This window comes from Diadema antillarum, unplaced genomic scaffold, assembly GCF_040938485.1.
Source record: "Diadema antillarum isolate AM-2024a unplaced genomic scaffold, OU_Dant_1.0 scf00000113, whole genome shotgun sequence".
Lineage (NCBI taxonomy): Eukaryota > Metazoa > Echinodermata > Echinoidea > Diadematoida > Diadematidae > Diadema > Diadema antillarum.
The window spans coordinates 1,984,879-2,055,247 of NW_027271002.1; the positions used below are offsets into that span (position 1 = coordinate 1,984,879).

The window sequence follows — 70,369 nt, forward strand, 5'->3', positions numbered from 1 at the left end:
CTTTTTTTTGTTCTTGAATAAAGCGTTAGAGTTTCACAGCTGGATTTGTGGGTAAATCATTTCCTAGATAACTGGATAACAAGAGATTTACGTTCTGTAACAAGCATGGGTTACCGCTTTATGGGCACATAGATGCCTAGTGGGCATTATTTCCTGTAGAAAATTCAATTTTTACTTTACTTTGTTTTTTTTTACTCTGTATTTTGGACCTCATTGTTCGTCTTGAACATAGTTATGTCCAATTCAATTCAATTAATTTCATTCTTTTTGTTGTTTTTTTTTCTTCAACAGAAATAAAAAAAAGAATTACAAATGATCTTCAGTGGACATTGTGTGACTTCAAAGTTCAATTTAAAAATGACTGAGGAATCGAAAGCATGTACAGCTGAAGATCTATCATTTCATACCAAACGTGTCGCAATTATCTATTTTCTGAGAGGAAAAAAAATAAGGGGTCCAATATTTTACCAGATGCATGAAAACATTAGACGATAAAACTTTGTAGTGTCGTGGTGTCTTGCATTGATGTGATTATCTAAATAGAGAATTGAACTATTCGTCATTGCTGAGGCTCGGTGTAATGCTTCGATATAAGTAGATGCACTAATCAATCTGAGAGGTAATCTAGCGGTTTGCCATATACACACGGTAAGTAAAAAGAAAAGGAAAAAGACGAAGACAAGACAGAGACCGAATATAAAGAAGAAGAAGAAGAAGAAGAAGAAGAAGAAGAAGAAGAAGAAGAAGAGAGTGGAGAGGTATGAATATAAGAACATAAAAAGAGATAATTAGGATAAAATTGTGAGAAGCAAAAGAGAGAGAGGCAGAGATTCTAAAATTAATACAAATTAAGACAAGGAACAAAATGTGATTCCACACTATTTCGCAACCATCTCTTTGTTTTCTGTTGTGTAGAGAGCTTATTGGGTTGCAAAAGGAAAGAGTTTACATGGCGATGTTATATAATCCATAATTATACTCTCGGAAGCAGCCGACAATTATATTCCACTGTAAGCATTTTCTGCTCTCTTTTTTTTTTTGGGGGGGGGGGAGGTTTGAAAGACTTTTTTTCATGGAAAATAGATGACCACCATTATTAGTTTTCATATGTAACGATAGTGAAAATACAGAAAAATCTAGCTCTGTAATGATGTTAATAAAATGATGATTACTGCCTAATTCCTCTTAAAATCATTACCTTTTCTATCTCTCCTCATTGCACAATATGACGCTTCTTTTCAATTTCTTGAATGGTCTGTTGCATCGAAAGGGTGATATTGACTATATAGTTTTCTGGAGTAAAACATTCAATTAGTTCATCACGTTATTATTGACTATCTGCTTCATCTGTGCTATCTGATGTTACTCCTTTTACGTATCAATTGAAAATCTTATTAAAGGTCGAACAACCCAGAAGCACCTGAATCGATCGCTTCTGGTCTTTTGTTTTCTGATTTTATTTTTTTGGTCATTATTACGAGTTCTTCAGAATATATTGCTCATATTGGGTAAGGACGTCTGATAGCATTCTGTACCTGTACAAAAAGCAAGAACAAACCAACCAACAACCCACCCCTCCTTTCAAAAGAGAAAGATATAAAGGAAAAATGCTACCAGAGCCAAGAAAAACCTAGGGCCATGAAATAATAATCCCCTTGGAGCCAATACATATTTTCCCAAGGTCCTTCTAATCCGATTTGTTGACTTTCATTTAGCAGCGGATTGTCAGATAAAATATCCTATAGGGAGCTATTCCTTGTCTGTAAATTTAAAACCGACTGATCTCATTGAAACATGGAGACGCAGATTATGCGATAGAATTAATTTTTTTCCTGCTACACATTCGATTATACCCAATAATCTCCGCAGCCAGCGGGCTTACAGACGCTGGTACCAAGTAACGATAAAGCTATAAGAAATCTTATCCACCACATGCTATATAACCGTCTTTTCTTCCGTTGAGAGTTTATAAAAAGAAAAAGAGGGTGAAAAGAAGAAATTAAAAAGCCGTCGATACAGCTATTTTTGAAAAATTGCTAGACCTTGACATGAAATGCAAGGTGTTTAAATTATAGGTAGGGAGAGTAACCCTCATTATTCGAATTCAGCAGAACATTATGGCTGATATGTTCCCCGTGCTTAGTAAAAGATTATATCCCCCTCTGACGATGATAAGTGGTACAAACTTAGATCGTACCAATATAACGTTTGTAATATTGAGATAGATAAAACATGCGCATGTGCAGTATATCATAACACACATCTATGTTTCACACAGAACATATTTTCTTTACTTCGGCCTCTTCTCTCATTGTCTCGTCTTCTTCATTCCTTCTTTCCTTCTTTTTCATCTTTTTCTTACTATTTCTATCTTGAATCGCACCAATACTCTTTTTCTTCTTCGTCATCATCATCGTAATCATCCCCACGTTCTTCATCATCATCTTCATCTTCTTCTTCTTCTTCTTCTTCTTCTTCTTCTTCTTCTTCTTCTTCTTCTTCTTCTTCTTCTCCCCCTTCCTCGTCACACAAGTCTTGCCCTCTCCACTCGCTTCCAACCACTGTTTGACACTAGCTCTGCGCCTCGGTGTTTCTCATCATTCTCCATCGTTTAATGGTCTGCCCGTTTGCAGCAGTATTTCTGTCTATCAACGACCCATTACACCATCATTCCTCGCCATAGCGAGGGGGGCTAATACGGTTCACCTCTCCGTTCTCGGAATGGAGGGGAGAGAAACCCGATCCGCTCCAGATTGCCGGGGCATTTCTTGTTGTCGAGCACGTTTTCGCGGTGAAATTTGCCTCTCCGCTATCGGAAGATGAGGAAACTTGTTGAAATCTTGCATGCCCATCTTGAAACTGGACGCACCCTCCTTTATCAATTCAGTGCATCTCTCGAAGTCGAGAGCTCTTGTTAACCTGTCGCGTTGCATTTGACAATGTGACAAGCTGGGATGAGAAAGAGAGGAGAAAAGGAGAGAGAGGGGGTGGGGTAGTGAGAGAGGAAGAGAGAGAGATGGAGGGAGAGAGAGAGAGAGAGAGAGAGAGGGAGAGAAAGAGAGAGAGAAAGGAGTCAGCTTGTTGCATCCTCTTTAAAGGCTCGATAGTCCTAATTTGATTACAAATGCACTGTGGTATTCGAAACATTGTTAGAAGCCTAACTCTTTATGTGCCACGGTGTAAATCCCCTGTGTGTCACATTCTGATACAGCAACGTAGTGATGCTTTGGGAAAACATTCTATTTTTTTTTATTCAAATCTATGTAATATTCATAGATTTTCGTTTCCCTGGACATGTCATGAGTAAAGTTGTAGTGAAAAATGCAACTTTTTCCTATGATGTAAATTTTATAACAAATTGATGATTGTTTTTTCTGTCAAATAAGCAATAGCTACATTACTGTATATAAATGCCTGGCCGATTTGCACACAAAAGAATGTACCATCAGCTCTAGTTTGGAACATCACATGAGAGTCAATCACTACATAAAATGCAAGCTACATGAGACAGGAATGGAATCGAAAGAAATCCTTTCGTGAGTACTGTGACATTTGGCGGTATATTGATCGGTTTGGGCGGGTTTGTGTGTTTTGATTAGAATATGGCGAAGTTGGCACGCCGTCGACTGAGTCAGACGTGCGTACGTGGCACATAAGGAGCTCATATGAGTAATTGATTATACAGCTGTACTGAGATCATAAAGCCCCATGTATGGGATGTATAATACATATCCATGAATATTAGATATTAGAAAGATGATAAAGATTTCTTTTTCTTAAGTGAAATTTGAAAGGTCAATAGTTTGAGCAGTAAAACATTTCTTTCCTTGTGATTTCTATAAAATGATAAACGTCTGGGTTTTTTCCTACAACTTGCATCCAATTTCCTCTTCTACCCTCAGTTTTGAGTACAATGAAGTTTAAATCAAATTCAATGAACTCTTTAACAAGAAAATCGTTTTACAATTTTGAATACTAATCTCCAAGGTAATTAAAACATTTGAAGAAATAGCATAATACTATAATAACAACGCAGAAATTGTGAACTTGGTATCTTTGCTGGTGTTGTTTTTTTTGTAGCCTTTTTCTTTGGAAGTGATGACGTCATCTTTGATGTGTCAAAAGGGATTAAAAAAAATTAATCTCGTTGCCTCACGGTTACGTATATGTCTTTTTTGTTCCTTAGTAGTGTTTCTCAATATCAATTTATCCATACTGGTATTTAGTGTTATCCGTGGTATCTAGGTACTTTCTGTCACTGCTTGAATTTTTTTTTCTTCTCGTTAAATAAGAACAGTTATATATATATATATATATATATATATATATATATACTATGAAATCAAATCGATGACTAGCCCAAAATACTGCAATACTTAATACAGCGCCCTCTACTTCGACTTACAAAACATAACATTACATTACATCACATTGCATTGCATTACATTTCATTACATTACATTGCATTGCATTACATTACTTTACATTTCATTACATTTACATTACATTAACACTACATTACATTACATTGTATTACATTATATTACATTACATTACATTACATTACATTTCATTACATTTACATTACATTACATTACATTACATTACATTACATTACATTACATTAAATTACATTACATTACATTATATTACATTACATTACAATTCATTGCATTACATCACATTACATTACATTGCATTTCATTACGTTTCATTACGTTTCATTACACTACATTACATTGCATTACATTACATTACATTTCATTTCATTACATTTACATTACATTAAATTACATTACATTACATTACATTACATTACATTACATTACATTATATTTCATTACATTACATTACACATTGCATTACATAACATTACATTACACCAGCTGTACGTACATTGTTATTTAAGTCTATGAGGATAGCAGGGAAGAGTTATGTCCAGGTATTATACCATGATTATGCGGCCATGGTGTATCATTACATCTGATTTGTATTTCTGTCTGTGTATGAATGAGATCACTTTTGTTTTCATGAAAACAGTTTGAATCTTTAAAATTCCACAATTTATTCAAATATGTCAAATTTCGATGAACGTTTCACCCTCCCGTCGGTGTGATTTTACTCTGGTAATCAAATTTACATTCCATTCCAAACCAAATATGATCACCTCATGCTGTAATGTGAAGTTAAATCCATTTGTATGGCTTCGGTTGTTGTTTTGATTGCATATATGCATTTTAACGACGTAGCTTTTATCAAATATTTATGTTTTTAGGCTTTACTGCTTTATCATGTACAGATTTTTTTTTTTGGAGTATTGATGTGTATTTCCATATTTCCATCATGTATCCAGGGCCCCGTTGCTAGAAACTTTGCGTTTAAGCGCAACTTGCAACTGATTGTCACTGGCCAATCAAAATTATTGTTGCATGCATGTCTTCTTAATAGGGCAGACCCTGAGCCAATCAGAATGGTTGTTTCAAAATTAGCAAAATTATTTGCAATTGATTGCAACTTTCTTGCAACGGGCCCAGGTCTCTGTGGAAGAGAAGAACCTGTACACGCAGGTCTTCATGAGACTGCCCTGGCAAAGTAAAACTGTAATGAATAGACAAATAAACTAATCTGAAACAGCTCAAACAATTCAAGCAATCTCAACAATTTTAAAAATATCAAAGCGAACAAAAGACACGTAATACATATCAAAGCGAACAAAAGACACGTAATACATCAAATCTAGACGATGGCAGGATGCTACAAAACAAACAAAAGTAACGAAAAACAAGTCTACAGAGACATACAACGAGATGCTATTCTGATGGGGTGGAAAGAAGGCTTCTTATTCCGAATCTTAGTTTATAGTCAACTTTTCCATTTTCCGATTAGCCCCAGGATTAACTCGTGTCACTGCAGCTATTTTCTCTCTCCAGTCATTGCAGTCACACCAGCCACTCCGATCACAGTGGTCACTCTGGGTCACACCGGTCACTCCGGTCACACTGGTCACTCCGGTCACACCAATCACTCAAAACACTACTGTCACTCGGGTCACTCTAGTCCCTACTGTCACTCGTGTTTAATACTCGAGTCACTCCGGTCACTCCATTTAAATACTCCGGTTACTCTGGTCACTTCGGTCACTCGGGTCATTCCGGTCAGTCCAGTCACTCCAGTTACTGCGGTCACTCCGCTTACTCTGGTCACTTCAGACACTCCAGTCCCTCCTGTCACTTCAGTCACTCCAGTTACTCCGGTCATTTTGGTCAATCCAGTCCCTCCAGTCAGTTCGGTCCCGCCAATCACCCCAGTCCCTCTGGTCACTCCAGTCACTCCCGTCACACTGGTCACTCCAGTCACTCAAGTTCATCTGGTCACTCCGGTCACACCAATCACCCTAGTCCCTTTGGTCATTCCAGTTTCTACTCTGGTCACTCCGGCCACTTCACAGTCATTCTGGTCACTCCAGTCACACCGGTCACTCTGGTCACTCCGTTCATGCCAATCACCCCAGTCCCTCTGGTCACTCAAGTCACGCCGGTCACTCTGGTCACTCCGGTCACGCCAATCACCCCAGTCCCTTCAATGATTCCGATTACTCTGGTCACTCCGGCCAGTCCGCAGTCACTCTAGTCACTTCAGTTACTCCGGTCACCCGGGTCACTCCAGTCAGTCCAGTCATCCTTAGGTCTTCTTTCATTGTACTCCCACACCTCTCTCTCTCTCTCTCTCTCTCTCTCTCTCTCTGTCTCTCATTCTTTTTCGTTCTCCCTCAGTTTACTTCAAGTAAATTTGGTTCGCTGAAAAAACTCCATCTTTTCTTAACATGAATACACTTCTTTAAAAAAAAAAAATCTTTTGGAAAGGTTCCCTGTCCCAGCTCTTTCACGCAGACTTGTTTTTTTTTCATTTTGTTTCATGTAGATGTTTGAATCTGACTTTAAAACTTAACGATATTGTTCTAAAATCCTTGTTTCTGAGGCTTTAGATTGAAATGAATATTACTCATGTACAGAATACATATTATATACATGCATATATATATATATATATATATATATATATATTCTTTTCTTTTGTTTCTATTTGAGAAGTGCACGTACAATTCTGACACCAACATCGCTTTCAGACTCTAGCTGACATTCCGCATTAATGCTTTTCGTCAAACACGAGACACAAGGCAATAAAATACCTTTTGACGCTTAGAGTGTACATTTCGGCAGGTTATATTAAAATAATCTTTAATGTATACATATCAATATATTACAATAACTGTTCTACAGAAAGGAACACATTCGAAAGATCTATGATGTCACGCCATACCACCATCATGTACATTTTTTCTGGTACGAATTGGATCCTCTCAGCAAGAAGGACGATTGGACAACACACAAGAATATCACGTGATTATCATAGAGTCACGATTTAGCACAAAAAAATAATAAAAAGGAAAGAGAAAAAAACAAGGACAAGAAATATCTCCATACGCTGGAGCGAGTTATTGAAACATATAATGCAGCGATCACCCTGCCTTGTACTAATGATAATGTTTTACTGAACACATACTTTCGTAAGCTTTTGTCTGTGATTGATACAATAATTATCACAAATAAGCGCAACACACAAGTTTAAAGCAATAATTATCGTATGATAAATGCTTTTTAAACCATCGTGTTATTCTCCTTAGTCTGGACGGGCCCTTGTAAGTAAATAATTGAATGACTTCTCATCAATATAGATTATTTTTATACTCGTATCACCTTAAACATCACTTTAAACATCACTTTGTCAAAAGCTTCGGAAAATAACTCTGTACTGGAAGCCACATGCGTGTTAATGAAATTATGGAGACTGCCCTCATTGTTGGGAAGGATGGGGGCCTATCCAGGTATTCACTAGAATTCTTTGGTGAAAATCTCTCCTAATCTATATCGTGCTAAACGTGACGTTTCAGCACACAGTGCCTGCTAAAGAAACAATGATAACAATCGTCCTTACACCTCTTCAAGTAGCAAATGGAAAATGAATATATTTCTTAATTATTTCAATGATGTTTGATGACACGTAATAGCATTATCTGATTCTTTATCTCGCAATCAATCGTGGAACAAGATAGTTTTTGAGGATAGTAGGCCTCCTTCGGGGGATGAATGCAACAGTCACATCAATTTTCATATTTATGCTTAGGTGCTGATTTGCTTTCAGTGGAGAAAAACAATAATGTGCATGGTCTCCTTAAAGAGTACTGCATTAGTGTGAAACAGCAGAAAACGCCATCATTGTGATGTGCTGCGGCTAACGATTTTAAACATTCGCTTGTACCTCAGTTCATATTAAGAATAAATGTGTTTCAATCCTATTATTAGCAGTGAAATTCTAGTCCTTTCGTTTACCAACATAAGATCAATTGTCTTTAAACAAATTTCTAACACCATGAAATAGAAGGAAGACGAAATAAGACCTTGACATTACACTTTTTTTGAAAGATTTGACTGCATCCCACTTAGCACGCTTCGATTTACCTTATATACCATTCTGCACATCAGACAATACAGAAAGACCAATACAACAATTCATAGATCACCCGCATAGCAACTTTTCATATTGATAGGACTCAATCTTTCTTACATCCTGTTCATTTCTTACAGGCTTTTCTTACCAACAAAATAGTTTCATATTTTCAACGGACTCCTTTCTCATTCCCGGGGAAACAAAATTCGGCCTCTTCTTTTCGCGAAGCTGGCGGTGTGGCAGAAATCATTAAAGTGGAAATAGTGCGGTCCTACAACATTTATAGCTGACATGACGACAATCTTCGTTATTTCAATGGTGTTGAATTAAATTTAAAAAAACATAATTTTTTTGAGATGATGAAAAGAAGAAAAGCTATAACAAGGACAGCTGAAAGTTAAAGCTGGTTGTTTTCAAAAATGTATTATCATCATGAATATAATTGTTATTAGTATCGTATCATCATTGCTGTCATCATTACTAATAAATGATTATCTTTATCATCGATTTCTTCATTTTTTTTATGATTACCAGACGAAGATTTGCAGGATTTCTGTTTCCTACCACCTCTTACAAAGAGAGGCGCAACTGGATTTCCGTGATTGCGAAAGGAAATGAGCCCCAGTCTTTTTTCTAAACTAACAGGAAAGAAAAACAAGAAAAAAAATGCAGGTACTAAGGATTTTTGGATCTTTATATACAATGGCTTAAACGTATGAGGTAGCTGTATGCATACATATTTCTATACTCTGAAAAATATATGAAAAAACAAGAATAATCAAACTACATTCAACTGTTATAGCGGTGTGAGACGGCTCTCAAGTCTACTCAGTATAGGAAACTATGCGCTACCATTATGTTGTGAGTAGCACGGGTGCACGTCACGAGATGGACACCTACGAGTCATACAGCCGACGAGTTATACAGCCTACGAGTCATACAGCCTATGAGTTCGATACTAAGCAAACAAGGCCCACGAGACCGACACATTAGACCCTGTGTTATATCTGTCGAACTCGTGGGCTGTTTTTACCTAGTGTCGGTCTCACGGACTTTTTTTGCCTAGTGTCGAACTCGTGGGCTGTAAGACTCGTTGGCTATATGACTCATGGGTGTCGGTCTTGTGGGATGACCCCAGTAGCACCGCTTTGAAAAAAACAGTCTATGTTTAGCATTTTTCCCACGCGACGCTTTACACGAATGATCTATAGTATTATTCATTTCACTGTTGTACACATTCATTCACACATAGTCATTTCATCATGCACGTACACATTTTTTTTTGTTGTATGACATTTTGCTGTGGAGCATGACCACGCATCAGCGTTGAAAGTATTTTAAGTGTACATACCACAACTCAAACAGTTATGATCCAAATATCAAAGGAACATTATTCCAAAACATAAATACTGTAAATATAAACATTCGCCACTCGGATTTATCCACATTCTGATCTTAAAACCAATGTTTGCTCATAATAACGTACAGTATATTTGAGAACATTGCATCCGCTCGTCTGTTATCAATATAATGAGATGATGAAAAGTGCGTTTGACATAGTTGTAATTAGGTCAATGAAAAAACAATTTGCGCCCATCTCCTTTCAAGCTATTGTCTGATCAAATTGAGCGGTGATATTTTTCTGTTTTCAAAACAGCCTGTTACATAGATCTGTGCGAAATCAGTCTTATAACTCAACTCATACCTGTTTTTATCGTGTATTGCACATTCCTACCGCAAATTGAGGCAAGGCGTTTGACAACAAAAAACCGAGTCTGAGCTCAATGCTAATCAACATCATCTACTGCTGAATATCGCATGGTCACGTGACGCATGCCATGCACACCGTGATGTCACGCATTTATACTTTACACACCAGTTTCGCATTCGTTGCATTCAAATCATTGTACATGTACATCTCAGAAGCATTCTATGCCTGAAAAATTGATATTTCCGAATGGCAGGAATAGCTGTTCAATCTTTTCATGATTTCAGACAACTTATGTCTTCCATGTGCTTAACCTCCATGATTATTGATGCGATCCATACTTTTATTAAAGGCATTACATTACAACGGTTTCAAAACCTTTAATCTTTTACTACAATTAATGAATGTTATTTGCTTGGTGACGTCATGTTGCCGATATGAACCTGCATTACATGTTACCGCTGTCAAGTGCATACAAGTTAAAAATCGCAATTCAATAGAAAAACCTATGCAGTATTTCGCAATAACCCCTAAAATAAGACGCAGTTTTGTGCTTCAAAAAAAAAAAAATGTCTCAGCTGGTTTTAAGATCGTTACTGAAACACTAGGGACATTACTTATTTTCAGTTAATGATACACATGCGAAATCATGACTATGTGATAATGTGCCACACGATTTGCTTGTCACAATTTTTCGATGTTCTATTTGTGTCACCGAGAAAATTAAAAACTGAAGTAAGTGAAGAAAAAAAAAATACAGCATCATGGCTGATTTTCTTTTCTTTTCTTTATCATCCTGCGAATAATTTGTCGTGCAATAGAAAGTGAATGACATTCGAAATCAATCCCTTTCTAAGGTCAGCAAAACTAGTGTCATATCATTAATACGAGGAGGTGACAACGGCATGTGACGTGAACCAAGCATTATTTTTATCTCGTTTATTGGATGCCATAGTAAAAATTTCCGACCACTTTCCCCCTCTTTTGCAACAAATTTCGCAGAGAATTACATAGTCACTAATTTACTGTTCAAAGCACAGCACTGAGTTGACAGGAATGATGATAACGTCTCGCACTTACACATAGGAAAACAGACAGTGGTTCTGTGTCTGCTACTACCTTCAGGCGGTAGAGGGCGTTGTGCGGTCTCTAGCATCAGAGCACAATTGAGTCAGATCGCAGAAATTGGGCAAGCACCATGCCGCTTTCAAAATGATAATAATCCAGTAAAGTATCTCATCAAATTGACATTAAGTTACAAAAGTATGTTTGTTGACATAGAGCACGAATAGAATTCAATGAAGCCCAAATAAGTAACTCATATTTCATGGTGATCATGCGTAATACATGTAGAGCTTTACTTCGTAATCTCGATGACATAACGATGCCTGTCGATAAGTTGGCTAAGTTCTATTATTGAATACATCCATGCATGATTATTTCTCAGTAATTATATCGCAAGTTTTAGAAAACATAGTCACTACTTTTTTTTTCCCATAGCGACTCTTATTAGCGTTTATTTTTATTCGTGCGTAACGATTTCAGTATCGTACAATCATGGATCAGCATGATACTTGCATGAAATTCAACCGTTCTTTTCTGTGTTCCAATACTCCTATAAATATTCTGAACAGGACCCACACGGCTCCCGTAGACAAAACACTAGAACATACCTACAGATCGGGAATACAGCAAAATAAATTCTTCCGGCATTCACAATTCTGCGACCTTTTAAAATGTAATGCCATCTTATCCAGATAATGTCGATTTTTGTATTTTTGACGATGTTTCAAGTTCAGCAGCATTTTCTATTGATATGAATTAATAACATTGATTTGTTGGTTTTGGTCGCAACTTTAATCATTCCTCTTCACGTTCACTAGATTGCTTCGAACTATCCTTTCAAGTTCTATTTTGACATATTTTACTGTTTAAAACGAACGAAAGCGAGAGTAGCTTTACAAGACGCCATACAATTTCATAACTCTCCACTCATATGTAACATAAATTGATTTTATAAATGCTCTCCTAATGTTTGTAACAGTACGCCAGGAGTTAGGTATTCATAGGACTCGTTCTACCGAAATGTATGAATACCGGAAAGTGGTTCATGAAAATAAAGGGGAAATATCATAATTATGGCTACTTTTACATATTACACGCCAGGTTACAATGAATGGCGAGTTTGTGATATTATGATTGCATAGCAATCGCTCTAGCACCATCACTCTTCAAAATCTTCAATTCGGTCGAAGTATTTTTTTTCATCACTGGTTTAATTTTTCGACTATGTTATATGCTTGGACACGATGGCAAGGATACATTATCCTGCTGTTTTTGCGAGGATTTAGACCCGTCTAACTGTTGCAGCATGACAAAAATAGATTTGGTCGGTCTGGACTTGAGATCCGAGCCAAGCCAGCTTTGTCCTCTTTTACGGTAAAAAGGACACAATCAAACTCGTTATCGATGTCGTTATCGATGTCGTTGATGTGGTGATACGACACGTCGGAAGAGCTGGCCATCTCCGTGATGCCGAAGTTTATCCCTCGCTAGTTGTAAGCGACACACGGCGCCCAATGTAGCGAGAAAACACAGAGCAGATCACTCTACCATACGACCATGACGACGGCGACGCGCTGTCGAGACATCTCGCTGGTTAATCCCGTTCTTTCTTGCGGTCAGGACGCCAAAAGCGAGCCAAAAACTCGCTTCAAACCTTGAAATCTGTCTGCTCCCTTCAGTACCTGCCAAACCAACTCGCTTTGACCGTTTCATAGCATAGAAACAGCCCAACAGCGCCCCCACTGTCAGGAGCAGGTTTTCACTTCAAGATAGTTCTATGCTATGGGAATAAACAGATGCAAAGGCAAAGGAAAGGAAAATACCCACAGTTAATCAAAGTCGCATACGTTATTGCGATAAGTTTGTGATCTTGGTGCAAAATCATTGTTTATAAAAAAAAAAAATTATTTATTGCATATGTCCATCCAATAATCGCTTTTTCCCATCGTTTCTTCATGGAAGTTGAAAATACACATTTATGACAAAAACCATATTGCCAGTCACATCAAGTATATGCAAAAAATTTTGTTAGTTTGTTGGGTTTTTTTTTTTCCTTTTTGCATATTTCTACAAAAGCCTTGGATTAATCAAAGGTAGGAGGGCTGAATGACTGTGACTGAATGATGTGATTTTTTTTAAAGCCAAGGACGATTTTTCGGAACTTGTGGGTAAATGCACAGCTTTATTATTGTAACACGTTGTATCAGCTCCCTAAGTCGAATATACTATGCTAAGTCCACATTACTCTCCGTTGCATCATCTTTGATACTAAGAAAATTATGACATTTGATAATCAGAGAATGATAAGCTGTATTTTCCACCAAATTTCCATCAATCAGAACCACAAAAATATGAAATAAAGACCATTTCCTTTACTGCTGCAGTTTTTATTTCTTGTGTAAATTTGACCGTCTTGACAGTTCCACTTCTTTAGTCGACTGAGCTGCAATAATGAAACATGATGCTTTTTTCCTTTCGATAACACTTTGCGCCATACAAGAAGAAGAAAAAGAAGAAGAGGTGGAAGACGAATAAGAAGAAGAAGAAGAAGAAGAAGAAGAAGAAGAAGAAGAAGAAGAAGAAGAAGAAGAAGAAGAAGAAAAAGAAGAAAAAGAAGACGTCTGCTTCATCAAAGCTTTGTCAAGGTTGTTCCTTCATTTCCTCCTCTCACCTGAGCAGATTTCGTTGTGTGTGTAGTCCAGGTCGATGCCCCGCCTCTTGCATTCCCGGATGTAGGCCGAGATGGCTTCACAGGCGCAGTTTTGGCCCTCGGGACACTCGCACATGTCCGTCAAACACGACCTGGGTGGAGAATCGTAAGGTTATGACTCAGTGCAGAATATTTCTGATTAGTTAGTTTCTACTAACTATTTTCTCCTCTTTTTTTTGGGGGGGGGGGGGAGGCTATCAAGAATTATCATTATTTCTTATGTTACACTAATGCATCATGCTTTTATCCTTTCCCTTATTCAGAAAATACAGAACCGTATCAATTAAACCAAATCAAAGCAAAGTTCAAAGTTTGTTTGCTTTATTTTTTTTTCTGTAACATAATTTCAGACATGAATCAGATTTTTTTTCAGTAATACCTAAGAGAAGCATTATAGACTACAATGTGCACGATTCAAAGGAGGGAAGATAAATGTGTACATTATGATGTATTACCATCAGATCTGCAAATAATTCCCTAATGAATTATGCAGAAGGACTGCCACAATAAGCGGATGCTTGAGTTTAGCAGAATGGAAAAAAAAAAAATCTGAATATAGTGCTTTCAGTTTTCACATCCCAGTGCATATGTGACCCTGCACCTCAAAAAAAAAAAAAGTCGCCAGACATGAATTTTTAGTTAAGACCATATTCTGAAAGAGCAGACTTTAAGCTTTAAAATGATGTATAACTCAAATCAAATGGACTCTCCTAACCTATCTAAATATTGGAAAGAAAGCACAAACTCGGGAAAAGTGTGAACTGAGAAAAGAGGCTCTGAAGTACAGTGTCTATTCAAGCGCTTAATCTTTTACCAAACCGTGCTGGCTGTGCGATGAATGGGACAAAAAACAGGAAGTAAACCACCAGAGTAACAACAATGAAGGGATTATCAGATTAAACTGAAACTAAGCATGCCTCATTAACACATTCTGTCCATAATCAATGCCAACTTTCAAAGCAGTAGCTCTATCCTTTCAAAAGTTGTTAGAGTTGAAAGTGAAGAGTGTGGACAAGGTTTTTCAGAAATGAAAAAGGGATTATAAAGGCACACCTAATCACACTATTCTACCAAATTCTGTTCGAGATAAACTGCTAAAAAAACACATTTTCCTGCCCGTTTTATGATACCAAATTTTAGCATAATGTAAAAGAAGACCCGCTCTTTCAGAAAATATGAAAAAGTCAAGTTCGGCTAGGTTGACCCATTTCATTTATTTTCAGTCCTCACGCAAAATCAGTGTGTGCGACTTTATGTTCGTTTTGAGGTGCACGGTCACATATATACTAACAGAAATACTCATTCGACATCATGGACATTGCATGAGTGAATACAACACATGCCACGATTTTGGCAGTTAATGCTACAAATTAGGCCCTCATTCATACCATGTACATAATAAGTCGTGTGGACGACGCATGTTTATAGTTCGATGTGTAGAGTTTACTAAAAGTAATTTGTCTATGTCATGGAGACAACTGTAATACCCCATGCACGGTGCATAATTACACACCGTACTGTTTTGTTTTCATACTTATGCATTGAAAATTCATTGTAGTACATTCTTGACGAAAACGCAACCCCCTCTCTAATTCTCCTTTCCCTTTTTATATATCTATCTTAATCCTTCTTTCTCTGTTTATTCATGGCGGCACAAATCCAGCGAAAAGGATGTGAAACTGGGTCTGCTATGCATGGTATAAACATCGATATCATTGTGTATACTACTTTACTTTACTACAACATTATACTAATTTGTTTTTCATATGACATCATTTAGTCCAATGATACTACATTATCCTGTCTCATTATCATCACTGAATAGACAAATTTCACGTTGATAATGGCTCGTGCCTTATCATTTGGCAGACAACCTTCGTAATTTGTCAAGTTGTCAGTTCCGAATTCCCGCCTTTTTTTCTCTCTCTCACCTGTAATATGACTTTACATTCACCACGCCATGGCAAGGTTGGAACGGCTCCGACTGCAGCGCTCGGCATGCCTGCCTCGCTCGTCTCCTCGCCCCCCTATCGTCCCAGCACAGGTACTTGAGCTTGTTCGGTACGTTCGTGTCACACATTTTGGTGCCGCCGATCCGCCACGATTCGCCGAACGTCCGAACGTCGTTCGTGAAATCGCCCTTCATCGTTCGCAGGTCGTCGTGTCTGTCCGCGTTGTAGTTGCCGCACAGTCCGCACATTTTGCTCTTGTACTTCGGCGGCACCGACAGTTCGACGAAGCTGTCGCCGTCCCACGACAGCGTGATGCCTGTTGAATGAACAGGTGCAAACAAGTTTCGTTCACACTTCTCAATGCCTTATTCATGGGAATGCTAGAGGGTTGGGCAATGGTGCTTTTCTACTGTGACAAATTAACCACGAACACTGCATCGTCTGCAAGCATCATTCATTCCATATCTCTTCAATCAGGGTGAAACTGTGTCTGCGCTTTGCACAAGAAAAGTTTGCGAACAACATTCACGGAATTCTAACAGGCGGGTTAAAGATAATCTAGTAGCCAAAGTTTCGGGGGAGGGGGCTACTTTATTAGTTCTATAATATAGATCTCATGTGGAGACCGTAATAATTATTATCATACCAACTCATGGAATCATTCCTTGCACCGTATCATACGGTGGTAAATATTCAAAAGAAGTCTAAAAAATTCCATTTGCTGAGGTAAGTAGGTATATAACTGATGTGCACTGCTTTAATGGAGACGCTGATTACGTGGAATTATGTTTTACCGTTTATATGAAAGGGATGACTATGAGAGAGAACTATGTCGTTGTTTTCCATTTGTCTTTTCTTTACGAGATTCATAACATTGCCATCGAGTAGATCCATTCGCACGCACGTCCTGTACAATGCAACCTGAGTAATCCTACATTCTACATGTTTGGGTGTGCTGTTTCATTGTTGTTTCCGAAGCCATAAATCAGAGCGATTTCACGCAAGGGCGCCATCTATTGATGAGCGAAGCTTAGAGAAGAGATTTATGTTGATTTGTAAAAGGCGCCATGAATAATGTCTTCCTTTGTTCAGGTCTTACCGAGCCGGCTGAAGGACAATATGAAATGTTCCCCTATTGTTACTGTACTTAGGAAGCGGAAGGGATAAAAGAGCATAGAGTTTAAAGTACATGTTTTGAGGCATGCACAATGCACCTTTTCTCTACTTCAAAATGACTAACAACGTGTTACATTTATGTTGTCGTTTGTCGTGAAGTCGTTGGTCTTATTCATAGCCCTACTTAATCTGAACAAAGACAGGAATTGACTGCTGAAGTTTTATTAGTTGTTCGATCTTCTGTGACAATTACTGGTGCTCTTCGTCTTGTGGTGAGTGTCAACCAACAACTAACCTGACTTTGTCTCCATTATGACGTTATAGCTCTCCCTGTAGATTCGGAACGATGACGTCACACTATAGGGCAGCGTCACCGTGTCGTAGTTCACCCGTACCACGTAGTCTTGCATCAACCTGATGGCGTACCCGTCAAACGTGAGAAACACTGTCTTCGTCCAAGAGAACGATTTCGTGTGGCGCCCGTCGTTGCGAACTTTGACCCGGAAGTCGTTAGTGACGCAGTCCGCCGCCAGGAGATACTTGCAGCGCCCTTGGAAGTTGAAGAGACGACCGTCGAAAGACCGATAGTGCGGATCTCCAAATACCGTGCAGACACCATTTTCTGTTGGAGAAGGCAGAATGGATAATAGCTTATTGTATACCCTTAACACATAAAATCACCACATTAACGATGCACTTTTTATCATATAAGATGTAATCACATTGTTAGCGAGTTGTTGTCATGGTGGTATTCCTACACAGCACCAATATAGTCCCCTAACAGGGAGGAGAGTGCGAATATTCCTCTGGTGGACTGGAATGATAGCTATACTCGCAGTATAATAGCTATGCCCTTAATTAATCTGTTCGTATATGCAGTGATAAGTATAAAAATGCACATAACAAAAATGTTGGAGGAATCTTCCATCATAAAGTCGTTATAATTCCTCAAATTCGGCCATGACCATGGTGATATGTAAGCTGAAAGTAAGTTGCTTTTATCGCACCTGTCAAAATTTCACACAAATAAAAAAGTTAGTGGAAGATTGTTCCGAAAGTTAGGATCACAAGGTAAGAAGTTACAACCCCCTAAAAGAAAGACAATTAAACACTAGGGTATAAAATCTAATTCTCCGTCGTAAAGCGCCTAGCTAATTCGAGTTGAATGTGGGCATTTTTTTTTCTAGAAGCAAACGTGTACTTGAACACTAATATACTAACATCAACATTGAATATCTTTATTCGGACTTTGAATAATTTTACTAAGTTTCAAGAGAGGTTCACAAGCTACACGTAAATCATCCCGCCGATGTGTTTCGGTGAATCCCGAAGTTTTCCAAAACGGCAGATGATGAAACTGTGCGCGATCGGAATTTTCTGTACACAGCCCATCTGATTACTGGCCTTCAGACAAAATGATTGTCAAAGAATGGATGGATGAATGATCGCCATACAATAAACTATGAATCTCTACGAAACCAATTCCATTTCAACGGGCGCAGATTAAGAGCTGGCTCCTGCCAGTCTGCTAAATGGATTTTGGGGAAACAAAAAGAACTATTGCCTTCACAAAGACGTGACTACATGCATACCATCAACCTCCATGATTCTAAAAAGGAACAATTATCGACATTAGAGAATAGACATGAAATGGAATTAATTGGATTAATTGGATCGCGGCATTATCCAATCAAACGACACTGTCACGTGATATTGTGAAGCAAACGTCAGAGGAAAGCTCAGCAAAGAGCAATAACCCTCGCACGGGGAATCCTTGCTGAACCTTCTATGGTACCCAATAGATTGTTATAACAATATTTCGGAACTTTGGACAGCAGAAAATGATAGCCGCGACAGAGAAAGAATAAATGTATTTCCTTATAATCGCATGACAACATCGACACACTTATACTATATATTATATTAATGTATCAAACGATTAGAGTCACTGTATGAAGTTATCTTGAGTAAACACTGGAGACACAATGGGAAAGACCCAGTAATGGTTGAGGTATGGAGGGAGGGGTGAATAGTATCGGTGTAATGTGCTCAACAACAAATAATTATAATAATAAGATAGGAAGAGATTTACATCCCCGTTCCCTGCAGAGTTCACCACGGATTCAACTTCAGCGAAGTTTTAAAGTATCCATCAAACTTTGCAAGAGAGAACTTAATCATATACACTTAAAAGGAAAAGCGAACAAAATTGTCTTTGCCACAAGGAAGTTTCCAAACGAAGTATTGTGCTCCTAATGCAGTGCTTGCCATTCGAAGCCTCGGTCTTTTGATTTCAGTCTTTCCCACTGGAGACACTTGCCCCTTCCCAGCAGCCGAAATGAAAATGGGAAATAATTGCCCTCTCCGCAGACGTGAAAGAAACCTGGATTATTTCTGTTAACCAGCCTGAACAGAGGAGACAATGATTTCCCATTCACGAAGAGACGATCGTAAAAACTGGTGCACACAATGAAGAGATAAATTCGATCGTCGCTATAATAGTCCATTCCCCTTCCCAATCTGTAGAACCAATGCTTGGAATATAATATTATTTTGTCTTCTCTTCTCTCTCTCCCCATCCCCCCCTCCCTCTCTCTCTCTCTCTCTCTCTCCCACTCTCTACTAAGATTTTTTTTTTTGGTCTTTTTTCTATTTTTACTTTTAGACGGTATGATAACATGATCACATCCATTATTTCCTCGCCCATACCTTTCACATAAAACTCGACCTCTACCTTCGCGAGCTTGGTTCGTGCCTCGATCATGCGATGGTTCTAGGCTTGACAACTTTGTGGTAAGGATACCTACCTAGCAGTGAGTCACCCACTTGCCATATCAACGTATTTTATACATGCTTATATAATATTCATATGGATATGTAAGTGAGAGAGAGAGAGAGAGAGAGATGGACGGGTCGTCTTCTGTAAAATGATAGTGTGGATAGACGTAACGGTATAAAGGCAAATAATTACACTTTGAATAAGACCTTATAAGCAATGTTAAAAATTAGTCTTTATCAATCTACGCAGGGGTGTTTCTCCAGTTTTTCTTTACATATCCAGGATTTATAATGTAACTCTATTCGCTTATGACATTATATCATCATATTCATAATCCATCGAGCTGGTTATGATAGATTTTGTAAATGATAGATAAATTTAGATATGCAAAATAATTTTGGCATTTTGTTTTTTGAGTGATCTACGCATTACAAGTTCCGTTTTTTCAGTAGAGCACTCTCTTTGTTACTTTCTGTAACCACTGCACAGTATGCACTGTTTTGATTTGCTGCTTCAAAAATATGACTTATTAATGTATGCTTTGTATTTGTATTACCTTTCTGTTGGGCGGATATAAAACAATACCATTAAATTGAATCTTCGAAGATAAGCACTGTTTCAAATAACGAATCAATGATGAACGTGTTCAGAAAAAAAAAATGTCAACTGATAATTAACATCGGATATACCCTGGAGCAAAATTCACAGCGAGATAATTAGTCGAGTATGCATCGGGGTCATCCCACTAGACCGACACCCACGAGTCATACAGCCCACGAATTCGACACTGAAAACGAGGTCCATGAGTCACACAGCTTACGAGTCATACAGCCCATGAGTTCGACACTAGGTAAAAACAGCCTACGAGTTCGACAGATACAACCATGACAACACGGGGCTTAATGTGTCTGTCTCGTGGGCCTTCTTAGCTCAGTGTCGAACTAATGGGCTGTATGACTCGTAAGCTGTATAACACATGGGCTGTATGACTTGTGAGCTGTATGACTCGTGGGCTGTATGACTCGTGGGTGACAGTATCGTGACGTGCACCCGCATGCGTCTTCCCACGTGTAAGTCACGATTGGTAGAAACAAAGTCTTTTATTTTTTGGTAATTAAACATTCTGACGCAAACGGCATCGTTTTTCGGTACACTAGATGCAATTATAGCGTCATCTTTCAAAGGAGGATGAGGAAGAGGAAAATCCTTGGGAACATTGGAGAGAAAATGCAGGATTCATCTTTTAGAAATTCGTGTGAAATGTAAACCTCCTCTACTCACATGAACAACAATGCGAGTTCAGCCTTTCGAAAAGTATAAATAGGGAGAATATGATATACATTCGGTTCAGGGAGTTCCTATTTTCAGACATCGATTTGATAAGGGAGAAAGAAGAAGAGTTGTTTCCGTTCTAATTTCTGATTTCATATCATGATATTATATCTGATATCCCTTGCCAGGTGGTTCGTACATACCATCCATCACGCCCCATCTGTTTTCCACAGACAGTATAAAGAGGGGGCAAACTACAGTTTGGCTTACAGATGAGAAGGGGTAAAAGGAGGGGGGGGGGAAGAGAAAAATAAAGAGATTTAGAGAGGGGGTAGAAGAATAAAAGGACGAGGCGGAAACTATGTGACAGATATCATCAATTCCCATGTGACGGCTCAAATGAAATCCGGGCTATTTACAAAGGGGGGAAATTACTTATTTCTTATCGCCCTATTTCAGTGCGCTTGAGATCCAATCACACACTATAAAAGCTTTGCCAAGTGAGGGTTTATCTCCCATAATTGGCGGTTTTTCAAGAGGACAAAAAAAAAAAAAGAAGAAAAAAAAAGAAGAGAGAAATGTCGTCACATAACGAGGTGTTGAAGAATAGACTGGCTCTTCAAACAGTTGGGTAATGTAAACGTTTCAAGCCGAATGACGGATGTGCAGATCAAAATCTATGGTTTCGTCGTGAGTTTTGTTTCACACAAACCAGATAAAATATTTGCTTTCCCCCATCGATTTTATCTCACCTACCTATGTACACCTGACACCCCAAAACCGCTTACGTCTTTTTCGTGCAAACCCATTTTTTTTTTTCATTCGATCTTTTGCGTGGAACCCAGCGTGTACCCATAATTTCAATGCATTACAATGACACTGCTAAAGTTACAATTCAATGCATTGTGCCTTTTGACAGTGATGTATGGAACGCCTGAGGGTAATATTTTGTGAATGAAAGTTAGCTTCCCATAGATTGGCACGAATGAAACGACCTTGGCAAAGCAATTCTCACATACGGCACCAGGGCATGCGAGACGGCATACGAAAGGGCATGCTCTGTACACATGTCTCCGCCGAGTTCGTTTAGTTAGCTCTTCCTTTCTCCCTGGTCATGTATATTCCGAAAAGAGTTGTATGTTATGCGGACACAATTTTCTACAAATATTTGGTCATTGAGCCATCAGAATGATATTTACAACTGCTTAACGCACGCCAGAAAGACAGCAACAGAGCTTACGAAATACTTGTTGAGGAGCCAATGTTTGGCACGATGAAATCTAAGTTTCCTAGAATGACTGATGATATCATCAGAACCCATAGTGAAATTACAAACAAACAAACAATGATTGGTACAGACTTTTCTTATCTAATTATAGCCATCTGCATATATAGAAGTGTTAAACCCTCCAATATCATTGAGGATTTCATAATCTCGCGCTGAACGGGTTAAACCTCTTTTTTTCGCTGCAGCTCTTTTTATTTGAGTAGGCCCTATATATGAGAGAGTAGTGTTCAACATATAATTTGGACAATGCATTCCGCTGACTTCTCGAATAAAGATACAACAAGCTACATTACTTGTTGTTGCCATTGCAAAGAATACAATATTTCTATCATCATGTTAAATATTAATAAATTGTATTAATAATATAATCAATAATTAATAATTATTATATTACTAATTATAATATTGATTAATTTGTATCAAATTTTATAATTTGTGCTTCTTGAAAATGTTAACAATATGATTGAAGACAGAGATGGTATAGTCTTTTTTATCAGGCGGATATCATAAACTATTGACCATGCTATCTATGATAATTGTATTATGTCAGGACGTTGTACAACCGGAAGTGACTCTCATTGGATCGATTAACACTTCATGTGCATACAATTTAGAATATGATATTATGGACCAATGAATAGATTTTGGCGTAGATATACTTACTTTCTACACATCTTGGGCAGCATTCTCCAGTTGGTCTCTTCAGTTCAAAGTTCTGAGTAAAACAAAAGACAGAGAGATTGTAATAAGTGACATGGACACTCTAAACCAAAACAAAATAATTGAGGGGAGAATATGATATGGAATAAAATGTTCATCGACAACAATTTTGGGTATTGCTGTTTTGTTTTTTTCATTCTATCAGAAAGATAGTTTTGCCGTGATTATAATCTTTATTCTGTGCAGTACAGCAATCAATGTGACCAAGTACCAGACCCTGTTACTCATGTTTGACGTGACGTCACTAGTCACGTGCCACTTGAAGTTTATCCCTGTCAAGTGACTCTTTCCATATTATTACGTTGTTTGCTTGTTTGTTTGTTTGTTTTGTCGTACGTGTTCCGATTCATCTGTTTCTCACAGGCAATGATACAACTATTACATGTACTTGCAAGGATAGTTTGGTGAGAAATCATACCTGTCGCGTGGTTTTATTTTAATTCATAAGAGGTATCTAAAATGTGTTGCATGGGGAAAAAACAAACAAACTTCCTTCTATCAAAACTCCATCACGTTCCGCTTTTTGAAGATTTTGGCACCTATTGCTTATGAGAGTTTTTTTTTTCTTGTTTGCTTCAAAGAAAAAAAAACCTTCGGGAATAAAGCATAGAAAAACAGCCACCCGTCTGATCGGAATTTTTAAAATTCATTTATTGATATCTCGTTGTTTGCGATGGGGGAATCTTCATTTTGAAAGGGTGCCAATTCGTTTGGTATAAATCTCAGTCGTGTCGAAACTGATTCGTATAGCAAAAGCATATCAGACTTCAGGAATCACAAAATACATTCTAATGACAATACGTACTAATCTTGGTATAATAGTGAAGGTTTGGTATCCTCGGCAGGTTGAATCTTGACGCAAGAGGACCGTGAAAGGTGTTGTTTGTTGCGTCATGCGAGTGTTGGCTTTGCTTCCCTTCGACTGTATATGATTTAGTCCGGAAATAAACATAATGTACTCTGTATGTCTACGTTTGTAAAATTCTAGTCTGGAGCGTTGTGTAGCGTCTTCATTTGTGTCTACTCCCATTGCTTATTGGGGTGCTAGAAATTTAGGTCAAACGGGCGGATACTTGGTCCGGCCTTGGCCCGAAAACGGTGAAGCGAGATCCGCACCCCTGATGGCGCCAACTAGAGACGCGCCTCAGGAATCGGGACCAGGGGTCGTCAAACTCTCAGAAGGTTACCCCAAACAGGTACAGGATTCCACCTCAAGACTGCTTAAACCTTTTAATGGTCCACCAGCCTAAAATCCTATTAACATGGTGCACAACTACGGTTTGTTAGGAGTTCAAAATCCGTTGCCAGCTTTCTAAGTAAAATAGAACCCACATAAATGCACATAGTTATACATATTTGACACACTTGATGTTAACACGCACCAGCATGAACACAACAAAGTCTATCACTGTTTGGATGATCCGGCGGCTAATGACTAAACACTTTCAATCAGCTAATTGATACAGATTGGACATAACCAGCAACACTGACCAAATGGCTATGTCACATAGCCCGACATTCCGAAATATTGCCCATCTCACTCATTTACTGCAGTAGTTTCATCACTGTTGTTATTATTATCATTATCATAATTGTTATAACAATATCAGTAGTGGTATCGTTATCATTTTATCATTCATTCTTGTATTACTGCTGTTATTGCTATCATCATCATCATCATCACAGATCTATGATTATTTACATTATATTCATCATGATCATCATCTATTACCATTATTATCAACTGTTAGCAGACACTTCTCTTCTGTTTGGCACATCCAACACAGACAAATCCCCACACTCCATTCGACATGAACAAAAAGGACATTGTTCAATGCGCACCTAGAATTACGTAATCTCCCTTACACCCGCTGTCTACAGACGACAGCAAACCGGAAACATCTTCAGTTCACGTGAGATCCAATGTGCTTGAGGAATTCAATAACAATGCTTAAAAACCATTTCAAATCCCCTATGTCTTGGAATCGATTCAAGGACAAACCCGCAGAAATTCAATTGATTTTTTTTTCTCTCTCTCTTTTGTTTTAAAGCAAGAGCAGCCAAGCGAGTCTAAACTGAGGTTAGCTACTCTGCTCGGACTCTTTTCTACGGATTGCATTTATCGTTTTCCTCGGTAGCCAGGGCCCTGGGCCAAACCATCGCAGGTAAACCAAGATATACTGATACATGGATATGTTTCTCTCTGTCTTTCTCTGTCTCTGTTTCTATCTCTCCCTCTTTCAATCTATCTATATATCTATACATATGTAATATAATAAATATCTACCTATCTCCCCATCTATCTATCTATCTATCTATCCATCTATCCATCTATCCATCTATCTATCTATCTATCTATCTATCTATCTATCTATCTATTTATCTATCTATCTATCTATCCATCTATCCATCCATCTATCTAGTTTTTCTGTCAACGTTGGCAGTATAATATCATTCATCCCTATACTTTATCTTCGAACACAGCATTTGCCCGAACGCTCTTTTCACATTAAACGGATTGGCTCGTAGTGAGCAAATAAGATTGATTTGGAAATTATCGTTACAATTCTAATTACAATTATCATCATGTAGGCCTAATCAACATCAAGGAAATGGGTATTAGAGGTGCTCTCATTGCGAACGGCCAGTTATCGGTCCTACTTTCATGAATGTTCTGTCTTTATTGAAGTGATGTGATTTCTTTGTTGGAAAACGTCTTTAATTTCTTCTCTTTTCATCAAACAATTGACTTCTCACAGTTCTTGAAACTTTGAAAGGGCTCTAATGAAGGACGACAGCCTCAGTCCGTGTGGTGCTAGTAGTTGCAAAGTTTTAAAGTATGTCCTGCCTTGGAGCTCAACATTTATGAAAAGTCTCACTGAAATTTTCACCCAAAAAGTGTTGAAAACTGTGACTTCTCATTCGCCATTAAGGATCACATTCTATCAAATTGTTCATTTTATGGCATTTTAATGGCAGCTTTGCAATATCTTTCAAATCGACTCATATCATGTTTAAATGAACTTTTCACGAAGAAATGTGTCTCAATCGAATGACACGGTGTTGCTGTGGCCTGATTCTTTGCAAGAGGTGAAACTAATGTGTTTTCTTCAGTGATCATTTGTTTACAGCTTGCTTGGGCATAATCGCCGTTTTTGCCGTTATTGAGCTAGAACGACTGGTCGCCAGATTGTCCGCGCCGCAGTACACGTGACTTTTTTTTTCCTTGGGTAGCGAAAATCGCTACTTACTGGATGCGTGATTGCCCAAATAAAACCCATGGTATATTGATTTGTATGGCTTCTGTATGAGACAATGTCTCGCTTTAAGAACACAATTCTCACATCCGATTGGAAACAGTGTACCAGCCCACGAGGAAGTGCATGCGTTTTATCGGTTTAGCACTAGCGATAAGTTTGACTCCTCGATGTGATCGATTACAATCACACACACACAGCACGGCACAACACACATTAACACCACAAACACGTAAACTCACTAGCACACGTCTGTGACGAAGTGACTAGAAACAATTAAAATGAAAGCCTTGCCTGCTAGTCGTATCGGTACAACGATTCTTTTGGAAGTGTATGAAAACAAAGGGTGAAATGACCTGCACATCCAGACAATCGGATCAATCCTAAGGATTAACGGGGGTAACGGTCATTCAGGGGAAATGATGTGTTCTATCAACACCCACACCGTCTGAGAATGGGAGCTGGTTGCCAGCTCTGTGGCTCAATTTGGCTAACTTTGATAGATAGCATCGATAGCAGCCATTGTCACCCGGAACGTTACGGGAATTAAGGTTTATTAAGTTCACGGACTATAATCTTTGTTGGATGAAAACGTCTGTGTTTGTTTGTTTGTTTATCCATTTGTTCGTCGAAAAGAAAAAGTTCTTACATTTTTTTTTTGTTTTTTGGAAAGCATTCTTAAAGACCGCGACACATGCACAGACATAAACGCACACAGAACACACCCAGAACAAGTGCAATCAAAAGTAGGTTTCAGTGGGAAACAAAGGTCGTGTAAACACAAAATAAAAAAAAAAAAGTTGGATGTGATAAAGAAATGTGATAAGACTAGCTAAAAGAGAAATGAGGTCTAGGTGATGGAAATTGAGATCGTGTGAAGAAAAAAGAGATAATTTGAGATGCCGTGGGTGGGTATGACAAATGATCAAGTCAGTTCTTCGTCTTTTTTCCCCCAAAAAGATGCAAACGAAGGAAAGTCAATAGCTTGATGGGGCGGGATGAAAACGCCTATGGGGCGAGTAATTTCATGGATTGATTAGGCGTTGTTGTGAGGTATTGAGTCCTGGAGCAGTGTTCATTTTCAACCCTTCGATTCGGCCTAGTTGCGTCCGCCCCCAAATCCGACCCAGTGACTCACCGACTCGCATGTCAGGTTTCTCGCACACTCCTCGACACGACAATGAACGACGCCATCATTACAGCTGCAGAATTCACACACGGTTTGGTGCCATACGTCACCATCCTTGGATGGAAGGGGAAGAAAGAAAATGATAGCATAAGATCACATCAGTCGATGTCAGTGATTTTGCTTAGACAGAACGATGGTGTCATGGAAAAACGTACAACTTCCAAACACAACAAATCGCAGAAAGTAATTGTCGCAAAGAATGCGTCCTATAGCACTAAAAACCACCAATGATGTTGATAATGATGTTGCAAAACCTGGCAATGATAATGGTTATGATGATGGTGGTGATTGTCGAAAAGATGATAAAAACAATAATGGTGATGGTGATGGGTGATGGTGATGGTGATGGTGATGGTGATGGTGATGGTGATGGTGATGGTGATGGTGATGGTGATGGTGATGGTGATGGTGATGGTGATGGTGGTGATGGAGATGGTGATGGTGATGGTGATGGTGATGGTGATGGTGATGGTGATGGTGATGGTGATGGTGATGGTGATGGTGATGGTGGTGATGGAGATGGTGATGGTGATGGTGATGGTGATGGTGATGGTGATGGTGATAATGATGGTGATGATGATACGTGGATACGGTAATGATACTACAGTATCAAAGAGCATTACTACTTTAATTGTACAAGCTAACATTACTAAAGGATGATAGCGATGTCGACATTGAGTTCTTGTTCGCAGTTGTGGTTCGTTTTTTCATATCGACACATCAAAGATGCTTCGGCTAAAACAAAAGGCTAGGGATGAAATTAAGCGTCTTTCTCAACACAGCTCGATTTCTTCTATAATGGTAAAAGGATACGAAGAAGTAATATGCTGCGGATGTATTTAATTGCTGTCAACGTTTTACGTTGAACTATTGCTAGAAGAGAAGACACTGATATATATAGACAGTCAGAGGGAGCAAGTAGGAGAAACAGAGGTAGATAGATGGAGATAGAGAAAGAGGAGGAGGGCGGAGAGACTAGAAACACACAGGAACATACGACGCTACCGCAGATGAAGATCTCAATTAGGATGATAGATCGCTTCATTGCGTAGTCTCATGATCCTAATGCTGCTTGATGTAACTGTCTACGCGCGTCGGAGCATTATCCTGTCCCCACCTGATATTTGGTCCCATTGACTTCGCAGACGAGAGGCTCACATCGCGGGCAGCAGTCCCCTTCCTCGTGCACTACGTGGCCGGACTGACAGTTCAGAGCTGACGGACACGTTTCCCGATGACACATGACCGTCGATTCCTGTGCACGACAGATAGGACGAGAAATGTAGGCCACTTAGGGTAATAATTGGATTGATATTAGCCTGTGTCACTCAAGTGTTGCACCATAGATACATCGGCACACACAGGCATGGAAGAAACGTAGACATATTAATATGTCTATTCTTCTTTATTGAATATACATACATGCAGGCGAATATAAAATTATGTGTTCTAATTACAGAATAGAGATAGATACGCCTATTAGCTGAGAACGACGGGAAAATGGTTGTGAAATCTGGAAAGTGCGTCATAAATTTTCTTTTGCTTCTCACACCGTCCATGCTCGTCCTATTGCCACTTCTGTCAGTGAATCAATCTCTGTTTTTACTTAAGCAAAATTTAATCTCTGGAAGAGACTGTTAACAGGGTGTTGAAAACTCGTGGTGTTGCCAATTTACGGCTTCAAGTGGGAATACGTATCGGTTTCATCGATAATTATTTAAGTGTTGACCACAGATGGTAGTCATTACAAAGAAGCATAACTTGATATCTTATTAACTGACAATTTCCAACGATGAGGTGATGCCGACACAAAACATGTTTCAAATGTTGTTGACTCAAGTTAAACCCTGCATCTCAAATACACAGGGGGATTACAAGTTGACAGGTCGCGCATTCAAATTCCTCAAGATACGGTGGGAGAAGAAAACAGGACAATAGAAGAATGTAGGCAACCAGCCACGGCAAATTACTATCAGCGCTGAAACTCATCGGTTGCGAAACTGCTCGTCTTCCGCTCCTGCGCGGAATCTACACTCGGAAAGAGAGCGCGCTGAGTGATCCCATTGCGTTTTGCACTAGGGCTGAGAATCACGCCCCAGCATTCAGAGGAGAACACTGGAGTCAACTCTTAAACAGTGATTTCTATACTGTGTGCTGCTAGATGGGTTATAGCGAAACGTCTTGAGTTAAAGTGGAAGTCAAGGCGATTTTCATAATTTCACATGATGTAGTTCATAAATCGACAGCTCCGTGTTTAGATTTTGTGGGATTAATTGTGGTCTATGAGCAGAGGAACTAATACTCCCAAAAGCCCCCCCCCCCCACCCCCCCCCCCCAAAAAAAAACAAACACACACAAAACAAAACAAAAAACAAAACAAAAACAAAACAAAAAACAAAACAAAAAACTGAACGAGGTAGTAGCTTCACTTCAAGAATACATGAGTTGTGGTCATCGTAAAAATGTATGAGGAGGCTTACATAGCAATGCAAGTCCATTTACAATACCACTTGCTTGAATCATTAGGTCACCTGTGTAGAATTTATGCATCTTTTTTCTTCTGTTGTTCTGCTTCCTTGAGCCCCACTCATGCATTCCTATGGCTATGTCATCATCCTTGTTCATTGTGATTCGTTATAAATTTTGCAAACATTCTTATTTCTCATCCCAATTACTATAAATTCTCAAACTCTGTAGGCTTACCCAGTATAACCAGTTTATAATTGTTTAAATGTAAGAGTCTTAAAGTCAGCCGGAATTCTCCTTTAACGACGATTACCTTCGACAGGACTTGCTTTGACAAGCTATAGGCTCTTGCTTTCATCTTGTTTTTTAACTTACAAGGTCGCTTGCACGGTGGCCATCCCTTAGGGCTCCACGGAAGGATTACTACTCAGAAAAGGGGGATACTCTGCGAGAAGAAATTATGATATCACTCAAGACGAAGAACCGAGACCGATGGCTGCGGTTAGTCATTTTCATATCCGACGCGATAATTGACGTATGGGATTATTATCATCCTACGTTGTTTCGATGCCCGGGGCTAACGTTTAGGGTGCGGGCTACATACAGGGAAGGATATTATACCCATAAGAAGTTGTTTTGGAAACAATTCGTAAGATAAGATCAGAATGAAGCATATAATTACATTCAACAGAATTGCGAAGACCGTTATATTGCATTAGAGAAAGGGAGAAGGGGGGGGGGGGTGAGAAGGTTTGCGTAGATAACTTGATCTGAACATCAGTTCCGTCGAAATAAGTTGGTCACCCAGTATAACGTGTTGATCTCGTTGATTTGACGATTAGTTCTGTAACTGTAAGATAAGCATCAATTTAAATCATGGAACAACCATGCATTATGCCCATGATAATGATGTAGGGCCGCGCGTACTCGAATTTTTGAATTAACGTCTGCTATGTTGGAAGAGATGCGAAAAGTTTATTGATAACGGTCTCCCCCACCTGTATAATTAAAGATTTGTAATGAAATTCATGTACATGTATCATTTCACATGATTATAGGGTTATGCTTGTAATGTGAACATTTGTTTGTATTTTCAAGACTTTTGAATAATATATTTGATATTGTTATACTTATTTTCTTTTATATACAAGTGGAGAAATGAAACTTACTGAAACTGAAACTGAACTGAAAAAAAGTTTATTCAGTCGGCATATAAGCCTACATATTCATTCCTGCGTAGGGCCTGTGTGCTGCAAGTGAGATTTCGTCTAAAAAAAGAAACAACAGCGACAACAACAAAATATTATGTACAAATGATGTAACCACGGAGGAAGGACAGTCTCTTGACCCAAAACGGATCCCAGAAGTGTTTGTTGAGGTCCCATTTAGATGAATCAATTCCATTTAAGAAATCGAGACATTCTTGAACAGCATCGAGTTATTGTTTTAGTTATAGCGCACTCCCGTTTACGAAAAATGGTTATAACGAAATTATAACCAAAGAACTTTACTCGTCCCGAGGACTTCGTTATAAAGTGGAATCGACAGTATATTCATTCAAAAGAACTACGTAGCGTCCCCTACTTTCATTGAAATTAACTTTCTTGGCGACACTTATTATCTTTTCGAGTCAAGAGACAGTGGAACATTATCTTTAATTTCAATACCTACTCATAAGACTTCATGTTTATAGGTCCTTGTGGTATAAGTGTGATGGCCCAAGGCCCAGAATATTGTAACGCTGAAAATGAAATCATTTCTTTTTTTTACATTCATTATTGCTTTTCTGTAGTTCGATGAGATTAAATAATCAGCAACGAAGTTATATCAATAACATTATCGTGTGCCTTCGCTATGATACCATAAGTACTTGTACATGGAGCTTACAGTTAATTTTGAATTTGTTAATTTTTCCCCAGGATGCTTTGCGCAGAGGCTTTCCTGTTCCTCCGAGACGTTTTCTTGATGAATCATCTTTTGCTTGGAATATGGATGACCAACGTCTTTTTATTGTAATTACTATAATCTCAGTCTAGGTCATGCGTTTCAGCGGATTACGAGTTTGACCTATTAATCCTCGCCTGCCAAACGAGTTTTTATACATGTACACTTACGCGCGCGCGCACACACACACAGTATTATACGTACACTCGTGATACACACAAACACGCACGAACTCACACAAAGATGTAAACTGAATTGAAGGAGCACGCCGCCAGGCGGTCAAGTACCTGCTTGTCATTCTGCTTACGTCACGCCTCGCTCGTCTACCAGTTCTGAAGACGGAGTTATGAACCTGACGCACGCCCATTTCTGAGTCAGGCATTGATGACGATCCTACTACCCTCGACTTTAATTACGAGTCATGCTTACCGTGTTAAAAAAGAAGAAGAAAATGACCCCAATTCATACTGGAACGTGCTTTTTACTGCTCTCCTTAGAGAAGGTCATAATAATCCTCTCAATTTCGGCAGTTCCGGTGAAAGGGGTGAAGGTCATGTTTGCTTTCCTTATGAACGGAACAGAAGCCTGTGCATGTATTTTTTAGCTCTTGACCTGTTGTTCGTTGACGATAACTGACACCGCTCGTCAACTCTTTTGGAACAATTATACCCCTCCTTTCTTCCATTTTATTAACATCTGCTGTCTCACTGAATGCATGTCATATGTATGTAGAAGAGTGTCGCAAGTAGACATAATTTCGATCGGTTTGAATCTGCAGTGATTATGATATTATAAGGAATTTTAGCGATCAAGTTATATGTGTCTTCATGATCATGATGAAGGGGAAAATTGTAGTCTACCAAATAATTCAATTTTTGATGCATTCTGGAAACACACAGCTCTGCTGCAAAGTTGTTTAATTATCAATTTTGAACACTCATCAAAATCATGTGACGACAACTATGCAGTGCGGCATTAAATTGGAGTTGAGCTTTACTAGACAGCATGCAGACGGTTCTAAACTGCTCGAGTGGTTGATTGTGAAACAGATTCAGATTACAGCATCAAGCTGCATAATATTATATGCGTATGTGTGTGTGCGTGTGTGTAATTGTGTGATTGTATATGTGTGTAGGGGCCATCAATTATCATTATTTCAGAGTCGTTCACCCTTCACAGGACAAGCGGGGATCCCCCTGTCCTTCGTTTCTCATCCGTCTGGGCCTACGACATGCAGAGGGTATACATCCACCCTCTCCCTCCCTCCCCCCCCCCCCCCACACACACACATCGTCAACTAATTAAACGCCGTAATTTGGAGAGGAAAGGCTTATTATCGAGGGAGGAAATTTGATGCAGATTTATGATCTTCCCTGTACAGTCTCCCCCTCTCTCTGCTTGACTCCCTTTATTAACTCACCAGGCAAACACACTTTGTGCACTTGTCCTTGAATACTGTCTCTCCGGCGTCGAAGACTTGGTTCTGGAAGAGGCACCTATCCCCCAGATCGAATACTTTTCTCTGCGCTGGAGTACAAGAAAAGAAGAGAAGTGATTATTGGAAATTTTGAAGGGTCACTAAAAAGAAAAATAAAAAAGACAAAATGAATGATTTCATTATTGATTTTAGAAACACCTCAGGTCACTCACAATCGGTGATGTTGTGTAATCCAATTCATCTTTGATGATAGCATCGTTTGAAGTATTCTCAGAAAAAAAACAATTGATCGGTACTCCATTAGCATTCTAAACAGAAACAGCTGAGTAATCAATCCTCTGGGCATTGATGATCCGTCCTATCAGTGTATTAAAACCTAGCAATAAAACTAGGGAATAAAAGCTTAACATTAACTTTGGATGAACCTTCTCTGAACTGTTTGACCAAAATCGTCTCATGATTTTCGTGTAAAGGGACTTGAAGACGAAAATCGAATTCTATTGGGGGTACACGGTCCTGAGATGAAGTTTCAACACCATTTTCATTCATAGGGAAAATAACGTGTCATAATTTGGCATACCATAAAGTTGCCGTAAAACGTTATTTCGTGGACAAACCAAAGGAAACGATTTCACAGACAGCTTATAAACTTAAATTTTGATTCTCAGCTTGGCGATATATACTACCACTTACCTACACACTTTGGACAGCACTGGCCTTTAGGTGTGTCCACTTGGTATTTGGGACAAGAAAGAACAGGGCAAGTTTGTCTCGAACACGTGACTCTGCCGTTCTGGAGGTTGCGGGGGGAAAGGGGATAAGATACATGATAAAAATGTATTACCAGAGTAATCTATATTATCAATATTACAAGGAATTAGACCGCATTATATCTAGTCTTTGTCAGAAGTGTTACCTACGCCTATTCTTCTGCATTTAAACGCGCGTACAGACATGATTTAGATGGAACTGTATGCCCTGTGGCCAGATGTTGGGAACATATTTTCAGCATTTTAGATCGATAGCATCAACAAACAATTAAACGGTTTACGTCCAAGTGACTTTCTCATTACGTGTCCATTGGTATTGATACATCGTGATGCGCGTTTGCCATGCACAAAGTAAAGATACTTAGCAACCCCCATTAAATAAAGCATCAAAAACTCATCATGTCTTATAGTCTGAAATTATATGTAAACTCTCTTAATACCCTCTCTCGTTCTATCTTTATTCCTTTCTCACAGAAAAAGAAAAAGTGCGAACATGACTGAATTGAAATTACTATTACACAACAATGTCATTTTGTTTTTCATAACCTTAATAATAAACACAAAGTATACTTTAGCATCAAAAGGGTCATTCAAAATAGCTTATTGTTGGCTTTGTTCATTTGCTTCTTAGCCTAATTTTCCTGACTCAATTGTCTTCTCTTCACCTGGCAGGTGCATTCTGTACAGGGATCAGAGTCCCTGTGAAAAGTTTCTCCCTCTGCTATGTGCTGGCCGTCCACCATACACCCTGTACAGAAAAGGTAAGAACATATCAAGGAAAAAAAAATGAACGTCAGAAATAATTTGAAGAGGTTGACCACAAACGGGTCAAGCGCCAACCCTAAAAAATTTGAGAGCATGTCCATTACCAAGTATAGCCCAAAACAAAACGTTTCCAGGGATATCTCACTTGCAACAAAACAAGGAATATTTTTGAAGTTCTGATAAAAAAAATCCCATATTTTCGTATCATTTTCTTGTTATTTTCTTAATAAATATCATACACTTAAAGGGGAAGGCTAGTAACTGATCAGTGGGAATCAGTGGAAATGCTGGGAGATGATTGTTCCAATCCTTCTGGGATTCATTCAAGAGTTCATTGTATATCTATTGTTGTGTGAAAATGATTTGCTTCAGAATGGTCTCATTTTCAAGTAATGTGCAGTTTAATGCTTCCAGGTTAGCGTCCCTGGTCAGTGACGGAGCATTAATCTGCACATTACTTGAATATGAGACCGTTCTGAAGCAAATCATTTTCACACAACAATAGATACACAATGAACTCTTGAATGAATCCCATAAGGATTGGAACAATCATCTCCCAGCATTTCCACTGATTCCCACTGATCAGTTACTAGCCTTCCCCTTTAACATGTTTTTAGCAGTTTAAATCGCAAATATCTCAAAATTGACAAGAATGGAGTTAAGTCGTTTTGCGATCAAAATCTGCATTTGTACATTTTTGGTAGATGCATGGTAAGCACTATTTGGGCACCCGTCCCGCTTCATCATGAATATTCATCATCTACATGTATCCGTAATACCGTGGAAATACATGATTTTTACATTTCTCGGCAGTGTTTTTACATTTCCAGGCAAAACAGAACATGTTTCCATCTCCCGGCGAGACGTTTTTACATTCCCCGTTGATGCAATTTTTCGAGATTTTTACATTTCCCGGCGATACGTTTTTACATTCTATGGCACCTATCCAGCGTTCTGGACACTTACTTGTACAGTATCTTACTGCCTGATGAATATTCATGATGAAGCGGGACGGGTGCCCGAATAGTGCTTACCGAGATGCATGCGCTTGCACCGCTGTCGAAACAGACTGCATATACCCAATTATGTCAAAGACAAAGTGAATCAAATGACAAAACAAGAGAAGAAAATGAAATGACTATAGATACATGTTCTCACGAGAGATTCAACGCTTCTTATTCATTTGAACTGTGTGATGACATCGTATCCAGTTCTTCCACACTATCGCTCAGCAAGATCTTCCGAAAAAGATTGTTGCAAAATCAATGGATGAGAAAAAAGAAAGCCTAAAACTCCTCCACCTTCGCCCAGGATCGTTCTTCCTCTATCGCGACTGGAAGCAACTGGAAGGAGAATGGTATATTAGATTTATCCTCGAACAGTCGAATAGCGGCTGACTTTGATAACTCTTTCCATCCAATCACTGATGAGTACTTGAACTTTCACGATTGTTCCAATCTGTTAGTTGTATTCATGCTCTATTCTTTAACCTATTTTCATTTTCCCCTGTTCCCGTTGCCTTTCACCTTTGTATTTTGCATTCAGAAATGAAACAACTAACTTACAGCGTGGAGAAAATTACTTCACACGAAATTGCAAACATGAAAACAAATAGCTTGGGACGTGTCGACGCGCTCTCATTAATTGTATGAGGATATTGGCAAGGGATGGGTCTGAAGAGAGAGTCAAGGCCATGCATGAATTAGAACCTTTCTTCTACCGTCCTTGGAAGTACTTTAAAGGACAATTCCCCTCCATGGTCGATGTCTTGCTTTACAAAAACTATACACAAAATAATTAACATTAACAATTGCACATACAGTTAGAAAATTATGGAATTTTAACATTCCAAATTTGTGTTGTAAGAGTGCGGGAGCGGTTCTCATCAATTTGCGTTTTGGTAAAGATTACGTATGCTCATTTTAGATCAGAGAATAATATATGAATGTTAATTCATGTATGATAATTTTGCTTTCGTCACTTATCCATTGATGGTTGCTATTGTACCCCACAAAAGGAAATGAAATTTTACTGGTTTATTCTGCCTTTTCCGTCTAGGCATCGGATGCTTGTCACATAATGATTCGCATTTTGGGAGACTGTCACCGGCCAAATAAAAATCAAAATCAAGACATCTGTCATGAGAGTTGATGAACGAATGATAGTTTGTTGCAAAATTTTGATTTATATTAGATTTGAATCAACATTGCCCTGTTCGAATCTGTGTCACAGAACCGTAATTTCAGTGGAAATTGATCAAAGTGCTCACACAAGGGCAGGGGTGGGGATGTCTCTTTAACATCCAGACACGCTTCCACGCATCAAAATACTATAGTTCTAGGTTAATGAGCTATGTAGAGAAAGGTATCTATTTTGTGTGGATTTCGTGTATAGATCCATGACAATTCAATAACCAGAGTAGCACGGAGAAGGGAAAAAGAACACAGGCAGTCTTTTTTACTCCCCTGAATGATGGTCGGTCACGGTTTGACGATTAAAACAGGGATTGTTTCGTTCTTCTCCAGATTTTGGTGGGAACTTTGGGAGGATTTATCACTGGCCTCGATGGATGTTTCTCACCAATGAAGCGAAACCACGACCAGATATATTCGCAGGAATTCCCTAGATATTCTTTTTGTGCCAAAATCCCCCCCCCCCTCCGTAAGTCAACTTTTTTTTTTCACGAAATAATTTTCTTTGATTTGTTTTGCTTTATGATCATCATGATTATTTCGTGTTATATGCTTGTTGTCTTGCTTTTCCCGCTGTTATACATTACATCCGTCTTCAAGATTGGGGCCTTTTATCTACTCCTTACCAAGAACAGATTATGTAATATTACAGATGTATGGAAAATACCATTTATTGGAGGCAAAAATGGTAAACCTTTTCTGTGCCGGAAACTTTGGACAGAGTGTATCACGTTGAGTGGTTTTTCTGTGGCAATCAGTTCTCAAAGCGCACAAAGGGTTAATGGGGCGAAATGACGCCACCTGTCGATGGCGTTCTATACGCGTTTAGCTCTGTGTCGGGATGCGTCGCGCGCCCAGCCACCGGGGTTCGCCTACTGTTAACCCCCGACGACCCATCAACATGCCCTCATTCCCTACTTCAAAGAATTATGAAACAAGTCACAAAGCATCGCTTGACTACGGGAGACCTGCCTACTCTATGAACACCCTTTGTTTTCCCCCTCTAAACAATATCCCCATCTTGATTCGGATATTTTCCGCTGGCTTAACCGTGGACGTGTTGAACATAGACGATCATGTTACCATGTAGATTAAGTTTTGTATTTCATACAAAGTCTTCGTAACGGGCGGCTGACTCCGACAACGTTAGCCGACAAGGTTGACTACCGGCAAATTAAAAGGGGCTTAGCCGAGGGTCATTTATCATAAAGACTGAAATAACACGTCAGTTTAGGTGTACGTCTGTCACAACATGCAAAAAAAAGCGTCGTTTTCACTGTCTTTCTTTCTCTTTTCTAGCATGCACGTCGAGAACCCCAGTTTCAACGGTTGCTCGGAGAATAGATACGCTTTACAAATCGAATCATTTTCGTAATTTCAACCATACACATGCCATTGAAAATCGCCACTTATGACTGGCGCCATCGGAGATGCCGGGTAATTATCGATGCATAATACAGCGTCTTCCTTGTACAGATCTCTGTCTATACGGCACAATCGGAAAAACAAATTTTGCTCGGAAGCATCGTGCATTCCTATTGAGAAGACAGGGTTAATTCACTAAGTGATGAAAACTTACGTACTTTTTTTTCCTTCTTTTCATTTCCCTTTTCCCCCTTGCCCCAACTTTGTCATGTAAGAACCATGAACAAAAATCACCCAGATGCAATATCCCCACATTACGGTACTAATAATAGTCATATATCTCTTTTTTTCTTTCTTCTGCAGAACGTTTGTTCACGAGAGGGGAAAAGATACGAAAGGGCAGAATATAATTTTGAAAATTGACTCTGCAATGAATCGCCCCAAGCTCTGTCTCGCGAAATGACGCTAAAAGAGCGCGTCTCGTGGATTCCAATAAGTGACTAACCTAATGAATACAGATGCATATGTCAGTTCCGTGCCTCGTACATCTGCCAGTGTCGTTAAAAACAAATCAACATAAGAAAAATAATTGATTATATACACTGAAAGGCCCCACAAAACTCTGGAGTAAAAATATCGAGGGCCCCATGCCGACTCGAGCGAAGACTAGTTCGGGTACATCGCGCTGGAAGTTAAAGCCCCACTGATAGTTTGGCTAACAGGGCAGATTTCCGTAAAAAAGAAAATGTGATGATTTTTTTTTTTTGTTCTGAATAATGGGTTATGTAATATCCAAAACAAAAATTGATGGAGTAGCGCAATCTCAGAGTATAAGCGGACAACCAAACGTCAATACAAGAAGCAACAGCCAATCACTGACCAAGAGTGTCGAAAGGAACATGCAGAATATAGGCACCTATGGGGCAGCATATTATGAAGGACGCCCACTGCTTGTCATACATTATTTTCAGAAATCAGATGATATAATACCATTGCCTCGGAGTAGCTATATTTTATTCCCTTTTATTCATAAGCCGTCTCTTTTGATATCATGGCGATTGAGAAGAGACTGAAAGCTTACCAAATATATTTGTCCTCCTTCTAGGGAGATGTTCGATTTGGGTGCTGCTTTTTTTTAATGTCTACCCATATTTTCTTATAATACATTCATCAGTTTTGACAAGGAATTCATTTTGAATGAAATAAGCAAGTTAATGATCTCGGGAGCTATTGGATAGAAATAGAAGCAGAAGGGAAAGGAGGGGGGGGGGGATGTAAGGGATGTGGTTCCTCACGAAAGAGTTACAGAAACTTCTGACATTCATACAGAAGAAGCATGTGCAGGAAATCGGTGTTTAAATGCATTATAATGTTGTGATATAGGCAACGGTGGGAAGAGTCGAACTGAAAGTGCCCAAGAATATAAGCAAACGAGTCAGGAAGCGTGCCGACTGCCAAAAGTCGAGTTAATTGAAACCGAAACTTTTCACAACTATGTGACATAAAGTAAGGTACTCAGTTCCATGCTATTTGCTGTTGCGACAATTGCTCCCCATGAAATATCTGCAAGCTATTAAAGTCAAACATGAATCATACCCACAAACATAACCCTATAACCCTAAACATATAATCCTGATCCTCACATCAAACTAAACCTTAAAGGAAAAATATATCTCTATGTCCTCGGAGAAAATAAGACCAGAACAAATGTCGCAGGAACAAATGTCGTGTTACCAAGGTACTCTGGGTAGGGCCAAAACAAACAAACAAACAAACAAACAAACAAACAAAAAAGGAGACAATGGGTGGGTCTGTCTTACCAGCACAGGACGGACAACATTCTCCGGGTAATATCTGAGTTCCACCCGGACAGTCGGTCGGCTCACACTGGATCGTGGAGGCGGTGATGACACCCTCCTACAAAAGATGTTTGAATGAAATGAGACATCAAAACGCAAACATTACATTAATTTCAAACCAACTACTACGCTAGTAAGCTAGTACAAAAGTATTCGTGAAAAGCTCACGTCGGCATCGATGCAAACCAACTAACACTGATACGTAAATCCGGTATGCGTCCATTGCACTCTTTAACGCAATAAAACCTCCAAAGTTGTGGCGAGGCTTTCGGGATTTCTATTTACTCAGTAATTCAATGCATCCCATAAAGATCAGTGGCAATGGCTATTTTTGAGAGGGAAGTCAGCTCGTAAGCAATGAAAAAAGTGAAATAAGTAAAACTTACTGACGTCATAATCAGAAAAAAGAAATAGATGAATACTCATTTATGATGTTCTGAAGTCAATACCTGAAGGCAAGATCATGAAGATAAATCAGATAATTTTGCACGAAAAGGAAGGCAAACCACAGTACTATATCCGACTGATGCCATATCACATCAGAGCGATACCATCATGATATAACATAACTAAATGAGTTTTATGTTCATGCGATCATTATGCTCGTCCCGCTAGATGATGGGAGGCGCGAACACAGCATTAATAGATGCAGTTAGTCAAAAATTAATTTAATCTTACATCTAACGTCAACACTCGGGATACGCAAGGAAAACTTGTTAGTGATGTGCACTTTCTAACGACAAACTTGCTCAAAAACCTAACTAAGACATAATTTTTGCTGGATATCATGCGATGATGGTCATAATCCAACGCCATTACCCTATCGATCATTTCGTGTTTGGAAATAACTGTGTGCGCATGCCGGCACTACTTCCAATGTTACGTCATGGGCATATAGTCGCGATACTTATTGGATCGGCATAGCATGCCAAAATGCGTAGAAGGGTTTTCTAATTATTTATAATGATGGAGGTCTTTCTTCAACAGGTGTTATTCTGTGTCGCCTTCAGCCATCTGTTGTAGCTAGTCAAAGTGTCTTTGTCAAACTGCAGCTAGACAGTGAATTTGTAAACATTCAAGGGTTCAAACAGAGACCGGAATGGAGAATGTAATCTTGAAAGAGGGATGCTCTTTTTAAGGTGAAGCAGTATAGCAGTTTCACTGTAGGAAACATCGAAATTAAAAAAAAAAATCATGGCGAATGTTATGACCAGTTGAATAACAAGAACCCTTATATCATTACTGGCATTTAAAAAGTAACAAATTAGCAAAAACGCTTTGAGCAGCCGGCCCACATACAGTAGGTATTCGTAGAAGAAAAAAAAAGTTAGCACCATAACAGAATACCCATAAGTATTGTGTCTTTGCCGTGTTTCGCGTCCGTTGGTTGAAATTTCAGCAAAAATGTCATTACTTCCCGTTGGTGTGACCTTAACTTTTCAGTCAAGATGCTCCGGCGTAAGCCGCAAAGCTCCTCCTCAGAATCTTGACATTGTAATTATTAAAAAGTGCAGGGATTTGGTCTCTTGGGTGATTTTTCTTCATGAGAACTGACATCTTGACTCATCATCGGCCATTCTATCTGGGGAGAGAGCTCGCCTTCCTCTCGCGTCGTCGGTAAAAGAGCGCCTCCCCATCCCTTGGCGCACCGCTCGCGAGCCGTGAATCATCACCGGCGATTTGACAAATTGCCCTGTAACTCGTGTCCGTCATGGAATCATAGCCATCGCAGACGATGAGCTTGGACATTTCAATTAGTGCGACAGCGCTCTCCGCTGGCGATGTACGAAGTGAAACGCGCGCACAGGTGTCCCACCGAGGGGAAGTCTCCAATTTGTAGCATCTCGCTCCCGCGAGAAATAAAGTCGCTTAAACGCGAGCGAAAGCTCGTTAAGTGGATGGGTTTAGCGCGCTCAATTATCAATATGAATTTGACAGTTCTTCAGCTGTCTTCCGTTTGATGGGATTTCTGTTACAAAATTGTTCAAGGGTATCCGACTTGTCAGTTCGCTCTCTCTCTCTTTCATCCGGAACTTGAAGATGACAATCTTGATTCATGAGTGAATTTAAGCGGAAACATATTATGCAACATAGGAAACGTATTAATAGTAATACACTGCATCTCATGATCATGAGTTGGTGACGTGGAACTTTGTGATACGATATGCTGTAGGAATGGGCACGTGGTCATATTTTTTTGACCTTGAAAGTTGAACTGACTGACGATTGGTCATTCGCAACTTGCATACAATTCGCCAATGATGAAGACGATTATCCCATACCTAACAGTTAAAATACACATTTTTATTCTCGGGGAGCTTTTCGTCTAGTACCTCCTTTCTTTAAACAAATGTAAAAGCAAGATGCAATTCGGCTAAATATACCATGATTCTAATCCAACATATGTTTGTGTAAACAGTTTATAAAGAAAATAGGTCAACTGTAATACGTAAATCCTATGCATCTTCAGAAACTTTAAAAAGGGTAAAAAGACAATTAGCACTCGCACACTTCTGTCTATTTCGAAGTTCCATCGTGATTCCTACACATGATTCCTACACCTATCTGATTCATAATGTCTGCGACGAAGTGCCACATTATTTTGGAACCTGATGTGTATCATTCTATCATGCTACTTATTGATAGTAGATTCCCTTTAAAATTAGTTGTTTTCAATTCAGAAAGGATGTATTTCACTAAAACCAAATTACGCACTTATGGCAAATGACTAACAGCAAGGATACATTCTTTACCTTGTGTTTAATATGTCTGGGACGACACCCGTTTTCCAATGTGCGTAAAAACTGCATCTAACTTCTTCCAGTAAAGTGATATGTTTTCCCTTTCACCTATTCATTCATTTTCTCTAACACCTTTTATTCAGTTTTCTTTTGTTGTTGTTGTTGTTGTGGTTAAACGATGAAGCTATTGCGATAACCATAATCATTCAAATACGTATCCTATCCGTAATCAACAGAAAATGACGCAGCGCTCTGCACTGTTTGTTCTGAGTTATTTTGCTATATATATTTTTTTTTGCTTTGCTTCGTGTTCTCCCGCTCTCAGCTGACTGCCTTTAAGAGGTGAGAAAACAAGTGACGCCATCGCACCCCAGACTTTCAGAGCAAACTGAGAACCGGGCCTAGTTCATCACTGTTTATGAGATGGGAGTTGAGAACTACATTGAGCGTGCATCCCTGCCCTGGGAAGGAAATTGATGCTGTCCACTTACCCGACACTGGAACGCCCTACACGAGTCATCATGAGCAGCCCACTTGTCGCCGCTCGAGTAGACATCACCGTTATATCGACATCCTGATGGGAGAACATCAATCAGAAAGACGGAGGTTCATTCAGGAGGAAAACATCAAATCCATCTCACGAGTTACCATGACAACAACATTAAAGTCCACACTTTACAAACAAAACAACAACAACAACAACAACAACAAAGCCACCAATTCTTAGGAAACGTATAATCAATGGGGTAAAATGGAAGTTATTAGCGACACTTTATAGTGAATGAAAGGAGAGATCAATCATAGCAAGCAATGAAGTGTTACCATCACTACAGATATTTGTGGTATCTAGGAATGTATCCTTTTCCATTTTAATCATGACATGGACGCTACATCGGCATAACTACCGTACGCAGCATGCAAGATGAAATATCCACCACTTAAAGGTAGACACGATAACTTCCTCACGCCAAGTGCGGGGTCTGTTGATTATTGAATCTGTAAATGAAGCAATTTCCTCGCAGGTTTCCATGTCAATTAAATTCGGTGGTATTGCACGGATGTTCGCTTGTTGATGATGATGATGATGATGTTGTTGTTGTTGTTGTTGTTGTTGTTGTTGTTGTTGTTGTTGTTGTTGTCGTCGTCGTTGTTGTTGTTTATCCTTCGGTTTGATATTGATCAGACGCAGTTACCAATTACTTTAAAAAGTAACATCCGACCCAGATTTTCACAGATGTTGTGCAAAATGCTTTGATCAAGGACTTTTGGTGGGATAATCCCTGCAGAAACCTTTGCTGAGATGTTGTGTTGTTACTAATGACAACTTCAGTGAAGATAATTATCATGATTTTTGTTTTCTTGAAGGTACCCTCTTGAGTAGAGACACTGTTTTCTCAGAGGGTCATGGGGCCACTATAGCCCCTTATACCCATGCACACACCTACACATCTGGATCGACGTTGAAATACAATGTCGTTAGGTGGCGAGTGAAGGAGAGAAGTCTTTTGGCGAGCGATGAGTTCATCGGAGAACATCATCTGTCTTTACATCGTTGCCATGGCCACCACAGCATAGGCGCTCTTCACTTTCACTTGTGGTCGTTTCCGCTGGACAACGCGGGTCGGCATCATTCTCGGGAACCTAATGCAGTGTCCCCTGACGGTTCCCCACACTTCTTGGAAAGCATGCCCTCTTGAATTCCTCCAGAAAAGTTTTCGATTAACCATAATAATTTCAACGCTCCGCAAAAAAAAAAAAAAAAAAAAACAGAAAAGAAGATAAACTGTAGACTGCTAAGTCATATAAGTGTCGATGTGGTGTAAAAGTTGCCATACGACAGACAATAAGCACAAATAGGCTTCAGCTTTTCTTGTAAGGTTTCAATTTGAATCTTATTTGTCTGGCCTAGTAAAATCAAGTAGCACCCCGTTCTCTAATTTATCTGTATCAAATCCTCCACGGAGAATTCATATCGCGCAAAAAAAAGCATTGTTTTTGCCAAAGGACCACAAAACAATGTGTCCTGACTAGTATAACTGAATTATATTTTTGTACTTACTGCATGGACAAACAGCATTAAATCTGCTAGAACACGGTCCCACCTACCCACATCTGTGTCAGTTACTCTCAGTCTCAGAATAACCAAGCTTAAGTTCGACCACGCTGGTTGGATTACCCAGGGATGGCCCGCCAATCTTGGGCCATTAAAAGGATCTCGACTGCGATCTGCACGAATTATCCCGAGTTGGCATTCCATTGCCGTTCCTTAAGCGGTGCCATTAATCAGAAAGTATCTATTAAAGTTCATCAATGATATGACATCAGCCATATGCATGAAGGAGTTGAGTAACCCCATCAGATCGCAAATTGACGTCCCTGGGGAGGAGATATGGGAGGGTTTTATGCTTTGCATGGGACTAACCTGTGCAAATATTAACATAGAAATGAAGTCACTTTTCTCGACTTATTCTTTTTTTTCAGTCCGGAGCTTGGCAAACAACACATTTATTTGCAGTTTAAAATGAAAGATTCCTAGGTACCACGGTTTAACAGCAACGAGTCGTTGATTGTTCATTTTCTTCGAATACGTTGCACATTGGAGGCATCTAAAGACCTACAATACCAAGAGGCCTCAACGAATGAACAACGCGATGTTCATCGTCTGGGCCATGAAAAGGCATGGGAATAGACGGGAACTGCGACACACCTTCGCGTCGCATCTTAGGTACGTGCGGCAGGTCTTGATCTCCTGAAGATGAAGGAGGTTGGACGGGGGTCGGGGTGGGTGGGTTTGGGTGAGGTGACGGGAGTGGAAAGGGGGCAATGAGTTGGGAGGGAAGGGGAGAAGGAAAGTTTCAAAAGTTATATGAGGGGTGGGACTCGCAGGAAGAGGGAAGGGGCCAGCGTAGGAGCAGGCATGTATAGTGCCAGGCTGGATATATTGTGCCCTGACATACGACTTGTTTCTACTTTGGCCGCGCGTCCATGGGTGAACGCTCTGCCAATAGACCCACTAGTCCCACAGGGCACGGTAAATGAAGTTCGGCGCCAACCAACATATGACGGGCAGAGCGAGGGAGAAAGGCTGAATAGAGAAAAGATCACACACGCGTCGAGCACAAAGGAAAATATCTGAATGAATCAGCATTTAACTGGGGTAATCTCAGCATATCCAAAAGAAAAACCGTCCTTTAGGGGTCGAGTCAAAAGTTCTTTCCGTGAGAATTGTGCACGCGTGCCCTTGAACGCTACCGGCCAAGATGTGTATTAATGCCTCTCCCTCTCGTAGGCTGATTGTCGTTCTTCCTCGACACACAAACTTGCTTGAACCGCATGACTATCGAAAACTGGCAAGAGCCTTGATAACAAATGACAAAGGAGTGCGATTCGATACCCCCCCCCCCTCAAAAAAAAGGAGGAAACATGAACTCATTCCATTCATAACACAAGGAGAAATGAAATATAAAAAGTAATGAAATAATGGAAGGGGCAGCTACTACAAACAAAAGCATGAAGACCGTTCACTTTCGCCACAATTGGTGTAATCAAAGGTGACTCTACCAATAAGAATACACCATTTTATAGAGTGAGTTCGGATTCATCATTCCTTATGACCATATAGAAACATAGACCATGATTAAAGGGGCATTCCAGACGATTTATATAATTTCACATCGTGTAGTATAAATCGATGGTATCATGTGTTATATAGACTCTTGCGTAATTTATTGTCGTTCTTGAGCAGATAAGGTAATACTCTGAAAATATGAAAGCATAATACCCTAAACAAAGATGATGACGTATGGGAGGCTTGCATATGTCAGTAATGTAGAAATGTAATTCCATTACAATGCCACGTGCTTAACAAGATTACCTGAGTATCGAGTTTATACATGCTTTCTTCTTTTGTTATGCTTCTTTGATCACCAAAACAATACTTCTGATATGAAGCTGCTATGTAATCATCCTCGTTCATGTTAATATGTAATGAGTTGTGAAAAAAAAAACTCATCCCAAATACTATAAATTTCGAAACTTTGTAACCAGTATTATCAATAATTTAGAGATGTTCAAATGCAAAGGTCTATAAACAATTGGGGATCCGATTAAATGAATATTACCAGGGAACTATGATTTCAACCACAAAATGGCTAATTGCCAATGACATTGACTCCAAATAAGTAGGGAATGAGGATGAAGAATATCATTCATCATCAAGGAGAAAACAACAAATCTACGTTGTCTTCTTCAAGCAAAAGTCTATGCTCCGTTCTTAACATTTTACTATAGGCTCGCAGTTTCGCCCATGCTCCACCTTCTATTATAATGATCATCTACAATTTGTTCATGTCTGTAATTCTATTGTTACCACAGTTTTCTTTTTATTATATTGGTGCTCCCACAGTCATAAGTATTTTTTATTTTAATGACAACATCAACCAATATTTGGTACCCCGACTCCCGGTATTACGTTAGAATAACGTGTAGAATATGTGTAGACATGCTGAGATCAATGAGCAAACATCTGGGGAAGGAGACTAGGCGCATGGCAAAGCCGATACGTTCCCGAATCAGGGAGGCTGTGCTATCGAATTCACCTGAAATTCAATAAACCTTCAGTCGCCTGAAAATGTGCCCATGCTCACGAGCGAACTTGATACATTTATGCCCTGAATATGGTGGGTATAGGATTTACACCCCCGAGGTGTCACATCGTGCCTCGGTGACAGTCTGACATTACCTGGTCCTGTGTCCAGAACATGCAAATTAATCGAATGTCTTCCAGGTTCTTCACGGAGGCAGTAAGAGAAGAGGCAGAAAAATCTATTCCGGAAGTCCTCTTCTCCCCCTCTGACATCCCCCCCCCCCCCCCCCTCCACACTCTATACCCGCGTGCAATTTGAGACTAACCTTAATACTGAATGAAACTAAAGTATTAAACGACTGGTGTAACTTTGCCCGCCATGCGAGAACTTACAGACACAAATGCGACCTCATTGCTAAACAATAAAGTTTTGCCGTTGAAGTGGCGGAAAAGGAACTCTGAATAAAGAAAAGACAAAAATCGATGACATTTTGACAGAACGGTGTCAAATTGTAATCTTACACGGACTCCATCAGATTTTATGTTGTCTCCTTTTGTTTTTCCCAAGTCCACATAGTATTATCAAGAAGTACATTGTAAATGAACTACACGTATTGAGCATTTTTTTTTTCTGATCATACATTTGCAAATTAGTCTTTAAAACCGCCCCCCCCCCAAAAAAAAAATGCACCTGTGGGCAGACAGATAAGATGATAATTTCGCTAGAGTTTATACCACAGTCAGTGTGGGAAATGAAATACGAAAAAAAAACACACCATTTTTCACATTTAATAGATATTTTCACCTACATGGTAATCTCAAAATTGCATGACATGATTTATCTCTTCTGAGATGATTTACCGCTGCAAATCATATCCAGATGAGTCTGCACTACGACCATAAGACACAGTGGGACGGTAAAAAACCAATTAATATATTTATGATCTTGAATGCTGTATATTCATGATATTTGACTTTATGCACGATAAGCACACTATAAGCCCAATTGAAGAGTGTAACATGTAAAATTCCACAGGTTTGGAATGCATTTTTGGAAGGATGTAATCTACACTAGTCCATGACAAAGCAGGAAATATTTGTTTAATCAAATAAGCGTTACTATAACATAGATTGATATGCATCGTTATATTGCACGACCATGCACTATAAAACGAAAACTGGACACGGACTCGTAACCAATCGCAAATCGCATGCCATAAATAAACTATTAATTGCAAGTTTTCTAAGCAAACGAAAAGAATGTATGTATCTATAAAGAACATGAATTTCGGATTAAAGTTTTGAACAAACTTCCTGAAATCTTGGAGAGTTTTACTTTAGTCACTTTCATGCAAATATTGAAAGCACCAAAATGTGATGATACAAAAAAAAAATGGACTTAGGCCCTTTTGCGAGTGAGCTCATTAGTTAATGCTATTATGTACACACGTACATTATGTATACATGCATACATACACTTACAGACTTAGGTTACTCAATTCTAAATGTTGAATATCCTTGATTTTGTAATCACGTGTTTATTATTTATTCTCTTTCCGCGGTGTGTAATTCCTTCCTGAACTTCCGCTAGCGTGGCGGAATGTCGTACATATTTGATCAGTTAAGCTGAGGGAGGTTTGCAAAGAAAGAGAGAGAGAGAGAGAAAGATAGAGAAAAAAATATCATCAATTATTCGTGAGCTGGAGCTAAAAAAGAATAACCTTGATTTTGAGGTGCGAAGCTTCTGTTGATATCCGATGCTTATTGTGGCAAATGTTGATCATTACCCCCCCCCCCCCCCTTCACACCGGAGAGGAAGAGTCGATTATACAGACGGCACCATTCTGCGCATGTCTAAATGTAGAACTAGGCCTATTTGACGGATCTCTTTATTGGTGCAATCTATCAATGAATATAACGAACTCAGGAAGGAAACTTTCAGATACGTCAATTGGATGTTATCACTCAAATTTCATTCCGTATTTTTTTTTTTTAAATCGGCCGCCAATAACACAAAGTCGTATAGGCGGCATTCCCTACAGTGAAGACTGAGTAGGGTCGGTATTTGGAGTGATGTGAATGGGTTATCAAAGATGTATTATTTAACCCACATATCTATTTGACAACCAAACAAATAGACCGGGTCATTCGGAGATCAAGCAGCGTCACTGAGATCTTATCAGTTTGTCATCAACCTCCCCCCTCGATGTTCTGTCTGTCTGTCTGTCCGTCTGTCTCCTTGTCTCTTTCATTCGTTCTTTCCTTGATTCCTTACTTCCCTTATTTCTTGAGCATTCTACACAATAGTGTTAAAAGAGGCGGGAAGTTTACTTAATAACTGTTTCTGCCTCGAGAAAACTTCCTGCCTATATTTTTCTCTAATTCTGTACTATCGTTCCCTATAAAGAAAGGGTTTTTTTTTTTTAATCATCAAGAATGCCTGATCAATGCGTGCGATTATACGTGCCTGTGATAAACGGTGGCGCCAAGAACACAGGCGTGAGGAGTGTAGGTCTATTCCTAATGAATTTCGAAGGTATTTTCCGTGCCTTAGCTTATGGAATAATCACACAATTGATGTGTTTATCTTTCCATGTTTTTTAATGCTCTACTCTGCTCAGGCTTATTTGTCTGGTTGTGTTTGGTACAAGTTGGTAACGCTACAAAAAAAAAATGCAGACAGAAGTTTATATCTTACTAAGACAAACCGCGCAAATGTTGGTAAATATTTGATATTCATCATGAGCAATTGAATTCTCGCACTGTCCCAATGTATTGAATTCATATCTCTTCTTCAAATATGCGTTAATTTGTTTTTCACCAAAAATATGTATTGTGTGTGAGAATGTGTGTCTGTGTTTCCATCTGTCAGTTTTAACTATGTATCAATTATACTTTTCTTTTGTATGTGTGTGGGTAATAGGAATGTGTTTGTGCGTCTGTCTGTCATTTTGTCGGTTCGTTGATCTACTGGTATCTGTCATTATATATCTTTATGTGTATTGTATTGCCCACATGTATATCACTCTACATATACCAGGAAAGTCTGTGGTCTTAAGTACTGGATTGTTGTAGAAGATCATGCGTTTATATAGATTATACTTGGTGAATACAATCTATTCATATAAATACAATTTTATATTCATCAAAATTAATGTTGTATGCGAAGATATAGCGAGAGAGAGGGAAAGCGAGAGGGCGAGGGATGTAAACATACAGACATATTAACATTAGTCACTTCATATGTGGGTGTGTTTGTGTGTGTGTGTGTGTGTGTGTGTGTGTGTGCGTGTGTGTGTGCGTGTGTGTTTGTGTGTGTGGTGATGTCTCACATAACAGTACTGATTGCCATTCACACGAAGTGGTGAACACCCGAACACTTACCTTTACACTTTTCACAGCAATCGACCCCAAGCGTCGTTATCACCAGTGCGCAATCGACTAGATCCTCACACACTTCTCTTCTACATATCACTTTCTCTTTCTGAAAAGAGAGAAAAGAGAAGATAAACAAAATGTTAGTTTTTAGAAGTCATTATCTTCATGTGGGTGTTTCCTTAATATCCCATCTCTTAGTATCTCGGTACTAAACTTTTCTTTGAGTTTACATATTTTTTTACCGAAAAGAGATTGGTTTCAATCGATATAAAAACCATTCTTTCGATTCATAATAACATTCCACCTGAAGTGAACTTTGTAATATTCGTAAAATTTTGCAATATATATATATATATATATATATATATATATATATATATATATATATATATATATACCTTGAATTGCATAGAGAGGACCGCGTATTGACTATATCAGACATTTATTGATAAAGGGGCGCAGTATTTGCAAGACTCCACGACAATTGCGGGAAATTTCGAAGCTGTGAACGGTTACAAAACGCCTCTTAATTCGCCGTGGACAAGCTTTCACGAAAATACCTCACAGGGTCACATTTAAAGGTTACCAAAGATATTGCAATACAGCTGCTTTTAAAACTCTGAATTAATAATGGAAATTACCTTTTCAATGGCTAAGATTCGACTGATCTTTTCGAGAAGGAAAGACACTGAGGTTCCGTCTTCATGAACTCTTCTAGAGACATTGAAAGATTTTTTTTTTTTTATCGTCGTTTCTTTTCCCAACACCCCCCCCCCCCAAAAAAAAAACCTCTTTCCATACAGTACATGTATATCGACAAGAATCATCACACATTATTGACATTACTTCCAGAGGGGAATACTTGAGAAGCTCTGCGCAACATTCTTGACGATTTTTTGTTTAATACTCAGCGACGAGCATGTGTCAAAGAAACTTGAAGTGTAATTCAATCAAAATAATAAGTAAATATTCAATACTAGATGAGTCATTCTGAGGCTTGTTTTCTTTTCTGTTATTTGTAGAGGAAATCATATTAAAAAAATGAAAATTAACTGTCATCGTTATATCTGCGATGGGAAGTTGCAATGGCCAAGATGAATCCAATCTATAGTTTCCTTCGGAAATCCTATGGTATAATCTTTGTTGTCGGGCCGCCATATTCATCCACACGTGGCCGCAGGCGAACAAATACTAGTAAAAAACGATGAAAGACCACCCTAATTCGTCGGGAAAGGGAGCATACATCATCATGGAGGTAGATATTGTTTTCTTTGAAATTTAAGAAGCCCCCCCCCCCCTCACACACGCAAACGATCAGTCATCATAGCGCACGTGAAGCTGTGTAATTCTAGATCTCGAGATTTCGCAATGTAAGAGAAGAATGATATCATATCAAACTTATATCGGTTTCAAAGAAAGATAAAGAAAGGAAATGGAAAAACTAACAGTCTTGATATTGATTTTAAATACAGATTTACTCCTGTATGTGTCCTTTACATGTCACATGACTAACTAATGGGAAGAATCGTAAAAGTAGAATAGAATTGATTACGTAGTTGAAAAAAACAACAACTAAGACTATGAGTAACAATTAACGAAAGAGAGAGCAAACAAAAATTGCCAGAGACCGCTATTCTTAGACGCTGTCACTTTGAATACATACATAATTGTGCATCGGAATAAGTTATAATTACAATAGACTCTGTAGTTATTGGTTACTGTGTCATATATGGTATTGTACGAAAGTGCGACAGACGTCCCCCCCCCCCTCCCCCCGATTACTTGTACTTGCAAGGCGCTTCCTAGAATCGTTCACAGACGCCTTATGAACAAATTTCGCATTGACATTTTTATGACTGACATATTGAAGACAAATCGAGGTGATTCAGGCACGAATAAGCCATCCATTCTTTGAAAACTTTACAGTAATTTTTTATGACGGGAAGTGCGAATACTAGTAGGCCCTAGTTGTTTCGAAGTTGTCCAGTGGTTTTGCATTTGAAGCCGCAGTAGGGAAAAAAGGAAAGAAAGAAAAGTACTCGTATGTACAAAGCAGACGATCAAATGCACAGACGTAAACAGGAATTTGAGACTGTATACCCTTTAGTGATGCACTATCGCATGTTTCGAAACAACCGCGGCACTGCAAGAGCAGGTCATAAATCATCTTTACTGCTTGTTTTTCTCGTTCAACATGACAACCGAATCATTGTGCAAAAGGAAAAACTTCACATAAATCGCCCTTGGAGGGAGATCAATTTTGTTGGCAAAAGAAAGAAGCAAATATCCTTAGTCAGATATCTGCGCCCATTGATCTTTTGAAACTCTCTGTTGATCAACCCCTGTAGACATTATTTCTTTCTGCCTTTTCTCAAAGTATTTCTCTAAATTGAGTAGTATAATCAAAAAATTAGCGAGCCGTAGACTTTTGGAACCAATCGTCGTATAACGTCGTCGTCGGAAAGCTCTCCTTCGATTTGGCAAAAAGTTTATTGTGTTTTATGAGTGGTTGCAAAATGATATGACACAGTTAAAACGACTTTTGGTAGAGATAATTAGAAATGAAAACGGCGTCGGCCATCGATGCGAGAAAAGCAGTTTTCAGAAGGAAGGTTGATGATTAAATTGGGATAGATTCTTAAACGAGAGAGGGGTGCGAGGGGTGGGGGGAGAATGATTTCAGTATAAATGCGAGCCTTGATTTCAAAAAGCCCTTCACCCCTCTGCTCAATTGACGAAAAGATATCAGATACGGCATTATTTTCTCTTCAAAAATAAAAATACAACAAACAAACAAACAAACAAACAAACAAACAAACGCTCCAACATACTAACGAAACGAAAGCAGACCAATGCACGCACGAGGTAAACTCTCGTTCCCAAGAGCTGTCGCGATATCTGGCGGGCTCCAAACATTAATGTTACCATGAACCTACCAACAAAGCGAGTCCCCTTAACTCCTTGCTGCGTGCCGGATGACGAAGTGAGGCTACATGAGAAACCTCAGTTTCTTAGACATGTACGCCTATTCAACATTGTTACTTTTGGAGTGATCCCATATTTTGTGTATGCACAATGTATCATGGAGCATGGGGGAGGGGTAGGATGGGGGAAATCAAAGGCAGCTTTAGTTTGGCAGACTGTAGGAAAATGAACGAATGACTTTACACTCTTGAATGCTGAAACGATTGAAGCACGTCCCATTCAGAACTTCGTGTCAATTTGTATTCATTGTTGGCTTTATATTTCCAAACTTCCAAAAGGCTCGGAGAAAAAAAATCAACCCTGTGAGAGAGCGCCGTAATCCATAACTTCCTCCTTGGAAATAGATAACCGCTCCCAATATAATATCCAAGATAAACAAATTAACATGCGGCCGTTTTATCTGTAATTTACAATCCAATGATGTCTTATGTCGCTTTTGTAACTTGACCTCCAGACTGGAACAGAGAACGATTCTCCGAGTATAGACTTAAACGCTCCGAGTCGACACGCTTGATTCATGTGCGGTCAAGTGGTATTTATTTAAATTTGTTCTAACCAGGAACGATAATTTCATTTCTCCAAGTTCACTGCATTGTAGCCTTTCTCTCTCCTTCCCTTTCTTTTCTCCCCATCTCTCTCTCTTCTTCTCTATCTCTTTCTCTCTCCCCTCCTCCTTTATCTCTATTCTGTTTCTTTGTCCATCAACCATCTCTCTCCCTTAATCATTCTCTCCATCATTTCCTTCATTTCCATTCCTCCTTTTTTTTTCTTTCCTCTATACACTTCCACTCTCATAAAAATATTGTGATATCGTAATAACTTCAACTTTACAACCGCTAAAGTGCAAGTCCACACTATGTCAGGGATGGCTTCAATACTGAGTGATAAAATCAAATGAAGCGAGATGGCGGATCCTTCATCTTCCAATCAGGGTTGAGTTCCCAGTGTTAGGTGAATAAACTGCATCCTTTATTCTCGTTGTGCTTATAAGATTAAATACTTGCAAACTTTCTCGGTTCGTTCAGCTGCACTCTCGCTGCTCAATAAAATCTCGGTGCCGCAGGAAGAATTCGGTCTTAAATCGTGATATTCGTGATACATCATGTATGATAAACGATAATTACGACCTTCATTGACAGAGTTCACGAGTGATTGTTTAATTTCCAATTACTTGAAATCCCCCTCTGTCATTATGTATATCATTGGTCTACTGAATACAGAATAGAGCACCGAATCAGCTTAGATCAGTACCACCTAACCAATATAAGCGTATGCACATGACACATAAGGGCGTGTGATTTAAAAAAAACAAATACAAGCGTTATGTTAAAGTACAGTTTCTAAGAAAAGCGTCAATAATAGTTCAATATCAGTGGTCCTTATAAGTTTGTTTCTTTTTGTAGTCGGTCAATCAGCATCGATCATATTCTAAAGTTTTTAGTTTGATATATTTATTTGTTTCTGTTGAAAATGGAAAAAAAAATAAATGGTTGAATGAATGAATGAATGAATGAATGAATGAATGAATGAATAAATGAATGAATGAATTTTTGTAACTCTCTCCTTCTCTCTCTCTCTCATACCCCTTCTATTTTCTCCTTTTACCTTGCATCGAATGTATATACATATACTTTTTTTCTGTTGCAGTGATCTCATTCAACGTGAGCACGAGGTGAGATATCAATTGAAAATAAATTGCTTATTGAAATATAACTTAAACAGCCCTCCCTTAGTACCTCCCTGTTAGCCGAACACCACTACCATTGTATTTTCACACCTCTTAGCCACTTTTAATCTTTTGCCAAATCTCGATATTTCCCCAAATTGCCCCCTTTTCCCACTAAATCTGTGTCCTTGTACCAGCCAAATTGCAAGGTATTCACCGATTATAGCGAGGTGACGAGAAATTCTCCAGAAGACGCAAACGTGGAAATAACAGGCATTCAATTCAGCACAGTTAGAGATTATAATCTGAAAGATGAATTAAAATCACCAAGTAACACATGGGTGATCGACAGAGGTACAAAAAAAAAGGATAAAATGCCCGTGTGCTTTTTTAGTACATCGCAGTTCATATCAGGGTCCCAATTTCAGGATTGCGGGCAAGAAAGGAAACAGAATCAACAAAATAGACGGTTGAATAAAAGAGCGATCGAGAGATAGAAGGTGGCACAGAGGGAAGATATTTATAGTGGTTTGGCATACAATGTTATCGCCCTATGATCGCGAGTATAACGATACATGATTTCTGCCATCGCTAACACTCTGTCGTCTGCTCAATTGACACCCTGGTAAACGCTTATCGGCAAGTCGGATCTGACTGCATTTTTTTTTCTGTCGGCGTGCCACTTGCCAATTTGCGTTATGTGAAGTCCTGACCCCAAAGAAAAGGACTCCAATGATATGACATCGTAGCAGTGGCGAAGTCAAACCTGATGAAAACAATCCTTTGAGATACACATCATTCATTTTTCGTTACAAGTGGTAGAGGCTGAGAAATCGTGCGAGATAATGAAGAGTGCAAATGCGGATAGACGATTCATCGAAATTCGCTTCGTTTCTATCCAACGACAATTTGAACTTTCGTTGTTCTCTTTGCTATTGCTGTTCGCTTTCCTTTTATGCCACCAATTACACATGCGAACTAATTTAGGGTAATCAATGTTATACAACACGATCAAATCCCGATAAAGTCAATGCACATTGCTTTTCTTAGTTTGGGAATTTTAGATTACCCAGACTTTAAGGATTCTGTTGAATACTTTCGACGACATAACTCATAACAACTCACAACAAGCTGTACGCGAGCAGGTCACCATGTAAAAACAACAGAAGAAGACTGAAGTAAATTGTGCCATTGTTTGTTTGTTGCTTTTTCGACAATGCCCGTGATTACAGAACATCAGTAACGGTCGAGCGATAGGAATCAATTCTTTATTAAACAAAATTATACATCATAACTTTCTTTTGAAGTGTTCTCGGCTTCCATGTTTGCAACTTCATCGGGGTCACAAATGCATGTTCCCTACAGTTTGTATGTGTATGTGCGTGTGTGTTTGTTTGTCTGTTCCTGTATCTGTTTATTTGTTTATTTGTTTGTTTTCTCTATTGTGCTGCGATATCTAGGCATCTTGTTCAGGTTACAGATTGTAGAGAAGGAAATGCGCTGTCATAGGTTGCTAATCAGGTTGGCCTCGATTTCTAGGGCACCTGTATTGAACATTGCGGGACGCGAAATGGTACGCCTAACGTCAACAATTACGCTATGTCAATTCATTTGCCGTAGATTGAACTTCATGATATAACACTACTTTCTCCCATATTCATTCATTTCTGTGTCGATTGATGAATCAATTACAGAAAGGGTCTTTGTTTTTTTCAGCTGTAAGTTGCGTGTGTGTGTGTTTTTTTTTTAAATACCATTAAACAATGAAATGTGTACGCCAGCACTCTTACTATCAGAGAGACGTTGCTCAGCGTGTAATCTAATCAAGCATTTATAGTCAAACTTATTGCCTATATCTCTTCCACGAATGTCTTCTCGTTTAGATGGCAGAATAGGCAGTCGCTCCTGCCAAGGTTGTGAAATTGTCGGCACTCCCCAAAGAGATACCGGTTCGGAAGAGCCCAAATACGCTTTGATCTTACCTTGCGCATATTTCCTCGCCATACATTAATATAAAAGAATCCGTGCGCGGCGCACAAACAGAGCTAATATAAGGAAACGAAACAAGGACTGGTAACGACGGGGGAGATTTGGGAGTATAAAAAACACATTCGTCATAAATAATAAATCTCAGAAACTGTCCGTAATGTCTGCGGCAATCAAGATTCCAAGAACGCAGCGACTGGATTAATAAGGCAGCATTTTGGGTGGCCTATGGACTCGACAAATCTTGGTAAACATAAAACGTGCCTACCGCACAACGATATCTCTTCTGTTTACGTCGGCCGGGGAAAGTTTTGAGATAAATCTCTATCGTTTGTATATTCTCTTCTTACACACGTGACCTATTCTTGAGCACAGATTGCTGAAATAGTGAAAACAAAAATAAAATATTGTACGCAGTTTGACGGTGCTTTGTTTCGCTTCTTCCGAGATGCCGGAGTAATGAGTCCGGATGAAAAGATCTCGTCACTCAGGAAACTACGATGCTATCTCGAGTGCCTTAACGGAAGAAAGATTTTTTTTTGAGGAGTTTGTGATAACATCAGAGCGACGAGGTGAAGAGCAACAGTTTAAATGTCGGTTAGCAGCGCGCCGACATACTTGCAGAATTCCTTGAGGTTTGGTTTTGTTTCGTGCTGTTTCGTCTTTCTCTTTTTTTGTCCTGTTTTTCAAAGTCACTTGAGGAAGGCAATTGAAAAAAGAGACTCAACCATCTTTCGCTGAATAGAACCGACTCTTCCCAATTTTGTTTTCATTTTATTTATTTTTTTTTTACAGTGATCCATCTCGGGGAAAAAAAGTTTGAGATGGCATCTCTGAAGTGAAAATAAAGAACTTGAGAAGAATGTTAAGACACAAAAGCTTCCTCTATAGATGTCACAACTCTCTCATCTTTTTTCCATTTTCTCTCGAAAACTAAGCTTACTCCTTAAATGGACGCCCAGTTATAATAGGATATCATTCATTTGTATCTCAAACGCGCACGTTTGCTTTGGTTTTGATTTGGGCAAACATGGGATTAAAGATGGCTTGAAATATTTAACAGCTGCTTGTTCTGCAATGTTTGTTTTTTTGTTATTCAACAAAGGGAAATGTTAGAATTGAGATTGTGCATACAACAAGAGGAAAACGTCGGCAATGTGAGCAGTGCATTACAGTAATTAAATAGAAATTCTAAGAATTAATATAAAAGGAACATCCAAATAGTACAAAGTAGGGTCTATTTATCACCACAACCGAGAAAAAAAAAACACATTCAAACTTTAAACCTCACATTTCAAACCTTGTCACAAATGTGTGTTCTCGTCATTATACGGATATCATGTAGAAGAGAGGCATAAGGAGTTTTCACGCAAAAAAAAAAGACGTTGGTAGAAATTGCAGGCAATATGCCTTTATCTTAAAGTTAGGTAAAGTTGCTGGTCAAAGCTGGGTCGAAGAAGATAAACCGATTTCATCCTATGAACAAGCGTAAAGAGGACGGGGCCAAACAAGAGGACAATACATTCGTAATACGTGTAAGTGACTGCATTTTTCTCTCTCTAACTTTTGCTAATTTTATTACATTAGGATAACCAGCTTACTTGCACCACTAATCAGAATCAAGACAGTGTTGAAATCTATAAATGAAAACAACAACAGCTTACCTCGCATAAACACGTAATACACGGATTTCCCACCAAGAAAGGTGGCTGTACAACTTCGCCTTCTCGATCGCACGACAGCGGGTCACCTGCAGAATGAATAATAAGGAACAAAATTGTGTAGTCTCGTTAGCCAAGCGTTTGGAGTGATCATTTTAACTGAACGAAAATAGTTTTTATCTTCTCTGTTCATATTGCAATACAGGGGGATGATATAGATAATAATGATGATACTAATGATAATAAGGTATTCTTTATTCAGGGCAGCCTCTTCAGCGTTACAACTGCTCTACCAGAGGCCCCACCTGCCATTATTATTACCATAGGCGTTGCCAGGTACCCATCTATACACATGGGTCGAGAGGGACGTGATGGGTAAAAACATATTGTCCAAGGACACAAGCACTGGGCGGGATTCGAACTCGGGTCCTCCGATTGGGAGTCGCGGGAGTCCCATGCACTATGCCACAGCGTATAATACATTTACATCAGTGAATTTTGCATTTTAATATCATCATCATTCGTAATTGTTGTTGTTTCCGTTGTGTTTGTTGTCATCTTTGTTGTTGTCATTTGTTACATAATCTCGAGTCTGATACAAATGATTGAGAAAACCCACGCAGTTCTTCGAAATCATTCGAATTTGATAGCATGTTAATTCAGTGAACAGTTGATGTGTTGTGTTTCTGCCCAGTTTGATACTTCGATGGTCGTTTTCTTTGCCTATATGTCTACATGCACATTAAAAAACCCAAATAGGTTCATATCTCAGCAACAAATTGAGAGGAAAGAGGTTATAGAAGAACAATCATGCACAGTATCATCATGCAAGGAATGTAAACCCTGCTAATATCATTATAATACGAATTCTTAATTTTGTATACGTGTGGCAACGTACAAGTCATAACATTCTCGGATCACATCCATTTGTGCTACATAATCTTCGTTCCTTGAATCACTGTGGCAAATACATTGCAATTAAGGAGTGCAGTATGTGCACTGAGAAGTCTCAACTACTAGTACTTTTTTTCTACAGTCACGAAAGTCTACTACATTTTGTCTTTTTCTTTTTCGTTTTTTTTTTTTGGGGGGGGGAGGGGGCAGGGGGTGGTGGGGTTAGTTCAGCGTGCCATGCGATTATCTCTGCTGGTGAAAACTTTGTGTTATACCTGACATTGCGGCACAGATGTAGGAACCCCAAATCACACATAGACATGATATAATCCATACTCGGCACATCGTTGATTCAGTAGATTCTCGCCATACCCACTGGTAACTGCACACACAGGCACACATCTGCCGTCCACTATGCGTTGCTGCCACCATTACAATAACCGTTAGCGTCCTTTTAGAATATCATAAACACTCAGTTTAGAAAACTTGCTAATGCCCTGATCCTCCGCGCACCCTCATGATTGGTGAAAGCCATCTAGCATCCGCCGGAGCACGAAAACCGTTTCGTAATGCTCGGCAGAGAAGGCGACTTACACAAAAAATCGTTTGCCAACGACAAGTGGCGAGAGATTTGTTTGGCTTCGACCGATGTGATGATGGCGTAACGAGAAAATTGATGAGTAAGACTGTCATTCATTAAGATCTGAGGCCTGGTCTAATTCATTTGTCATCTTACATTTCCACCTCCCAGCTTTAGGGGGGCTGACTTCATTTGGACAACGCGACTCAACATGCTTTTCTTGTCATCGTTTCTTTCTCTGTTATTCATATAACAATTTCTTCTAAATTGAATCTTGGCATGCTGATCGCGCAATTTACACTTGTTGTTGGCACGATTTGTTTTAACTTCCTTTTGAACGCTTCCTCCGAATTAGTCCACGAAAACACGATGTGATGACAACGCAATTCTCTGACAAAGCGCCCTAAATTGTTAGCTTGAGTTCTCAATTTATATTTTGACTAGTTCAGTTGCCGTTTTAAGACAAACGTGATTATCTTCAGTCATTATACTGGTTCTGTCCTTATCAGAACCATACCCTTCTGTCTTTCTAATGAACATCAAAATCAATTTAGTACACTTTTTGTCAGTTTGCTATAGACCCACTTTAGACTTTTTTGTTTTGTTTTGTTTTTGCTTTGTTTTTCTTCTTTGACAGGGTAAGCATTGATTGTAATCAATGTTTGTTTGCTGTTATCTTCTTTTTTCTGAACTGAATTTATATTCATCGGCGTTAATTGGCTTGCTGTCAGACCAATAATAATCAACGGGAGAGGCGGTTATCGCTGAGCGTCGTCTAATTCCTGGCGATCAATCTTCCCGAGCCCCTCGGGGGAACAATATTGGAGAAAGCCAACTTGTTTGACAAGCTCGGCGTGAACTTGATTAGCTCCTGTCGAAGAGGGAACCGTCTCACATCGCATGGATGTGTCGACCCACTTTTACTCTTTCGTTACGTTCATCCATCGTGAACAGCGTGGAGCTCTGTATGAATGCTACATTTTATATCCCTTTTGATGAAAAAAAAAGTATAAATGCCTGATGAATGTGTAGAAGGTGGGGACAATCATAACACTGAAATTTCGGCAGAAAACACACAGACACACACACACACACACACATCTTTTTCAGAGTAGGTTACGCTTGATGTTAGAAGGCGCATGATACAACCTTGGAACACTGAAGAAGAAGAGAGAGAGCGAAACGCAAGCAAGAAGACAGGTGCGGCGGGCAGACAGACAGACAGACAGCCAGACAGACAGAAGAGAACGGAGATGCAGGAGGAGAAAAGCTGTAATGATGACACTGATAATGATAATATCACTGCTCATAATAACAACAATAATAAGGGCATTAATGATAGCAATAACAATGATACCAACAATAATTATCTATCTAATGATGACACAGATTACTATTAAACTAGATGGTAAAAAGAAATAATTAGAAGACGAAAAAACAAACTGGACAAAAGAAGAGAAATCGTGGAATACATAGCAGACAAAGAAGGAATTAAGGTGAGAGCAGAGCATGAAACGATGGAAGTAAACATGATAAAGATAACTCGCTGGCTAGGAGAAAAGGAGCACGGGAAACAGAGGCGCGCGAGAAGGTTACGGCAGTGGGCAGAAAGAGACATACTACACAGAGGAAGCGCCACCAATAATGCGTCATTGTTTCCATCAGGGCCAATGCCCTGTTTGTCAGCCACCTGTTACGGCTGTCTTACGGCTTCATCATCGCCAAACGTTTCGGAGGTATGACACACCTCCGCGAAACGCGCGCGCAAGTCAGGTGCATTTCGACGATTGATGCGCGCTTAGTGGAGCGAGCCGATCATGACTACATAAAGTCATGATAGCGCAATCGATCGATCGGATGAAGTCATCGCTTGACAGTGGGCGCGCGAATGGCCACATTTCGAGGTCAGGCGCAGGAGAGCATTATAATGTATCACTGATTTGCGGTATATACGTCTTGACCGAGCTGTCAGCTGGGGGGGGGGGGGGGGGGGGGGGGGGGGGAACCACACTCTGTAAAGGTAATGACCTCTCTTTCATATACATAATTATTATCATCATTGGGAGGGGGAGGGAAGAAGAGGCGCGTTATAACCGGTCAAAATGACAGCTCGGGAAACCGATAACTCCCACTTTTAGATTGAAGGTCACAAAAGCGACACATGAGGATAATCCAACAACCTTAACACATCGTGCAGAAGGCTTTCAAAAGGAGTAAGTCTTGAAAGATTCCTTAAGGACAGTGAAGTAGTTTGTGTGTATATCAAAAGGCCTTTCAACCAGTGTTGAAGAAAAACAAACGCCATTGGATAGAATCACGTCTTGTGCATTTTAAGCCAATAGAACCCTTTGACAAAAATGTTCACAAAGGATGTATGTCATCACATGCTTTGTATCCATCCGAGTATGACTACATTTGAGTTCTCTGCTTTTTGTTTTTTTAACTTTTGTCGTGATATCCCAGAATCTGCATCTCTTTATACCATTTTTTCTACTCCCCTCGCCCCCCCCCCCACCCAGTTGCTGTCGGTTTGTATAATAAGGTACTTTCTCGTTCTTTGCTGGATATGTGCAAAGAAAGCATGCTATCAGTAAGAAGTGGTAAAATACCGCAAACGTAAACCAGCTCCGGTTCTACAGATCATCTCAGCTCCTATCCACACATGACGGACATTGACGGAGATTTAACCGTAGAGCATCCAATGAATGTGATACCCACATGCACGAGCAACATTTTAGTTCTGCGAATCTTTTGTCCCTCTTACCTGAAAACACAATTTTTTTTTCTATTAATCATTTTATATACAGTTTAGGGACATAATTTCTAGTATCGTCGCCCCTTCCCCCACATTTCAAAACTCTGTCCTGCAGTACATGAATATCATCTATTTCAATTTACTTGCACTTTTATGCATAAATTCCATGTGTTAATTCGCATTCAAAATCATTGATTTTTTCGTCGATCTATTTCGGCGCTATCCCGTTAATCTCTTGCTGTCTTGTTTGATGTCTACGATGAACATCCTGGATTTGTCTGAGAGTACAGTATGCAGCGATCACCGACGTTGTGTTGTCCTTGTATAAAGTAAAATGAGTCACTCATCTTCATAAATTCGCAGCTATTCAAGTAAATCGCGGCTTTGGGGGATTATTGATGCATTTCCCATTTCTCTTTCTGACTATCTCCCTCTAACCACCCCCCCTCATTTCTGTCTCTTCTCCGAATAGCCGGATATCATGCATGCTATAATTTATGCATACGAGCAAAAATAGACAAAAGAAAAAAAAAGGTAATCTTATCTGCTTTATCTAATCTTTTCATCCGCCATTTTCGCAAGGATTCTTTACTATACATGCTTTGATAATACCAGGAAGATTTGAGCAAGTTCTTTATTGTGCGGAAAAGAAAAAGTATTGTCGTTTCCTTTGATAAAAAATGAGAAAAAAAAAGGATGTTTATGAAACCAAGGAAATCGACGATTACAGCTGTGAGCCATGTGAGACGGGGGTTATATTTCATGATCCGTTTTCTCCTTATTCGTGCTCTTAAATTTATCCATACTCATTTACATAATCAAATGTATCATTGAAATTTCCTTACATCATTTTTGTCCACTTACTCATTATACATATTACGTGCGCGTATGCGTGCGTGTGTGTTTGTATGCATGTGTGTCTATATCCAGTGTGGAATAATGTGTGTGAATGTGTGTATGCGTTTATGTGTGGGCGTCTATATTCATCTTATTTTATTTTGTCTTACTCTGCCTTGCATGGTGATGAGAATATTATTTCGAACGTCAACAACCCTATACATTCCCAATGCTCTAAGCCCGATATCGGGGTAAATTACGAATTTTAGCATAAAAGCCTCCCAGGCATGCTGTCAGCAGAAAGAAGGCCATCTTTTGAAGCTTGCCCTTCCGAGGAAAACCAAAAGGAAATCAGTGGTCAGAAGATAGCCCATCCCTCCCCCTTAATCCTTACCTCTAACTGTGAATCACCACTACAACTGAGTGTCCATGTTGGCGGAGAAAAGGAAGAAAACGAAAGGGGGGGGGGTGTTGCCGAAAAGTTGTTCATGAAGAAAAAAAAAAGTGACACACATGACGATGTGGAGGACAGTTAGGGTATGATAGAAGAAGAAGGGGGGGGGGGGGTGAGGATAGCAGACATAGGTCGAACATCAGGAAAGAGAAAAGGGACACGAAACCCAGAAAAACAGCGACAAAATAAAACAAAAAGGCGGCATTCTCGCGCTGGGGAAACAAACTCGCGATGAATATTCAACATTATGCAACTTGGACAAGCGTCTCCGGGGTACCCCGCAACGTGTTTGTAGGCTATCCATCCTCGATCTGCATAATACACAGGGAATTTGAGGCAACATGGCGATCCGTTATCGGGAGAAAGCCGCTTGCATGTACGCTTATTCATGCCCGCGGTTTAAATCGCCTAGCCGCGTCATTCACACAGGGCGGTGCATTTCGGCCCCGTTCACACCGACTTTCTGCGACTCTTGCAAGCTATGATTTGATTTTGCTTCTCAGTGCTCAGACCGCCGCTCTACATAGTTTCGTTTGGTATCACTAGATTATGTTTGTGTTTTTTTTTATTTCTTGATGACATTAACCCTTCTCTCTTATTGTTATGCTATTTTGTTAGCTTCAGACTCTGTACAACATCTGAGTCCATCTTAATGGACTCAGAGAGCATTATTATGCATTACATGGATTCTTGCAAGAAAGATTTTAGTTACAAGAATAATAATTGTAGTTCCATTCTGGCCCTCAAACAAACAAGGATGGTCATGCCCAATACAAGGGCAAACACCTGTACTTATGATACACGCTATGTTTACATCTTCACTGGATATTTGCATGCATTTACATCTATGTTATACGTGAACATGACATAATTTGTATACATATAATAAAATGAATATTACAGACCAAAACAAATGAATGTTACCTATAACGACATCAACTGAGTGTTATATCGTTTATCGCTGGGAACTTGCTTTAAATATTTTATATGTTTTTGTAGAGGTTTTTATTATCTTTTTTGGGGGGTATAGTTTTGAGTAGTAAAGTAGCTACACAAGATTCCCTAGCACAAAAAGATATCGCGGAAATATGACGGACAATTCAATCCAGTTTTAAGGTCTTCAAACATTCACAATACTATAATCTGGTAAACATCATTCACGCATGCACGCAGAAAACTATAGTAGAGATAGTCTTAGCTCTGCGATGTGAAAGGTGCGCGTTTCATCATTCCGCGCAGGCGATCCCCATCACTCAATCCAGATCGATTCTGAATTTTGGCTTACAAATGGCGGGAGAATGGAGCGATCCATCTCGCCGGGCTTCGCTGTCTGTCGCGCGCCAGACCGAAAGATCGACAAATTCGGTTAGACGTTCAAAGAATAACACCGTTTTTGTCGGCTCTCGTTACCGTTATTACAGCCGAAGCTCCAGCATAAGGTACGCTCAAATCTATCCCATTCCCCTTTCTCCTGTTTGCTTCCGCCGCCCGTAGATATTTACCTAGTAAATTTCTTTTAGTGAGCGCAAGAAGATTTCGGGCCGGATAATAAATAAGGGTTGGTGACCTAATTCTGCTAGATATTTCAAGTGCAATCAAATTTGTCGTCTATTTGATGACTGAGATAGAGTAAGGAAACGTATAGTTCAAGAAAGCGAGTGACCGCTTGGAATCTATATTCCATAAGTCATAACTCAACTATTTAAACTGGCGCTTGTTACGATACCATCACGTTGCCGCCTTTGCTCTTTTGTTTAACGACTTCAAGGTACATTCAACACTGACTCCGTGCGTCACTGAAAAATTCTCCCTAGTACGGAACAATATGAAAAGTGGAGAATTATCTAACGCCTGATGACGGTTGTATTTTGTATGCAAAAAAAAAATAAATAAATAATAATAATATGATGCAACGCTTTTATACAGCAGTTTATTTACTTGCCAGCATAGAAAAGTTAGACAGGTCACAACGAAACAGTCAAATGTTAACCCGCCCTCCGCCCTCCGCCCCCCCCCCTTTTCTATCTTCTATCCCTTTTCTATCTATCTATCTATCTATCTATCTATCTATCTATCTTCTTATCTATCTATATATCTTTATCTGTACTTCTATTTCTGTTGTCTCCCGTTATTTTGTGTTCGTTTGTGGTTTTTTTTTTTTCTCACCAACCAGAGAGACCGCTCGTCCCAAATCTTTCCAGCCAGGACGGCTCCACGCGCGTGTTGTAATCTGGTCCGAACGCTCTTTTCGGCTACGGTTGCATTCCCATTCGATATCCTCCGCCATACGGTGATTAAACCCTATGTCTTTGTTGACAAAATGACATTCAAAGGTGGAGGCGTGTGGCCTACTTTCGAGGTTATGGTGCTGCGCAAGAAACGCTGCCGCGCGAGGTCTCAATTACCTCTTCGTTTTCCCCTTTAGCTCCGAGAAATTTGTAAGAGAAGGAATAATTTGCATTTTTCTTGAATATGCAGAGGGTTTCCGATACTTGTCTTTCTCGCCTTCCAGCGATGTCGAGAGATAGTCGGTCGTAAAATTAGAATGATAAGACCGGCGACAATCCCTTCTCGGGCGCCACTTAAAACTAACCTGTTCCGAGCAAGCTGATATGGGAAGCCAAAAAGAGGAAAAATTGAACGATTCAAAAAATCATAACCGAGGTGTTGCAAAGATAGAGGCTGCTCATTGGTGAGCGTCAAAAGGCGCAAAGGATTTAGCTACGCGGTGCCCATTTCATCATTTAATTGCAGAAACGGCTATAGTCATACAAAGCATTGTCTTTTTTCAATTCAGAGAGTAAATCTATCTCTGACACCCATATACACAGACAGACAGACAGACACACATACACACACACACACAGACGCACAAAGATATTATTTTGTTATGTTAACGTCAGCACCCAATTATGACTCATCACCGTGCTCTTTATTTGTGTTCGCATTCGGCGCATCTGATAGGTGCGCTGGTTGAGCTCTGATAGGATACGCATTTCTTCCATTTAAATCGATGAGCAATTATTGTCAATGATGCGCATTGCCATCAATTTTGCTCCAGAACAGGTGGCTCGGTTACTTGCTGGGATTTGCTGAGGCTGTTCCCTGAATAGATAGAAAATTATTTATTTGATCATCAATCGATTGTGCTTCTTTTAACTTGTCAAAGAATTTCATTCTGCACGTATCTGAAGCTGGCGTCCCAAATCCTTATGCAAATCAAAGTTGTTTTTTTCTTTATTATCATTTTTGTAGAAAACTCACTCCTGGGGGAAAGATAAAATCCATCATTAGGATAATTAATGAATGCAGGTTTTTGTTTTTATCTTTTGTAGGTCGGGTCGCCTCTTCACCCCCTACATTCACGTTTTGGGTCATTGTGGATCCTGTGGGTTTGATTTTCAGGCGAGCATTCAAATCTGTAGGGCCTATACAGTTATATTTCGACAGCATTCCTTATCTATGTTCACCCGCCACCCAAAGGTTATTTCTACTTTTTTATTCTATAACCTTTGCATTTATCTCAAAGATTTTAGACATATCTTCCAGTCGTTTTATCAAGTTTGCTTTGTGCATGTGCTGTCGATAATTTATTTTGATCTGAGAGTAAAATGATGTCAGCCGGTCACCCTCATAAGTCAGTACTTCCGGATAATACATGATCGACATATATTTCTGCTTGACCCCCACTTTCAACAGTAACCAGTGAAAATTATGGTCATTATCGTGACATTATAAAGGGTGAATACGACAATTTTATAGATCGGTTTCCGATGCGCTCGATATTGTGGCTGTGTGTCTCCTGAGATGCATTTTTTTCCCTCTCTCTCTCCCTCTCTTTTCACCTGTTGACTGACTCGGCAAAGCTTGGCACTAAGCAGAAGCAACCTTTGCTCTAAAAAGAAATGCATAAAATATGAACGCGGTAGTTAGGCGGTCGGGCTGTTGAAACCGTTCGTCGGTGACAGCGCGGCTATGTCGGAGATAACACGGTGAGAATCTCTATGTCCACACGGACAGGAGTCTGCTGTCTTTGCATTGATACACGAGGCCATGGCGTAGGGGCGACACATCTCAAACACAGGTGCGCCCGCCTTTAACCCGTATTCAATCGATCACGTTTTTCTCGATTTCCAGTGGCCAGCATCCTAAGCGCTAATACACTGATAACACATAGAGCGGGCTGCATGGAGGGAAGGAGGGGGGGGGGGGGGGGGAGAGACGTAAGGGGCCGACGGCTTAAGGTACACTTAAAGCGATAAAATCAGCCCGTGTGTGGCACCTGCGTCCCCTTGCGAATTGACATTTTGTTCAAATGTCACTGAATCTTTCACGAGACATGTCTTCCTTCCCTCCCGCAAACATAGTGGAGAATAGGGGATGGACGAGCCGTATCGATCGATTTATACGGGATTATTCTTCTTGCCGCCTCTTCCGTATGACCTGCCCGCGGTGGATCACGGTGCTCACAAGGGGGGATAGGAAAGAGCGAGTGGTTGTTTTTGTTCTGCCGTATTTTACTCTTTTTTTTCTTCGGGTGGGAGCCCAAACAGTGATCGAAGCAGATCCCAAAAAAGAGCCTTCTGAATCTATGTTTGATAGAATGGCCCCGGTGTCTTGAGATGCTCTGATTATGTCATCCTATTATCTCTTCCTGTGTACGCAAGTTTCTTTATTCTTTCACGAGCAAGACGTGACGGTATTTTCTTCGTCACGACTTTCGGGCGTGTCAGAATCAACGGGACGAAAGAAGTGAGCGCTTCAAACAGTGTATCTGATTAAAAAAAGTGGATGAAAATGAAAGAGAAATAGATAGAGAGAGAAATAGATTATCATCACACCATGGAGGGGGGGGGGGGTGGTAAAATGGAGTGTGCTATTCCCTGACTGTTGATGAAAACACAAGTAAAAGAAACACGCACACACGGATATGAGCGCAAAAGGAGGATATCTCGCATGACGACATTCACCTATTACACGTCAGCCCGAAGGGAGCTGCGAAGCAGGTGTTTTCATCGAGAATCCGGCCGATAAAAAGTTGTCACCCAACCCCCTCCTTCTCCTCCTCATCCTACTCCTCAACTGATACGCACATGTGAACACACACACACACACACACACACACACACACACACACACACACACACACACACACACATCAATACACACATGCACACACTATTAGATCATCCAACTTCTATGGAATATAGCTCGAGTTCATACCTGGGCTGCCATGCATGATAATCTAATAATTACAATGATTGTCGGTCCAATCATAGATGATGAGTTTTAAGAGTATCATTGTCGCGTCCATGAACGGTTCCGTTATACAAGATTTGTACATTCCGCACGATGGAAGACAGTGATACAGAAACAGTCGTAAAAGTGATCACACGACCGCTGAACAAGAAGAGGATTCGGATTACAAGTTCTCCAGTAGAGTGTCCAAGCATTAAACTTAAACGAGGCTGCCGTCAGAAAGGC

At 39.5% G+C, this 70,369-nt stretch overlaps 1 protein-coding gene across 1 annotated transcript; it reads right to left on the reverse strand.

Moving 5' to 3' along the window:
- Positions 1–13,056: 13,056 nt before the first annotated feature.
- On the reverse strand, positions 13,057–60,541 carry LOC139719683 (BMP-binding endothelial regulator protein-like). Its single transcript, XM_071631082.1, has 15 exons — positions 60,535–60,541; positions 59,369–59,490; positions 51,074–51,173; positions 43,596–43,678; positions 40,325–40,421; positions 34,848–34,930; positions 34,106–34,205; positions 33,395–33,501; positions 28,682–28,819; positions 27,514–27,618; positions 23,062–23,113; positions 17,355–17,681; positions 15,923–16,259; positions 13,953–14,083; positions 13,057–13,061 (listed from the first exon to the last, which is right to left on the reverse strand). Exons 1-15 carry the CDS (start codon positions 60,539–60,541, stop codon positions 13,057–13,059), a joined length of 1,794 nt encoding a protein of 597 aa, XP_071487183.1.
- Positions 60,542–70,369: the final 9,828 nt, after the last annotated feature.

Coding starts and splice junctions, on each gene's coding strand:
- LOC139719683 (XM_071631082.1), bottom strand. Junction 40,422..43,595: donor GTAGGGCGTTCCAGTGTCGG/GTAAGTGGACAG, acceptor CATCTTTTGTAG/GAGGGTGTCATCACCGCCTC. Junction 27,619..28,681: donor TCAATGGGACCAAATATCAG/GTGGGGACAGGA, acceptor CTTCCATCCAAG/GATGGTGACGTATGGCACCA.